Here is a 72,089-nt window from a genome sequence, read left to right on the forward strand (position 1 = left end):
CAAGAAGCTCCCACTACAAAAGATAATGTCAAATCTATAACCAATCCACTCACAACATCTCAAAGAAATGAATCCATGTAGTCTCAAGGACATCCACAATACATAAATTGATAACCTGCAAGAACAGTTCTCTCATAACAAGTCTCTAATGCTCTACCAAGTTCTCCACAACTAACAGAGGAAAAAGATAAATAAATAACCATGTCACTCTCACATGACATATGTGAGCAAAAATTAGTGATCAAAATCTATAAGCAATCTCAAATTTAATGTAAGTGAAAACTGAACATCTAGGAAGATAACCAAGACTAGAAAGAAACCATGCCAATCATAACCTGTATCATGTCCTTCTACACACACCTCTAGATATAAACTATGCAAGTATGATCTCCTCCATAAAACCCCAACCAAGAACTCTCAACAACACCCAAACCATACCATATAACTAATCATGGATGTAAGCCTCTCACAAGAAAATCAAACTCATAAACCATTCCTAAATTAAAGAATAACCATTCTTAAACCAAGGAATAACCATTCCTAATTGAAGGAATATGCCCAATATAAAACCATCTTCCAAACTCAACCAACATAACAACATATGAAAATGGAGATAAAACCATCTCTTAAGTGAACGCTCCATAACTAACTCATGTACCATAGCTCAAGATCCATATCCATGAAAGGCAAGCATAAACATAATGTACCTAAGAGAAACAATGGGCTATACCTCTCAAGTAGCAAATTGTCGAGTAGACCAAGAGTTAGGAATGAGAATGCTCATCAAAACATCCAAATCTCCAACCAAGACTCATCTAAGAATAATCTCCTCTCAAGTCCATATTAGGTGAATGCCCCTCAAAATTTTTGTTGTAACCATCAACTATCTCAACAAATACTTCTCTAATGCAAGAGAATCAACATCACCACTATCTCTAAGTATCCTTGAGCACCTGTAACCAATCAATCCATGCCAAATCCAAATTCAACATAGCAATATCATTAATAATCCAGCTTATGATCAATACACTCAATACCAAGAAACTAAACCAAGATCATTGTCGAAGTTCCAACCATGGCCTTAGGAACACAAATATGAAACATGATCTTACTATCTCAACCTAAGAGACAACCTGCTCCATATGAATATAGTATAACATGTCAAAACACTACATGCATATCAAGAGTATATCATGATATAATAGTAAAACTATGCTCACACCAAGGATAACATGCCAAATAAAAGCATAAACCACACCTTTACCAAGAACCATGTAAGTCTTTAAGATGCAACCATCTCCACACACCATGAAGACAAACAAGAACTCTATGAGTCCTCAAGATCTAACCAGCTTCACACACCTTGAATATAACCAAGTGCACCATGATGTAAATGTCAAAGATGTGTTTGCAATAATACGATCTAAGACAAATATCCAACATGTACAAACACTCAATAAATATATCAATGTCAAAATCTCTCACAACTATGGTACCAAGTCACCTATGGCATCATAAAATTCATCTCCTACATGAAGATCCTCCAGGTCTACACTCACACAACCAAAGTGTTAGTACCAAGTAGAACCAAGATCTCCAAACTTGCAAGAAGATACAAACCAAACTAGGAACTAATCATGAACTATCACCTCATCACTATCACAAGTTCCCACTAAACTATGTATCCAAGTTATCTATGACATCATGATGAAAAACTGTCCTCTAACAATTAAAATCAACCAAGGAATCAAACCATCAAAGAACTCAAAGTGCAAATCATGAGTTCCTCAAAAGAAACTAAATAAATATGATCCTCAACCAAGAAGATATATCACCATAACCAAATCAAAAATTCAAACCAATGAACATCAAAAATGTACTTTCATATCCAATAATGTCATGCCAAAATCCATTGCACCATGATCACATCCATGAACTAAGCATCTGACTCTCTATGTGTCCAACCTGTCAACATAAAATAGTCAACCACAGTCCTCCACCATGGGTATACATGGTAAAATTATCTCATTCCTTCTACATGAAGGAAAAAATATTAAATCATGTGACTTAGGGAATAGACAACCCAAATTCAAGCCACCAATCAAAATATGCATCAATAATGAAAGATCAATGGGCAAAGACAACCCATAACCAAGCCATAAATGCAACCTATAAATATAGAGCTCTTACAACACTGCACAACTTGTAGACCCAACAAGTCATCATATATATCCTAACCATATCATCATGAGACCAATTTGAAATATGAACTAAGTATACAATGACACCAAATCTTAAATCTCCAAACATACAATGTCATAAACTCACAATGTTACCATAGTCAATATATGCCATAAACTATTTAGATTAATATATCACCAAATAAACCATGTCAAAATTGCACCAAATCTAAACCAATGTGTAGAGATCTCCAAGAGCTTTCTGATTGAATACTCAAAGTCCAAAATTTGACTGTGTATGCCCAAGTTATGCCCTAATTTGTGCTCAAAATAAACAATTTGTAACTTTTGAGCTCTTCAAACTTGACAAAATGTCAAAATCATAGAACCAAACCTACAACATGTTGTAGTACTTTGAATTAGCTTTCCAACACCTATAAGAAGTCTAAAATCCAATATCCTGAGAGAAAGTTGTGATCATTTCACTAAGATAGACATTTTACCATTTTCACTACATTTTTTTTTTGTGACAAAAATTCCAACGGGATTAAATTTGATGGCCATCATGGGTTGAAACTAAAAAACCTTTGCATTTCCTTTGAACATGGCCAAACTAGGGAAAATTATATATCAAAATTTATGGAAACATCGACTCAAATCCAATGGCAAGGTCTATTTTTATCCAAGGGGTCATTACCAAAAGCCACCCCCTAAAAACCTCATTTAAATGTAACCTCCAAAAAAATCTTTTGTCCACAATTTCACATGCCCAAAATCTACCAATATGTCATCATAACAACAAATTCAAAAACACTCAAATCTACAATAAACAACTCATATATCTTTCCCTTTCTTTTATCCTCTCATGCATTCCCATGGATTCAATCTAGGGTTACAATAATAAAACCGTAACTCTGATACCACTTGTAATGAAACTTGAGACAAAAAATATATCTGTTTCTACATAACCTATAATAGATTTGAAATAAATATGGAATGAAAATCCACATGCAAGAGAATAGACAACATACCCACAAAAATGTGACACAAGATTTACCCTGGGAAACCCTTATTGAACGAAAAAACCTAGCCTCCAAAAGCATCCATCACCATGTATTATTCAGTAAAAACACTATTGCAATACAACCATGGAAGCCTTCAAAGTCATAGCCAGCATTGAGCAATCTGTGTGAACAATAATGAATCTACACATCCCATGTCATGCTTCCAACCTTCACAAATGCTCCCTTGGCTAACTTGTCAAGCCTTGTCTCACTTGACTCTTTCTTTTTACCTTTTGTCTTCTCACACCAACAACTACCCTTGTGGTTGTTTATATAGTAGCAAGTTTCACAAAACCACCAAGTTGTATTACATAAACCATGTGCTACTTCAACCTTTGACCCCACATTTAATATTGAATTTTTTTTTCCCCCAACATTAAATAATTACATGAAATATTATCACAATGAACTACAATACAACTCATCAAGTATATCACATGGGAAGCTTTACATGTTGCATGTCCATCTAGGTGATCATAGGTACAACATTACATAATAAAATAAAATAATACAATATAACAATATTATACAATGTGTGCAACACCCATTATCTCAACAAGAATGTTTAAATGATACATGACAATTCTTAAATAGTAATAAAAGTAATATAAAATGACATTTGACATGCATCAAATGTGTAAATGATATTTTAAAATTAATATAAACCCATGATCCTTATGCTTCAAGTAAAACTGAGCGATAATTTGACATGCATGTAGAGGAATGTAGTGTCGTGTAAAACGTTCACATTCAAACAAAGCTTTCCAATGTGTGAAAATATGGGATTGGGATAAAAACTTGTTGGAACCTGCCAGCTATCTTTGATGAGGTTTCCTTTGAGTGGCTCACTCTTATTCATAATTATGCATATGATGTCCCCTCAAATATAAGTCAAAAAAACATTTCTCAACTCTTTAAACCCACATTGTTTGGTGCAATTTATTCTATTCAACTCGTGTTTCAAAATCACTATGGCATTTTCTGATGACAAGAAGAATAGGGTATGTTTCATTAAACATTCTTGCAGTATTGCTCAGATAGATTGATCAACATGTTTTAATCTCTACCACTATGTAGATAATGAAATTGTTTAATCAACATTTTTTGGTGTTTGATGTTTGTGCAGTGTTCATGGCCGAAGTTGGTAGTTAGAAAATGGTTGAATATAAAGTCAAAACCAGAGGAATTTCATGCTAATGAAATTATTGAAGGTAATCTCATATCTAGTAGGAAGAACATGTAGCTGAATTGCAATAATTGTGGCTCCCTCTGTATTTGGCGGTCCTCCATTGAATGGAGAGTTGTTTATCTATTCCTACATTTTTTGCAATTTCTGTGGTAGATAATTAAAATTTTCTGTAGGGAGATATCAATGCAACTGCTCTTAATGAAAATTAGTTTTTTCTCTTTTGAGGACTTTATAGAATTTGTGCTAAAAGTGGGTCTTTCGAAAAAAATAAAAATTTAGGGCTGAAATGTTATGAATCATTCAAAATCTTTACAAATTACAAGTCATTTCTTTTGGTCTTTGTGTAGCTAGCTTGTATGATCAACTTATCATTTTTTTTGTCAAACATGGTAGAAAATATGTTGGCCAAAAATTCATATAGCACACTAGGAAGACAACAACCAGATATATCCTACAATACAAAGATGCAAGATCTCAGGTATCCCATTGAACTCATTTTGAATTCAGCTGAAATTGATAAGCCATCTTTCCTATGACAAAGTTCAAAAGCCTATATAAACTCAGAGATACTTGTAGGAACATGAAATGTAGGAGGTGACCATTTATTTTCCTACATGATAAAATAGAGGTAACCTTGAGTCTTTTTGGGTTGCAAGGTATTTGTGGGAACACAACATGTGGGAGGTGAAGCACGCCACAGTGGTCTCAATTTGGATGAATTGGTGAAGACATCATCAGCTCTAGCGGATATCTACATTTTTGGGTATAGACCAAATATATTTATTGCATTCTAATTACTATATAGATTTGATAATATATTAAAATATGTTGAATTCTCCTTTTGCATACTCTAAACTTCAATCCCTTCTACTATGATAGTTTTCCAAGGAAGAAAAAACAAAATACCTACCTTAGAAACAAAACCCAATGACTTTTGGCCATATGTTTTTTGTTTATGTCTAATGGTCGAGTATGGCCTATTGTTATTTCTATTATTTGGTTGCTAGACTTGAACTTTTAGTAGTATTATGTAGTTAGCCGAAACCTCTATAAGAAAAACCTATTTTATTTAATTAAAAATAGAACCCAATGACTAGGCCAGACTAACAATGAGTTTTGGATTTTGGGAAAAAGGAAAAATGCCTTCTCTTGTTCGGATAGGAAAAATAGCATATTATTAATTTGATTGAGGTGTGTGAGATTGTTATTATAATTTTTTTTTACATTTCATCACATTTAATTGCAACTCAATAACACACATAACATATTTAAACATTTTCTTTTTAATAAGAGACTAGTAGATTATTTGGATTTAACATGGGAATTTTAGATGTTAATAATTGTTGTTACGGTTTCCAATACTATAAGAATAATGTGGTTTTGTAACTGATTTGTTTTTCCAAGTTCTAGGAAATCATCCCTTTAAATGCAAGAAATGTGTTGGGTGTAGAAGACAATGGCCCTGTTGCAAAATGGTTGGCCCATATTTGTCATACACTGAACAAAACTATAAATAAAAGAAGTAGTTTTACACCTTGTTACACAGATGAAACAACAGCTTTAGAGGATCAACTTTCTAGTTCTAATTCTGATTATGAAGGTTCTCAAGGGCATAAGAATTTTGATTCATTTGGCTTCATTTCATCAGAAGATGAAAATAGATTTGATGGGAGAGAATCACCTTTATGTAGCCCAATATCATATAGCTCATCATCAAACACATCCTCATCCAACTCAAGTGAGATGGATTACAATTTCTATTCAAGTGATGAGTCAAATTATTGTTTGGTGGCTAGCAAGAAAATGGTTGGCATATTTTTATGTGTGTATATGTGAAGTGATCTAAGACAACATATGAGAGATTTAAAAGTCTCATGTGTTGGTCGAGGGCTAATGGGCTACCTTAGAAACTAGGTAAGAAGAGAAAAATGACTTCAATGTTACCATAACAATCTGCTAAAAGCTCATATGAAAAAGAGGGCATTTTCTAGTGTAAAAAAGTTTTATATCTTGATTTGTCTATACACATCACATAATTTCTTACTAAACAGATAATGTAAATGGTTGTAGGGTTCTATTTCAATCAGCATGTTATTCAATCATACAAGCTTCTGCTTTGTCTGTAATCATTTGACATTAGGGGAGAAAGAAGGTGATGATATATTGAGGAATTTTGATGTGAGGGAGATCATAAAGAAGACACACATTCCCCAAACATACAAGATTCTATCAGAGAAAAACCCAAAAAGAATTTTGGAGCATGAGTAGGTTTCAACAATGTATTCTGATACTTTCTATTAGATTAATAGGTCATAGTACAATTTGTTTGTAGATTTGATTTTGTGTGTTTTTTCAACATCAATTTTTTGGATCACACTCTCTGATTCATCATCAGAATGAGGGAGTGAATAATTTTGATAATGAATTATAAAATATTCTAAAAATATATACTTTCTTAAATCCAGAAAGCAAACAACCTATATTTTAAAAAAATAGATTGTAGAAATCATATAATATTAGGTTTAAAAAAAAATTGAGGAAGCTTCAGACATATATTTTGTTTTTCTCTATAATGCACTGCATTAGCTTTGTACAATATGCTATCTATATAAATTTGGCTTTGTGATTTTACTTTGCAGTCGAGTTACTTGGTTTAGAGATTTGAATTATCATCTTGCACTTTAGCATGCTGATTATAAAGATCTCATGGAAAAAGAAGTGGGAGACTCTATTGGAGAAAGATCTGGTAGTTAAAAATTTTCTATATCATGGAATGATTAATGAGGATCTAAATATATAGTTTTAAGTCAATTTCATACTTTATTGTTTCATAGTGCTTAGTGTAACTTAATTTTTCATCAAAACTTTATGTTTGTCAACTTAATCAAGTCTGGTATTTTCCATGGCAACTTCAAATCTAGAAAAAAATAGGACACATATTTGAAGGATGGAATTAAGGGAAAATATCTTTCCATCCTACTTACAAGTATTGCAGAAATTTAGACCAATATGCTAGATTAAATCCTAGATCAAGGAACAAATGGTACAAACCAGCATGGTAAGTGTAACTTGACATATTTTTATGGTTTTGGTCTCAAGAAGAATTAGGGATAGAAATTCATTATAATAATAATGAAATCTGAACAAAGAAATGAGTTTCAATAGAGTAGGATTTGAAAATGAGCCTTAAGTTTGTTTTTGATAAGAAAAATAGGTTTTGTAGGGATTCTGAAACACAAAAGTTGTTACATATCAGAGGGCTATAAAATAAAACAACAAAAGCCTAAAAATAGTTCTATGGCTAACCGAAAGGCTAGATCAAAAGACATCCACGAAGCCAAAAACAAAAAAACCTATAGATACCAAGAAAAAGAAAAAAGAAAAGATGAAAATTGATAACCCTTTGCTTACTCCTCCATCTTCCTTTCAAGGTCCTACATAGTTTCCACTGCTTCATAGGCTTTCTGAAACTCCTCAACCATTTGCTCCTAGTTGTTCAGGATGACCCGATCCAAGTGGTTGTTTTTTATGTTCATAATATTTTCCTCTTCCATCCTGGCTTCAGCTTTGTCATTTTCCTTATTTTCCTCCAAAAATCCCTTGGCTTTTAGCTTTCCAGCAAGAGAAACAATGTTTTTGATTAGGTAAAATAGGTTTTACAGGGATCTTCAAACCCAAAGTTTTACAACAAAAAGAGTTTTAAAAAAAATTCTCAAAAAAAAAACAAAAAACTACCTCAAAAGGCCAGAGACAAAATAAGGCCCGAAGCTAGTGACCAAAAGCCAGAGAGGAAAGGATAGGCGAGCAAGCTAGTGGTCATCCGTGTCCATGGCCTGCAAGATTTTTGCAGCATCATTATCCTTCTGATTGGCCACACCCTCTTGAATCCTAGTAGGAGTGTTCATCTGGTTCCCCTAATTCTCCTGGTCACTGGCCTCTTTCTGAAGAACATCCTAGTTGAATCCTTGCTTTGTGTTCTTCTTTGCATCCCTTTCAAGGCCAATGGTAGTCAGATAGTCCCCCAAATTGACAATGTTCTCATTCAAGGTGTGAAGGGTGTCCACTATCTGTTTGGTGATTATCTAGTGGATAGAATCCAGCCTTTGGACCTTCTGCTCAAGCTGGGTGAGCCTGTCATCATGATGGTCTCTGGAGACCTGACCTCTATCTTTATCCTAGCTGCCCAACTGGTCATTTCTTCCTCTGGCATCTTGGTCCTTGTCAGTTCCCTAGTTGTTGGGTTGGTTGCTTCTATCCTTCAGAGCCTCAATTTCTTGAAAAAGCCACTTAATGGATTGAAAGTTGTCAATCAGACTATTCTTTGCATTGTTTAGGAATTTGAAGCCAGTTTCATGCACATTGTTGGAGAGAACCAAAAGAGTAGGGTCAATGGGCTCATTGTATTGGGTGCTTTTATCAAGGTCCTCCAGCACCTAGATTTTGGCAGGTAACCCAAACTGACTTTGTCCCCATAGAAGTTCCTCCAGACCCTCCTCTTATTCTTTCTAATAACTTGCCCCCCTTTTTCAACCATGATTTCAATCATCTCCTCCGGGGGTGAAATGGAAACCTCCTGAGGCGAATTGGGCTGGGTGGGACTGGGGGGCACATCAACAAGGTTGTTGGGATGTTCCTGGGGTATGACCTGGTTTACTTTACTTTTCTTGGGGTTATCCTTGGCTTCCATAGGGGTCACCGCCTCCTTGTCATTTTCTCTCCCCTTATCTTCTTCCATCTCGTTATCCTTCCCCATCTCTGTATCTTCCTCCTCAGACTTTGTAACAAACTCCAATTCATCATCACTGGCCTCTTTCACCTCCTTGAGATGAGGAGAGGGGGGGATTGGAGGAAGAGGTCTGGGGCTCTTCCTCCTAGGGATGCGGGGACCATGGGTAGCGGGGGTAACTTTGCAAGGGATGTCAATTTTCTCTTATTTCACTTCAAGCTCATCCCCAGAATCAGAACTAGCGATGTCCTCCAAAGCATTTCCCAAAACCCTAATGGTTTTACCAATAGTGAGGGTTTTCAAGAACTCATAAACCAGAAGCAGGAGACCCTCATGGAGGGCAGGGTTTTTAATAGGGCATTTCTTGAACCCCTCTATATTCTTGGCCATGGAGGTGAAAATTTAAAATGGAAGAGAAATTTTCACTTTGTGTCTAAAATGATTTAACAGGACAAAATGATGAGTCCTGATTCTATCAAACCTGGTGATGCAGGAGCATCCAGAGGTATAAGGGCAATCCTGCGTCACCCAAAAAATGTACTTAGACTTAGTTTCTATTTTATGTCTTTACATTTTTGGATACCCATTTGGCTCAAATAAAGGTTCCAACTCTCAAAGTTCAACTATCAGTGCATTTGAAAATCCCGAAAAAATAGGAGCATGCAATTTGACCATCATTTTGGTGACCTAGAAGGTGCAACTTGGCTAGATGAATGTAATTGACATTTAGAGCATTCTAGAAAAAGAACCAGGTCAAAAGGCCCCACGGTTTGAAAGTTATCGCAATTTTTTGGGTTTTGGAGACCTCTTAAGAATGCTTCAAAGTCAAGTTCGGGGCATTAAATGAACTCGAAAAGGGTCAAAAAATGGGGGACGAGCAAAGCTTGTCCATAGGGCTATAGAGCGCTTCGAGAGCTTTCCGAAAATGTAAACGATTCGTCAATCGGAGCTACGGTTCAAAAGTTATGCCTCCCGGAAGTTCGACTACCGTTTCTGGATTCTTCTAGATTTGCACCGACTTCTAACGCGGCTTCTGGAACCTTCTATTTTTTCGGTGGATGCCTACTAGCACTTTCTAGAATGTACTCCTAGTCCTTAACCCTCCGGGGTCTATTTAAGGAGATTTTGGCATTGTAAAAAGGCAGTTCGGATTGGAGCTTGAGAGGGGGTGCTAAAAGGAGAAATATTCTCCAGATTATTGCTATTGTAAGCCCGCAGGGCATGTTTTGAGTTTACTTTCTCTGCACTGTTTGTACCAGATTATTTTCTCAGTTAATATAATTCCCCCTTTCTATTGTGTCTATTCTGGTTATTGGGTGGTGTGTCTCCATCAAGTGGTATCAGAGCAGTTTTCCTGAGTGTGTAGACAGAGTGTCGACTGTGAGGCAGTTTGCACCAGGACTGTGTGGTTGTGGGTTCGAGTTAGAAGATGCCTCCACGAAGAGAGCATGGTGGAAGGGCCAGAGCTGTTGATCCTAAGGAGGTTAGAGCCCTCCAGAGATAGGTACAAGCATTGCAAGAGGAGCTTCGTAGAGGAGCAAATATTGCCGCAGATGACAATAGTGAGGATGACAATGAAGAGGAAGTAATGGAAGTTGACGGGGAAGTTCTGAATCCTATAGAGGAAAGGCTTTTTAGGGCCATTTCTAGGTTTGGGAAAAGACCTACAATTGAAGTGGGTATATTTTTGGGAAATTTGAAACCAGATGAGTTGATCGATTGGATCAATGAATTGGATGAATACTTTGAATATGAGGATATAAGGGACCCAGATAGGGTTAAGTTTTCAAAGGCCAAGCTAAAAGGCCATGCCAAAATCTGGTGGCAAGAGATTCAACTGGAAAGACTTAGAAGAGGAAAGGAGAAGATCACAAGATGGGATCGCATGGTGGACAAATTGAAGAAGCAGTTCATTCCTGTGGACTACGAGCTTGATCTATTTAAGAAGATGCATGGGTTAAAGCAAGTAGGAAGATCAGTCCAAGAATATACAGAGGAGTTTTACCGACTCCTAATTAGAGCGGGGCATGCAGAAGAAAATAAGGAGAAGGTTGCTCGTTATATCAGTGGGTTACGACCTAGCATCCAGGAGGAATTAAGTCTGGTAAGAATGACCAGCGTTGAAGAAGCATACCAGTTTTCCCTACAAGTTGAAGAGAAGCTGAGTAAAAGGTTTGAAGGAAGACAAAGAGGGCGCGGTCAAGGAGGAAGGGGAAGCGGTAGATCATCTGGAGGCCGCAATGAAACTCAAAAGAAAAATGAAGATGAGGGTACTAGCAGGAACCAGAGGAATGAGGGTTTCAACCGCTCCCATGATCAAGACTTTGGAAATCAAAGAGGAAGAGGTAGAGGACACGGGCAAGGAAGAGGAGGCTTCCGTGGTACCTATTTCCATTGCAATGAAGAGGGTCATTGTGCCTTTGAATGCCCTCAACGACAAGGAAGGACAGATGGGAGAGCTGAGGGCCAAGCTAGGGTTGCTCATGTGGATGAGGATGCACAATCATCACATTCAGAGGATGCAGAAAGAGGAGAGACCTTGGTAAATGAAAGAGTCTTACTAAGTGGTGAAAATGAACTAGGACAACGGAGGAGCTTGTTCCATACCAGATGCAAGTGTGAGGATAAATGTTGTGATGTGATCATTGATGGTGGTAGCACTGATAACTTGGTATCCGAAGAGATGGTCTCTAAGCTGAAGCTCAAGAGGGAGAAACATCCCTAGCCCTATCGGATTTCTTGGGTAAAAGATGATCATAAGGTCCTGGTAAGTGAACAATGTTTAGTAAAATTCAAAATTGGGAGTTACCATGATGAAGTTCTTTGTGATGTTATTTCGATGGATGTTTGCCATCTATTGTTGGGTAGACCATGGCAGTTTGATAGACATGCAATACATGATGGACATGCAAACATATACTCTCTGACAAAGGATGGAGTTCACCACAAATTGAAGCCCATGAAAAAGGAAGGTGAAAAGGTATGTAGCAGTGCTAGGATTTGTCTTGTTGATGGAAGGAAGTTTTTAGATGGCATGAAACATCAGCGCATGTGCTATTCTTTGATTCCTAGAAAAGATAAAGAAGGTAGTAGTGAAATACCATTAGAAGTTTCAGATTTACTAGGAGAATTTGGAGATATTATCTCTGATAATGTTCTAGATGGATTGCCACTAGTAAGGCAAATCAGTCATCAAATAGATCTGATTCCAGGAGCTAGTTTGCCTAACAAGGCTGCTCACAGGATGACTCCTACTGAAACAGAGGAGCTAAATAGACAGGTTCAGGAGTTGTTGAGGAAGGGCTTGATTCGAGAGAGCCTGAGTCCATGTGCAGTACCTGCAGTACTTGCACCAAAGAAGGATGGAGAGTGGAGGATGTGTACAGATTCTTGAGCTATAAATAGGATAACCATCAAGTACCGGTTTCCTTTACCAAGGATGGATGATCTTATGGACTGCTTGAGTGGAGCTCAGTACTTTACAAAGATAGATCTGAAGAGTGGCTGTCATCAAATACGGATTCATGAAGGAGATGAGTGGAAAACAACCTTCAAGACCAAGGAGGGTCTTTATGAGTGGTTAGTCATGCCCTTTGGATTGACAAACGCCCCAAGCACCTTCATGCGGCTCATGAATGAGGTACTTAAGAAGTTCTTGGGAAAATTTGTTATTGTCTATTTGGATGATATTTTAATTTTCAGCAAGACTTTGGAAGAACATTTACTACATATTTGTAGTGTCTTTGAAAGGCTAAGGGAAGAGAAACTGTTAATTAATCTAAAGAAGTGTGTCTTTGCAAAAAGGGAGTTAGTCTATTTGGGATTTGTTATATCACCTGAAGGTCTCAAAATGGATCCAGAGAAGATAAAAGCCATCTTGGAATGGCCTACTCCAAGGTCTGCTACTGAGGTAAGATCATTTCATGGTCTGGTTAGTTTTTATAGGAAGTTTATTAAGAATTTCAGTGGCATATGTGCACCACTAACTGATACAATAAGAGGGGATAGAAAAGAGTTCAAATGGACTGCAGCAGCTGCGAGAAGTTTTGAATTGCTGAAGAAGAAGGTGACTGAACAGCCTGTGTTATCACTTCCAGATTTCAGAAAAGTATTCCAGGTGGACTGTGATGCTAGTGGTAGCGCTATTGGGGCTGTATTAAGCCAAGAAGGTAAGCCTATTGCATATTTTAGTGAAAAATTGAATGATGCAAAGAAGAAGTATTTTGTTTATGATCAAGAGTTCTATGCAATAGTTCAGGCCTTAAAGAAATGGAGGCATTATTTATTGCCAAAGGAATTTGTTTTGTATACTGATCATCAGGCATTACAGTACCTAAATAGCCAAGGTAAATTGAATCAGAGGCATATGAAGTGGGTAGAATTCTTGCAGAGTTATACATTTGTGTTGAAGCATAGAAGTGGAAAATCTAACAAGGTTGCAGATGCATTAAGTAGGAGACAGTTGTTGCTTACAACAATGCAGGTTGAAGTAGTTGGGTTTGATGAACTCAAGAATTTGTACCCCGAGGATCCTGATTTTGCTGAAGCATGGAAAGCTTGTAAAGAACCTGTTGCTATAGATAGAACCAAGTGGTTAGACTATTTGATTCAGGATGGCATGTTGTTCAAAGGTAGTCAATTGTGCATTCCAAGGAGTTCCATGAGGGAAAATCTGATTAAGGAGAAACACAGTGGAGGGATGGCAGGATATTTTGGTCGGGATAAGACCATTGCCATTCTTAGAGAACATTATTTTTGGCCTCAAATTACACAGGATGTGAAGAAGTTTGTACAGAGTTGCCAGGTTTGTCAAGTGGCCAAGGGGTTTAGTCAAAATACTGGCCTATATCAGCCATTGCCTGTTCCATCAAGGCCATGGGAGGACATAAGTATGGATTTTGTTCTTGGATTGCCAAGGACACAAAGGGGTAATGACTCAGTATTCGTGGTGGTTGATAGGTTCTCCAAAATGGCACATTTCATTCCATGCCACAAAACTCATGATGCTGTCCATATTGCAGACTTGTTTTTCAAAGAGGTGGTAAGACTACATGGTCTTCCAAGGAGTATAGTTTCTGACCGAGATACTAAATTTGTGGGGTATTTCTGGAGGACATTATGGAAGAAGTTGAGAACAGACTTGAAATTTAGTTCCACGCATCACCCACAGACTGATGGCCAAACAGAAGTGGTAAATAGAAGTCTGGGCAATTTGCTGAGATGTTTAGTTGGAGATAAGCCCAAGGGATGCGATTTGATTCTACCACAGGCAGAGTTTGCTTATAATAACTCTGTAAATAGGAGTACTGGAAAATCACCATTTCAAATTGTATATGGGAATAGCCCAAGGACTGCACCAGAATTGAGGAAGATAGAACAAGGGGAGAGAACAAGTGCTGAAGCTGAGGAATTTGCTGAACACATCAAGCGTCTACATGAGGAGGTTCAAGCACACATTATCAAGATGAATCAAGAGTATAAAGCTAGGGCTGATGCAAGGAGAAGACATAAGGAATTCCAAGTAGGGGATCTTGTCATGGTGCACTTACGAAAAGAAAGATTTCTAGTTGGTACTTACAACAAGCTGAAAATGAAGAAATTTGGCCCCTGCAAAATTTTGAAGAAACATAACTCAGGAAATGCATATGAGGTGGAGCTGCCAGATGGTATTCACATTTCTCCCATTTTCAACATTGCAGATTTGACAGAGTATCATGATGATGGTGCTGACGAGGAGCTGGTTTTAGAGCCATGCCCAATTCCTGCTTCTAAGAAGGAGGAGATAGAAGACATTCTAGATCATCGTGTGGGTAGGAGTACCAGAAATAGGCAGTATGAAGAGTATTTGGTCAAATGGAAAGGACGACCGATCAAAGACTCAACTTGGATTTCAGCAGCTGAGGTTTCCCATTTGGGATTTCCTCTACCATCCATAAAGTGACAGGGTCACTTTTCAATCTACCCTGGGTGTCTAATGCAGGAGCATCCAGAGGTATAAGGGCAATCCTGCGTCACCCAAAAAATGTACTTAGACTTAGTTTCTATTTTATGTCTTTACATTTTTGGATACCCATTTGGCTCAAATAAAGGTTCCAACTCTCAAAGTTCAACTATCAGTGCATTTGAAAATCCCAAAAAAATAGGAGCATGCAATTTGACCATCATTTTGGTGACCTAGAAGGTGCAACTTGGCCAGATGAATGTAATTGAGATTTAGAGCATTCTAGAAAAAGAACCAGGTCAAAAGGCCCCACGGTTTGAAAGTTATCGCAATTTTTTGGGTTTTGGAGACCTCCTAAGAATGCTTCAAAGTCAAGTTCGGGGCATTAAATGAACTCGAAAAGGGTCAAAAAAGGGGGACAAGCAAAGCTTGTCCATAGGGCTATAGAGCGCTTTGAGAGCTTTCCAAAAATGTAAACGGTTCGTCAATCGGAGCTACGGTTCAAAAGTTATGCCTCCCGGAAGTTCGACTACCGTTTCTGGATTCTTCTAGATTTGCACCGACTTCTAACGCGGCTTCTGGAACCTTCTATTTTGTCGGTGGATGCCTACTAGCACTTTCTAGAATTTACTCCTAGTCCTTAACCCTCCAGGGTCTATTTAAGGAGATTTTGGCATTGTAAAAAGGAAATTCGGATTGGAGCTTGAGAGGGGGTGCTAAAAGGAGAAATATTCTCCAGATTATTGCTATTGTAAGCCCGCAGGGCATGTTTTGAGTTTACTTTCTTTGCACTGTTTGTACCAGCTTATTTTCTCAGTTAATATAATTCCCCCTTTCTATTGTGTCTATTCTGGTTGTTGGGTGGTGTGTCTCCATCACCTGGGGTCAATAGTGACATATTCAATGATAATCCTGAGAACGTACCTGCAGAACTTTTTGATGGACTCAATGTCATAGAAGGTGTCAATCTTGACCAGTTTGCTTTTCTCCTTATCATCATTGACAAAGTCATTGACAGCACTGGCAGACATCTTCTTGTCCCTGTAGGAGTTCAAGCCATCCTGAGAAAGGCCAGTTACCTCCGCAATAAGACCCTCAGTGATTTGGTGGGAAACTCCATCAATTTTGACCCTGCCATTTTGCCAAGAATCAACCATAGCTTTAGTGACCCCTGCATCAAAACCATGAAGCTTCGCCATGTATTTAGTTATACCACCCTTCTGGAGCTTTCTCTAGACCTTCCTCTTCTCTTTCCACCTCACCGCTTCACCCCATGGCTCTCTTCTGATCCTTTCTCCTACCATTGCATATTTTGGCTCAACTAACCCTAATCAACTAGCAGTTTTGCCAAATTTAGAGTAGTAGAAGGTGCTGAGAGCATAAATGATTTTGCATTGGTTAATGGGTTTATTTTTGGCTTCCTTACGCTCGTGTCTTCCATACAAGTGATTATGAAATGGAGGGGGTTCTACATAACTCCAAATAATTCCCTTTTTAAAGTACAATTTAGCAAATCCTATCATCATTAAAGAGATGTTATGTTGGTGCCATGGATTTGCTCCTTTCAGATTAGCTTAGTCGTTGCCGCTGAAAAAACATTATTGCTTCCCCACATCATCATCGAGTTACTTACAACCGCTTCGTTGGTGAACCAGTCAGCGACCGTGTTAGCTTCACGATAAACGTGGATGACATGGAAGTTTTTAAATTTCCTTAGGTCTGATTTTAGGTCCTCAATAATGCTTTCGATGGTCCAAGAGGGTTTAGTGGCTCCTAGAATGCAATTTATTATATTTAAGGAGTCACCTTCAAGCCACAGCTGCTCAATCACTGAGGCCAAGGCCAACTTAACAATGAACCTAGCAGCACTGGCTTCGGCTAGATGATTGGTTTGGTGGCCAATAGGGGAAGAGATAGCAACAATGCCACCTCCCAAACTATTTCTTATGATTCCTCCACATCCAGCTGGCCCTGGATTCCCCTTGGCCACCCCATAAAAATTGGCTTTATGGTAGTTCTTAGGGGGAAAAGACCAAATAGCCTCCTGTCTTCTTTTGATGTTGTCTTCTTTCCTGGCTTTACTATTCCCTCCAACCTTAATGTCTCCTTCTCTGGTTATGGTATAGTTCTCTATCATTAGGCCTTTGATTTTCTCAGTGATAATAACCTCAGTAGCTTCCCTATCTCTAAAAATCCTATTGTTGCGCTCCTTCCAAATTCCCCAATAGAAGTGTGGGAGGATCCAAGAGTTCAATAGCTAAGATTTCAATCTTTGGTGGTGGCTTCTCTACTGACTAGAGAAATCCTGGATGCAAGATGGAGGGCACCAATTAAAGTCCAGGTTAGTAGTCAAATGGCTCCACACCCTGGAGGAGAAGGGGAAGTGGATGAACATATGATTAATCATTTCCTGATCTTTCTTACAGAGGCAACATCTATTAGGTAAGATTTGGCCTCTCTTGGCTTAATTATCCTGGGTGAGGATTTTATCTTGTAAGAGGAGCTAGAAAAAAAATGTTTATCTTAGGTGTAAGCCTAGGGATCCAGGCTTTGGCCCAATTAGGTTTCTCCTCTTTGCTCACTAGGGATAGATAGCCAAAGGCCACAGAGTAAAGGCCCCCTGAAGAATCTCCCCAAACTAAAGAGTCACCATTTTGGTTGGTGAAGATGGAATTCAAAGAGGACATTAAAGGCTTGAGGTCCTACGAAAGATCAGCCAAATTGTGCCATTCATTACCATTTCTATAGTTGCTAACCATCAAACCATATCTTCCAATACACTGATCAACCCACCTCCCAAAAATGGGGTGATTAATGAGGGGTTCTTGACATAGCCAACTATCCTACCAAAAAAAACTTTTGTCTCCCATTCCAACTTTCTATTTAGCCCTAGATTTTTCAAAGGGGAGGGCCTTCAAGATCCCATTCCAAATGTGGGATCTCGTCGACAGCTCGACCCCTTGAAATATGGAGATAAGAGACTGTCTATCCAGATATTTCTCATCCAGAATATCCCTCCAAAACCTATGCTTTGGAAGATGCACCAAGGATGTTTAGCCAAAAGGGCTTGATTAAGGTGAGAAATTTTTCTAATACCAAGACCTCGCTGGCTTTTGGGCTGGCAGACAAGATCCTAGGCAACCAGGTGGTATCTCTTGTGGTCATCAGTCCCTGTCAAGAGAAAATCCCTTTGAATCCTCTCCATTCTTTCCGCAAACTTAACCAAAATCCTAAAAAGACTGAGGGCATAGGTTGGGAGGCTCTGGAGAATAGAGTTAACCAAAGAGCATTTGCCTACTTGATTGAGGGTGGCCCCTTTCCAACCTACAAGTTTCCTGTTGAAGTTGTCTATAATGCTGATCCAAAAGGAATTCGAAGGTTTCGTACCAAGAGGTAGCCCAAGATAAGTCATAGTCAGGAACCCGATGCCACAACCCAGGATGCAAGAAATTTTCCTCTGCCTCTCCAAGGGGGTGTTGAGGAAGAAAATTGAACTCTTATCCAAATTGATAGCCTATCCTAAGCCTCTGGTGTAGGAGTTTAGAATTCTTTTGAAAGTCCTGGCCTCCTAGATAGAGGCTTCACCCCCCAAGATAGTGTCATCCACAAATTGCTGGTGGGTGAAAGAAGAGGGTCCCGAAGAAGGCCTTAGACCTTTCAAACTCCTATCCTAGATCTTTAGCTGGATGAGTTTTCCCAGGCATTCTACCAAGATAAAAAAAAGGATAGGAGAAATAGGGTCACCCTTCCTTAAACCCCTTGAGGGGGAGAAAAAAGGAGTGGGAAGACCATTAACTAGAATAGACAAAGAGGAAGAAGATACAAGCTGAGAGATGAGTTTGCATACCTGAGCATCGAGATCAAAGGCCTGAAGGATAGCAAAGAGGAAATTCCAGTTGACCCTCTCGTAAGCTTTAGAAAAGTCCAATTTGAGAAGGAACCCTCCCTTTTTACCCGCCTCTAGAGAGTGGATGACTTCGTGAACTGAGATGATGGAATCAAGGATCTGCCTGCTAGGGACAAAGCTAGTTTGCTGGGGTGAGATGATCAGGGGGAGAATGTTGAGGAGTCTAGAAGTGAGAACCTTGGAAATAATCTTGTAGAAATAATTGTAGAGGCTAATGGGCCTGAATTTGTCTAAAGAGTTAGCTCCCAAAATCTTGGAGATGAGGACAAGAAAAGAAGCATTAAGTTCTTTGAGCAGATTCCTAGCCCCAAAGAATTCTTGGACCGCCTTTACCACATCCTTCTTAACCACATTCCAATAAGTCTTAAAGAAGAAAGTAGGGAAGCCATCCGGGCCTAGAGCTTTATCCCCTAGGAGGGAAAAGAGGGCCTAGTGAATTTCCTCTAGGGAGGGGATAGCTTTCAGAAAGGAGTTATGATGATCTTGCAATAGGGGGGGATAGTTGCCAAAATATCCTCTTGATTAGACGTAGAGAGGGAAGGATCAGTTGTGAGAAGAGAGGAGAAGAAGCAAACAACTTCCTTCACTATCTCTTCTTCCTTTGAAACCAAAACCTGGCCCTTTTTTATAATAGATATCCTATTGTTAGCCCGATGTTTAAGGGTGGTCAGGTGAAAAAATTTGGTGTTATGATCTCCTTCTTTCAACCAGCTGACTCTAGATCTTTGTTTCCAATAAAGCTCTTCCTTAGATATGATGTTATGCAAATCCGAGAGGATAGCCTTTTCCTCCTACCTATTGTGATCATCATATTCAGAGAGCTAGATTTCTTCCTGGATAGAATTGAGTTGATCATTTTTCTCATCTTTCTCCTGGAAAATGTGGCCAAAGTCAGTTTTGTTCCAAGATTTAATGTTCCTTTTCAAATTTTTTAGCTTTTGGGAAACTCTAAACATAGCAATACCATCAACCTCAAAGTTCCACCAAGAAGATATTTTTCCTTCCAGCACTAGATGGGAAAGCCACATTTTCTCAAAGCAAAAAGGGAAGACCCTTTTACTAGATAGGGGGGTGACAGAGAGAAAGATCAAGGAGTAGTTGGAGCCCACCCTAGGGAGGAGGGATAATCTGCAAGAATGGGAAAGAAGCCATTCTAGAGATATGAGGGCTCTGTTGAGGAAAACCTGAATACTATCTCCCCCAACTCTCCTATTAGACCAAGTGAAACTTCCCCCTTGAAGATCCATATCCAAAAAGGCAAGATTCTGAATGAGCAAAGCGAGGTCATGCTTACTATCCTGATTCGAGGCAAGACCCCCCCATTTTTAAGCATTAGAGAGAGGTAAGTTGAAGTCCCCCATGATAATCCCTTTGTTAACATTGCAATTGGAGAGGATGTCGAGGAGCTTGACCCAAAAATAGTTCCTTTCCTTCTTGATGTTGGGGGCATATAGGTTAAGGATAAACTAGGAATCATTGCTATGGATGTGAGATACCTCACACAGAAGAGCATTGTAAGAGCTGAAAAGAGTAGATAACTTGAAGGCCCTAGAATTGTACAGGACTAGTACTCCTCTAGAAGCACCTTTTGAATCTGAGGCTTCACAACTAAAAGCTTTATTGAAGGATATCCTCTTAACCAAGTCCCTTTTCATTTTAGTCTCCTGTATCATCAGAAAGTCGGGTCTATGGTCTCTAATCATATTGTTGACTGGATCCTATTTATGAGCCCCATTTAGGCCCATTATATTCCATGAGATGACTTTCATTTCTTACTTCTTGAGAAATACTTGATAGTTCTCTGGCTCCCATCTACCAGGTTCCTTTTTGTTTCTTCTTGAAGAAGCTAATTTGTGTTCTTTCTTCCTGCTCCCTTGGGGGTTATCCCGACATCAACTTTGATCTTGCTTCTGGTAGACGCTAGAGATGAAGGAGGGAGGACATTGTACTAGTTCTTCTGGTTCTTATTTTTCTTCTTTACCATGCACCAGTCATCAAGGCTTACCATCGCATTGCTTTCTAACTGACCTTCCCACAGGATGATCTGGTCAGGATCTGTGTTTTTAATGAGAAAATGGAGCTTGGCCTCCAACCCTTTGGGAGTAGAAGTTACTTCCCCCTTTGACCCTAAAGGGGTCTGGGCATCAGTGAGGTTATGGGAAAGAAGCTTATCCTAGATCTCCTTAGCTTCTAGAGAAATCTGGGCTGGGGCTTCCTACCCCAAACTAAGCTGCTCTTTTGCTTCCAAAAGTGGAGCTTGCTCCTTTGCAGGTATAAGCTACTCTGTGGTATCCAAAGGAGGAGCTTGCTCCTCTGCATATCCCAAGGCTTGGGATTGGGGATTAGCCTACTTCTTAGGAGCCTCCATCAAGGCTAAGTCTAGCATCTCCAAGGCATGACCCTTCACGAGGGGGGTAGCACTAGCCTGCTCCTTGGGGGTGTCCTTCTTAGGAGTATCCTTCAAGACTTTGTCCTTATGGCTGACGGCCTTCCTCCCCTGTGCCGTAGAAAATTTGTGTCTCCATAGAAACTTTATCTCACCCTTACCTGAAGGGTGGGATGATTTCTTCTTGACTTGATCAGAGTTGACTGGTTCGGTGGGAAACTTCTTTGCCACATAGGGGCATTGGTGGGCCTTATGACCAGCCTTCAGGCAAGGGAAGCAAGCAAAGGGGATAGTTTCATAAATGATTTTTTGGTTATACACCCCAAGTTTAGAGTGAAGAACAATGAACTCAGGCATGTCTGTTCCTTCACTCACCCCAATGCATATGCGAGCATAATTGAGATGATTTTTAGAGGTAGAGATCAGATCCATTGAGAGGAGTTCCTCAAAGGTCCTCACAATCCCCACAAAGACGTCCTCATTCCAATATTCTAAGGGCAGTTCAAGTAGTCTGACCCACATAGGGGCTTGGACAAAGAAAGAATCATTCAAGCTCATTCTGAATGACCACTTGTAAAGCATAAGGGTAGAGTGTCCAAAGGCCCATTGCCCTTCACATAGAATGCTTTCAAGGTCTTCCAAGCATGAAAAGTTGAAAGACATGAAGCTTTTCGCCATTGCCATTACTGAGACCTGACCTTTGAGAGCCCATTTTTGTTTGATGAACAACCTAATATCATCAATGTTCAGTCTAGGACCCAAGAATCTCCCAACCAAAGTTGAAGCCATGGCTCGAATGTTGTGATCTACTATCTCATCCAGAATGGCTATCGCATAAGAACCTTTCTCAGAGTCTTGGATTATTTTAACAGGCAGGAAAGAGGACTTGCCTGAGGGTTTTACCCCAAATAACGAAGATCATTTTGTAGTTCCTAGCTTGTTTGGTATGGGAACCAACGAAATCTTAGCCACTTCCTTAGGATGGACAGCTGGGCCCCCCTCCATGCTTTTCAACTAATCTCTTGTGCCAAAATCAGCCAGTCTACCTCTATCTTGCTATCCGTGTTCCTACCCAAGGATTTGAATCTGGCCATCCGAGGAGATCTTGCCCTTGCAAGAATTTGAAATTTGAAAGCTCTCGCTCCCTCTGCTCCCTCCACTCCCTCCGCTCTCGCATCCCATAATTTTAGTTCAAGCAATGAAATAATGTTATCATTAAGAGAATTCAGAATATAGATCATCTGGTTTTCAATGTTATGGTTGTACTTTTCCAAGTTCTATATCCTTTTTTCAACCAACTTGATACCATCCCACTGATCTATCAATTTTCCTTGCTCAAACATTTTCCCTTAGCTTTCTAGTGCTCCCATTCTTTCTTTAACCTCCTCCAATTCATGGTAAAGCCATTTAATTGACCTAAAAAATTTAATCATGCTATTTATATCATTTTTAAGCAAGTTCATGCCCACTTACCTTGCATTATATATGATAGCCACCAATGTTAGATCAATGAGTTCCTCCATTTGAATCTTTCCCTCTTTTTCCTCAAGAATTTGGGGGTTCATGACTTCTCTCACTATCCCCATCTTAGAAGTTTTAACATTGAAAATTTTCCAAGCCATGCGCCTATCTTTTATGACTACCTCACCACTTCCATCATCCATTTTATCCTTATCATGCTCCTATGGAGGAATTGGGGAGGGAGGAGGGACATAAATCTCTAGACCAAAATCCATTTTCCCCATTGATTGAATGTCCTCAACCATCCTCCTCTACTTCTTTTTGGGATTTTCAACTAGCTCCTCCTTGTTTTTTTCATCCTGCTCCTTATTCTCCTCTTTAGTATCCATCTCATCTCCCTCCTTATTATACTCTTCATCCTTCTAACCCATAGTTTTGGACCCAAGGCCTCTGGGGCTTTTCTTGCACTGAGATTTAGATGAAGAAGGTGTATTCTTTGAAATTCCCCTGACCTTTTCTCTAGACAAGATATTATCTACCTCCTCCTCAAATCTTATACTCTGAACATCTTCCATATCTAAGGAGAAGTTAGAGATCCCCTTCTCTTCTGATGCAGCCACTGTATGAGACAGGGATTTACTTCTAGATTGAGCCTTAAAATGCTCATAAATAAGGAGAAGTAAACCCTCATGTAGGGCTAGGTTAGAAGTAGGTTTTTTCTTGTGCCCAAAAATGTTCTTGTGCATGGAAGTATAAAAATAAAAAGGAAAATGAATCTTAACCCCATAATGAAAATGATTGAGCAAAACAAAATGATGGGTTCTAACCCTATCAAATCTTGTAGCCAAATAAATATACTCAATAATGGCCCTTAGCACATACCTCCATAGTTTCTTAATCAATTTCATCTCATAGTAGGTCTTGCTTTTCACCAGTTTCTTTTCCTCTTCTGTATTCTTGGCTAAATCCATTACTGCATTCACCAACACCTTTTTGTCCCTATATAACTTCAATCCCTCATTTTGAATTTTAGTAATATGGAAAATGATCTCCATAGTAACTTGATATGAGACCCCATCCACTTTGACCCTACCATCTTTCCATGAATTTACCATAAGATTGGTAATCGTTGGGTCATACCCATGAAGCTTGGTGATGTAGTTAGCAATTCCACCCTTTTCAAGTTTCTCCCATACTTTGGTTCTTTGCTTCCATTTGTCCACCTCACCTACTAGTTATTTCCTACTCCATTCCCCTACCACCTTTGCGACCTGAGTGCTTTCAATTCTCATAAACACCATCCTCTATTTTCCTTCTTCAATCCACTATATACTCTATTGGAAACTGCTTTGTCTTTCCAAACCATTAAAATGGTAAAGGAAATAAACAAACCATAAAATGTGTCGATTAGACACTAAAAATGTCATTGGCTAGTTCATTCCATATTTACCGTAATTATATTTTCTTACATCCATACTAGAATTAATTTCCATAATTAACTTAGGATTTCACCCATACCTTCTTGGATCCTCTCTTGATCAATTAGGATTTTGTGCCTCCAAAATATTCCCTCTGGTGTTCCATATAATCAACTTGTTTTTCCTTATTGCTTCATTAGCAAACTAATTAGCCACAGAGTTAGCCTCCCTCTACTCATGACTAATATGAATGCAATCAAATTTGCTAAGAGTTGTACAAATTTTTTCAATGATATTTGTAATAGTCCAGGCAATCTAGAGTTCATCTTTGATACATTTGAGTATATTATTAGAAACCCCCTCTAGCCATAAATTTTTAGCTCCCACATACAAGGCTGATATAGCTATGTGGAGAGTAGCACTAGCTTTAGCAAAATGATTTGTCTAGAACCCCAAGGGGTAGGAAAGAGAAGCAACCCCTCCACTATGAAAATTTCTAATTATACCTCCACATCCTAAGGGACTAGCATTCCCTTTAGCCACTCCATAAAGGTTGGCTTTATGCCAATCCTCAGGTGGGAGTTTCCATTTCACCTCTTTTCTTTTGGTTCTTCTATCCTTTTCTTTTTCCTTATTATTCCTGCATTCCTCAATATCTCCCCCCTTTCTTATCTAGAAATTTTCCTTCGTGATGCTATTGATTTTATCTACAAGCACATAATTAGGTTCCTCCCTATCTCTAAAAGTTTGATTGTTTATTTCCTTCCACACTACCCAGCAAAAGTGAGGCAAAGTCTAGGAGCTTATAGCCTACAAATTAGTGCCTTTATACATACTATCCCATTGACAAAAAAAGTCTACAACATTACCTGGCTTACACCAACTAACCCCATACTTCTTCATGAGCAAATCCCAAACCTCCATAGAATATGGACAATGGATAAACACATGGTTAACCAAAACCAATTGATGTTTGCAAAGAATACATCTATTTGCAATATACTAGCCTCTCTTAGCCAAATTATCTAGAGTGAGAATTTTATCTTATAATATTAGCCAGGAGAACATATTAATCTTTGAGGTAAGGTCAAGCAACTAGGCCTTAGCCCAAGGAGGTTTCTCTTGCAAGCTCCAAAGAGAATTATAACCCAAAGCCACCCAGTAACAACCATTAGGACTATCCTCCCATATAAGATCATCCCTCTTATTGATCAAAATCATGGAATTCAACATCACCATTATCAGCTTGAGATCATTCAAGATGAGAGACAAGTCTCTCCATCCCTGGTCTATTCTAGAGTCTTTAACATACAATCCAAATTGCCTAATACAAATATTTACCAGATGTCATAAATAGGATTATTAATTAGAGGACCCTAAATCAACCATGCTAGAATAGGATGTCTTCACCATTTCCCACTTTCCCCTTGGTCTTAAAATTGGCTAGGTCTCTTGCCTTAAGAATACCATTTGAAATAACTAAACCATTTGGGATGTCAGAGTCATTGAGCAAAAACCTTAGGGAAGGCCTCCTAATATACGTCTCCACTAAAATGTCTCTCCATTCTCCTGTACTATTGAAAATGTGTCAAACCTACTTAGCAAGAAGAACCTTATTGAGATGTCTTAGTTTCCTAATCCCTAGACCCCCATAACTCTTGGGAAGATAAACATTATCCCATGCTAGAAGAGGGTATCTTTTACAATCCTCAAGACCAAACCACATAAAATCTCTCTGGATCTTTCCCATTTTATTAGCATATTTGGCTAGTATCCCAAAGAGTCTCAGGGCATACATTGGAAGATTCTAAAAAGTGGATTTCACTAACAGACATTTTCCAGCCTAGTTAAGAATGGTACCTTTCCAACCTAGTAGCTTCTTATTGAACCTATCAAGAATTCCATTCCAAAAAGAATCTAACAGCTTAGTTCCCATCTAGAGACCAAGATAGCTAGTTGAAGATTTCCTATTCCACACCCTAGAATCCCAACAATCTTCCTTTGTCTTTCAATAAGAGTATTGATAAAGAAAACTAAGCCTTTTGCCCAATTAATAAGCTAACCTGATCCCTTGATGTACACATGTAGAAGTCTCTTCATCACTTTAGCTTCCTAAACCAAAGCTTCCCCTCCCATGATAGTATCATCCACAAACTATTGATGGGTAAAAGAAGCTTTCCCTGAAGAAGGCTTGATTCCTCTTAAGATCCCTTACTGTCTTTTTCTCTGAATCATCCTACCAAGACACTTAGCCATTATAATGAATAGGATGGGGGATAGGGGATCCCCCTACCTTCAACCTTTCAAAGGTTTGAAGAAATTAGAAGGAGCTCCATTGCTCATAATGGCGAGTGAAGAAGTAGTAATAAGTTGAGAGATAAGTTTATACACCTCATGATCAAAGAAAAAAGCCTGCAGAATAGAACCAAGGAAAGTCTAGTCCACCTAGTCATAGGCTTTGGAGAGATCCAGCTTGAGTAGAAGACCTTCTCTTTTTCCTACTTCCATTGAATGAATAACTTCATGAACCATCATGATAGAATCCAATATATATCTTCTAGGGACAAAGCCTGTCTACTACTAAGATATGATTAAAGGAAGAATATTAAGGATTCTAGTTGTCAACACCTTGGAAATGATCTTATAGAAAGAACTAAAAAGACTTATGGGCCTAAATTGATCTATTGAATTTGCCCCTAAAATTTTTGAAATGAGCACCAAAAATAAGAGTTAGGTTCTTTAAGAAGACTACTGGCCCCAAAAAATTCATGCATAGCCTTAGAAACATCCTCCATAACCACCTCCCAATATCTCTGAAAGAAGAATGTAGGAAAACCATCTAGCCTAGGGGCTTTATCTGCTAGAAGAGAGAACAAAGCTTTCTTAACTTCTTGAGTTTTAGGAATCACCCTCAACATTTTATTGTGGTTTGGTTGAATTAACTTGGGAAGAGAAGAAATAATTTCATTCTAATTCTCCCTAGATAACATGGGGTCCTAGGAAAGGAGAGAAGAAAAAAATGAAATAGCTTCAGCAAAAATACCATTGTCTTGAGTCAAAAGAGACTGATCCTTCTTAATTATTCTAATCCTATTAATAGCTCTATGCTTAAGAGTGGAAAGGTGGAAAAATCTAGTATTTTGATTGCCCTCTCTAAGCCAGTTGATTTTGGACCTTTGTTTCTAAAGGTTCTCTTCTCTACTAATGATGTTACGAAAATCCATGAGAATTGTCATCTCTATATTCTTGTTCTAATCTTTATAACCTTCATGCTAAATAATATCTTGAATAGTACTAACCTTAATTGACAACTCCTCTTTATCCTAAAAAATATGACCAAAATTTGTCTTTTTCTAGACTTTAATATTATGTTTCATGTTGCTTAGTTTCTTTGCCACCCTAAACATAGTAGTCCCTTTCACCTCTATATTTGACCAAGAGGAGATCCTATTGAAAAGGTCTAGATGAGATATCCACATCTTTTCAAACTAAAAATGATATTTCCTTCTAGCCTCAAGAGAGACAATCAAAAGGGAGATAGGGGAATGATCAAACCAAACTCTGGGGAGAAGGGAAAGCTAACAAGAGAAAGAGTTTAACCAATTCAGAGAGATAAGAGCCCTATCCAAACCAACCTAGATGAACTAACTCCTAATTTACCTATTGGACCAAGTGTAAACCCCACCTGAAAGATCAACATCTAGGAGAGCCAATATATTTATGAAATTTGAAAGATCTAACTTACTATCCAAATTTGAGGCTAGACCCCCTAATTTTTCCTCATCAGAAAGGAGAGTATTGAAATCTCCCATAATAATACCTTTATTAAGATTACTATTGTGAATAATAAAGAAAAGCTTACTCCAATAATCCTTCCTTTTCCTCTTTGAGTTAGGAGCATACACCTTCAAAAGAAACCAAGAATCATTGCTATTCATATGAAACACTTCACAAAATAGAATATTGCCTTCAATACATATAAAAGTGACTTTAAAATGTTTATTATTAAATAGAGTAAGCAGGCCTCCCAATGCACCCTCAGAATTTGTGGCCTCACTTGCCATGTTGTTACTAAAAGAAATCTTACCTAGAAGATCCTTCTTCATTTTTGTTTCTTGGATCAACACAAAATCAAGCCTTTGATCTCTAATCATATTCCTTCCTACCTCATGTTTGTGGACCCCATTTAGTCCCCTTATGGTCCAAGATATTATCTTTATTTCTTCTTACTAGAGCACTCTAATATGGTTCTTTGGCTCCCATCCACCAAATTAATTCTTATCTCCTCTTACATGACTTGGCTTGAAGTCTTTCTACTAGCTAACTTTGGTTTAACCCCCACATCTAGTTTTCCATGGCTTCTGGTCATTGTTGGAGACATAGGGAAAGGATACCTACTATTCTTCTTTCTAGGCTTTATCTCACTCCTCTTGTTTTCATCAAGCCATTCCACTATCTTTGAAATTTTTCCACGGGAAGAAATTCTAACCATATCCAAAATCTGCTCTTCCAAATTAAAAGAAGTAGAATGATCCATCAATGGAGGTGCAGGAACCTGAATTGTTCCCTGATGATCTTGATTTTCCTCCATAACTTGCACATCTTTTTTTAGTCTTTTCTCCTCCCCCCTCTTCACTTGAGTGGGTATCCTATTATTTTCTTGTAGATGTAACACATTCTAAACCCTTTCCTCTTGATACGATGATTTAATAATCTCCTTGTTCAGCCCTTTATCTCCCTTTGTTAACTCACTTACCATCTCAATTACTTGGGGAGTTATCTACTCTAATCCCAACATTTCCTTTGCTGGGATAGCCACCTCTACGGACTTCAAACTAGGCATATTTGAAACCATTACTTCATCCTCCTTACCATCTTTTGCTCCATTTTGGTTTGGAAATTTCACTTCTTTTATAGGATTTTCCACAACCACCTCCTGATTCACGGGACAATCCTTGATTTCCTTCCTTTTCCAAATCTTTTTGTCCTTTCCAAATTTAGAAGTTTTTTTTTCCTATTCTTCTCTACTTTAGCCTTAGGACTTTGATTAGCCTTATGACTTGATTTCAAACAATGAAAGTATGCAAAAGGTACATTTTCATAATCCAGATTCTAGACATTCTCTCCAAGTTTTGAATAGAAGCACACAACCTTTGACATATCATCCCTCTCTTGGACTCTAATACAGATACGAGCATACATGAGTCTTTTTCTAGAAGCAGTTATTAGTCTATGGAAATAAGTTCACTAAAGGAGTTTTCCACTCCCACAAACACATCCTCATTCCAAAACTCCAAAGGTAGCTCTAGAAGTCTAACCCAAACTGGAGCTTGCACAAAAAATGAATCAATCAAATCCAACTTCGATGACCACTTGTGGAGAACCAGAGTCAAGAGATCTATAATCCATGGTCCTTCACACAAAATGTTTGATAGGTCCTCACTACGAGAAAATTCAAAAGATAGGAAACCCTTAGCCGTTGGCGTGATAGTGACATGTCCCTTAAGGATCCATTCTTCTGCATAAAGGATCTAACAATATCTATATTTGGCCTTTGTCCAATAAACTTACCCACCATGGTAGAAGCCATAGAAGCAATGTCGTGATCAAAAATCTCATCTGGAATGGCAATCGCACATGAACTCTTATCTAGCCTAGAGAGAATTTTGACTGGTGGAAAAGAAGACTTCCCAATTGGTTTAACTCCAAATAGAGAAGACCATTTTTCTGAAAGTACCCCAGGCAGACCCACCTTGGAGGATGGAAATGACTTGTCTAGATCCTTGCCATGGTCACATGGGTACCCATTTGCATTCTCTATCATATCTCCGATCTCTAAATTCCCTTGACAATCTCCACCCCCTCCTACATTCCATACCCTGGGCCATGTTTTTGATCCCTCTCGACTAGATGAATCTTACCCAGGACATATTTTGAATTTTGAAAAGCCATACTACCTTGACTGCTTCCCTACTACTCCCACTCACCATGTTTCCCCTTCCCTCAAGATGTTTCCAACACCTAGAAACTGGATTTCCTTCCTTGCCACAAAAACTGTGAGCCTTAAGTTTGTTGTGTTTCCTTGTTACCATCTATTCTTTATACATTTGCAAGAATTCTTATTGTAAAGAAGATGTATGATTCAAAAACAAGTTTTTGCTCTATGTATCTTGAAGTGGAAAGATACGTGATCTAAAGGTTGTATTAGATAGTTCAAAAATTGTGACAGTTTTCATACATTACTTATATAAAAGCATATAAATATTTATATATTTTAAATATTAATTTATTTATTTTATATTGCAGGTGTAATCGTATACTTTGGTATGGTGAAGGTATAAGAGAACTTTTTTATATGTGTGGAGAATCAAAATTTTTAGATCATCAACCTATATATTCAATGTTTATGGTAGAAGTGGAAATGCTCAATAAAAGAAAACTAAAAACTACTTTGAAGAGCTTAGATGCGAGATTCAAATTAGAAGAACTCCTTCTGAACACTTCAATTTCTTTGATTACTTCAATCTAAAAAAATAATTTAGTCATTTCATCATACACAATCTGCTATCTCTCCATTGAAATTTTTGACCATTGAATTATGAGGATAAAAAAACTTCAATGCTATTATACTAATATCTCTTTGATAAACATAATATGCAAAATATCTTTTATAAAAACTTACAAACTATTTTGTAGTTTTTCAATCGGATATTGTTAGTGTAATCACCCTTATGTAATGAGAAAAAGAATTAAACATTGCCAGAACTACAATGAGCCACTCCCCCAATACCACCAAGGCCTAAATTCTCCCAGGAAGAACCATTAGTGTTAATTTTTAGAACTCCATGGGGAGGAGGAATCCAATGCCCATCTCTGTTCAGCTGTCCTTTCCTTTGTTGTTGAGGCTTCTTGGGCACTCTTTGATACCTTTGAGATGCAACCCCATCCTAAAGATATAAATTGAGGTGATTGCATATAGCAAGATGAACCAGATCCATACCCCCATCTAGCACACACTTCACTTGAATAGTTTCCTAAAGAGAATGTGAGATCTTCCACCAAAGATGCATAACACCAATCGAGAAGTTGAATAACTCTTTTACAATTTTCTCATTGTCATTAATCATTATATGAATTAACATTATAAATGTTTATCTTCCCCATGGTGATTCTATGAGTGATATCCCCAAAAATAATAAGTAGTTCTAAAATGTCAAATATGTAAAAAAAAATTTCTATATTTGTTTTTGCATAGTAAAAGTAAGTGGACAACTAACCTCTATTAGATGAACCACATTAAAAATGTGCATTATTGTTAATTATTAATTTTTATTTTTATTTTTCATTTTATTGCTCTAGTTTTCTTAAACCCTAACAATAAGTTGTTGAGAAAGAGAAAGAATAGAGCACAAGAAAGAAGAAGAGGCACTAAATAATCTTGAACAAACATAATTATCATATGATTTAAGGTGTATTTCACCATAGTTGTCTTGATACCCTTCATTTTTGTGGTGAATCTTACTATAGGAGGATTCATAACTTTCTGTATGAATGATAAATAAAATGTGTTTAAGGTTGGATGCAAAGTAGAGGAAAAATACATCTAAGGAGGAGATGATAATGTAAGAATAGCTAAAGCTGAAAGTCTTGGAGGATAATTTGATCAGATCAAGCTGAAAACATTGCAAAATATGTTGAGAGAATTAAAGAAAGTGTGAGTGCAATTAGAGCATATGGAGGAGACATTGAGTACAAAATAGTTGTAAGCAAGGTAATTCAATCCATTCTTCCTATGTATGAAATTAGAATGTCTACTATTCAAGAGATGAGATGTGATCCAAATAGCAAAATATCTTTGGATTCTCTAGTTGGAAGATTGACAGCTTTTAAGTTGCAAGATAACTATGATAACTATGTCCCTACCTCCAAAATTATTGAGTTTGCATTTGAAGAAAGCTTTCACTTAATAAAAGGAGTAAGAAACCAAAGGCCAATCAATCAGGAAGTGAAGAAGAAGGAAAAAGTTTAGATAGTGATCTTGAAGTTATTGAAGCCCTACTTGCAAGGAAATATTCCAAAGGTGGAGGAAAGTACAAAGGTAAGATACCTCTAATCTATTTTTCTTGTGAAGAAGTTGGTCACATTTCCACAAGGTGCCCAACTAGAGAAAATAAAGAAGAAAAGATAAGTAATAAGTACAAAGTAAATAAGGAATTCAAAAACTACAAGGATTATAAGGACAAAGGTAAGAAATCTCATTTTATGGCTAAAGATTCTGATCACAGTGAAGATGAAATGGTATATATTGATATAAAAATTGAATTTGATGATGAAGGAGATAATATGACACTTATCTCTCATATTGGAAAAAATGACACATGGATTATTGATAGTGGAGCTATTCATATGACTGGAGACAAAACAAAGTTTGAGCACATGGAACACTATGATAGTGGTAGTTTGAGATTTGGAAATAATGAACCTTATTGCATAAAAAGAAAAGGATGTATCTCATTAACCAATGAACTTATATGCAACAATGCTTATTAGGTTGAAGGACTAAATCACAATCTACTGAGTCTAGCATAGTTGAATAGCATTGGATTCAAGGTAGAATTTATGAATGGGAAGGCCAAATTGCTGGATGAAAAAGGAAATCTGGTTGGATCTGGCAAACAAATAAAAGGTAATATATTCTATCTAGATCTCAGTGAAAATTCATGTTTTATTGCTCAAGTAGAAGAAAGCTAGTTATGACACAAAATATTATGTCATTTGAACTTTGATAAATTGGTTAAGATAAGAAAATATAGAAGAGTAAGAGGTATTCCTAGCTTGAGGAAACCTAATATGGGTCTATGCAAAAATTGTCAAATTGGTAAGATGGGAAAGACTAGTTTTAAAAGAAAGAACTATCATTTTGAAGAAGTCTTAGAGTTTGTTCATATAGACTTATGTGGACCTATTGGAATAGAGAGTTATAGTGAGATATGTTCTTGATTATTTTTGTTAATGACTATTCTAGAATGATGATTGTAATGTATCTAAAAGAAAAATCTGAAGCTTTTCAAAAATTCAAGTGGTATCTAAAAAGAGTAGAAAAAGAAACTAAAAATAAGATGAAATGTTTAATATTAGACATAGGTGGTGAATTCATTTCCAATGAATTCAATGAATTTTTCATTGAAAAAGGAATTAAGAGATAGGTATCAACCCTTGACTAGTACTCCTCAATAGAATGGTATAGCTGAGAGAACAAATAGATCCATCATGGATTGTACAAGAACATTGATGATAGAAAAGAGTTTTGCAATCAAATACTAGAAGGAAAAAATCAATACTACAGTAAATACCTTGAACAAAGTACAGTTGAATAAAGACTCAAATCAAACTCCATATGAACTATGGTATGGCTACAAACCTAATGTAAGTTACTTGAAAGTATTTAATAGAAAATGTTATATCTTGAAAGAATCTAGGAAAGGTAAATTTTATGTCAAAGGTGATGAAAGTATATTCCTAGGATACTCCTAAAGAAGTAAAGCATACAAATGTTTGAATTTGTCTACTTATAAAATCATAGAAAGTGCACATATGAGAATTGATGAGTTTGTAGAAAAGAGTGAAGAAGAAAGCAATAAAGAGTCGAAGGATTATAGAAGATTTGTTTACTAAAAACCTGATACTTTGCCAAATTTATCTGGAAGAAAAGAGGCCTCATCTCCTGAGTCCCTAAAATCTCCAACAGCTACTAAGTTGCAATAAGTGCAACCCGAGTCACAGTCTAAAGGACTTGAGTCACATTAAGAAGCAACCAAGCCACTACTAGAGAAAACCAAGTCTGATGGATTTGAGTCATAAATAGTGGGACCTAAGCTTAATATTGAAGGTCATGATGAAATAAGTGAAACAAACTCCAAATACAAAGTACCTATGCTAGCAAGATATGTCAAAAGGTATCATGCACTTGACCAAATCATTAGAGACAAGTCAGATGCAGCAATGACAAGAAGCAAATTGAAAGGTACATGTTTACTTGCTGAATTTGAACCTAGAAATATTAAAGATGCTTTGGATAATGAAATTTTTATTGAAGCAATGAACAAAGAAATAGAACACTTAGAGAAGAACAAAAGTTAGACTCTTGTTCCTAGACCCAAGGATAAAAATGTAATTGGCACAAAGTGGGTTTTCAGAAATAAGCTAAATGAAGATGGAGAAGTTTCCAGAAATAAAGCAAGGTTGGTATGTAATGGTTACTCTCAAGAAGAAGGTTTTGATTATGGTGAAACTTTTTCTCCTATTGCAAGATTAGAAGGTGTTAGAAATTTACTAACATATGCAGTAAATAGAGGATTTAAAGTTTATCAAATAGATGTAAAATTTGCATTCTTGAATGGAATTATTGATGAGGAAGTCTACATAGAACAACTTGAAGGTTTTGTAGATCCCAACAAAAGAGATATGGTCTAAAAATTACACAAAGCATTATATGGTCTTAAGCAAGCTCGTAGAGCTTCGTATGAAAGACTTCATAACTACTTGGTACAGATTGGTTTTCAAAGAAAAAATGATATCAGTAGTTTGTATATCAATGAGGGAACATACAAGAAGATTGTGTTGGCAAAAATATTCATTGATGATACTTTATTCATAGCACTAGTAAATTTAGACCCAATTTTTAATGAGGATTTGTCACAATTTTGACACCACCATGTCGATAAACCAATGAACATTGTCGTCAATCTTTTTTTGTCAAGCTTACAACACCATGTTTGTCAAAATTTAGATGATACTATTGTAGATATATTGACAGAACTATTGTCAAGATATCCACCTCAGCTTACAAGCATTGAAAGTATCCTCGTCAAAATTCTATGCTCTGTGTCATCTAAATTATGATGAATTCTTGTCAAAAATCATGTCAAATTGATAGCATCCTTGTCAAAATGCTATGCTCCATCTCCTCAAAATGGTGATGAATAGTTGCCAAAACTTACATTGTAGAGATAGCATCCTCGGGGAAATGTTGTCATCCCATTCATCAAAATTGCGATGTCCAGTTCTATTTTAAAAATATATATTATATTATCATTTAAAATATGAAATTCCTTTCAAATCAAAATACATATCAAATGTCTTGATAGGGTGCAATGATACGATAGGAAATCCTATTGGTGTGGGAAGGAAGGACAACCTCCTTATTACTATACATGACTATTGCAGAGTCCTTCAAGCTTTGCAATGGCGACATCCATAGGCAAGTCTAGTGTGTTTGCGCCTACAATGGTAGCCTCTATAGGCAAGTCCAAAGTGTTTTCCACTTTTTTTGGCACTATTAGATTTTTTTTTAAAAACTTCTCAATAGGGTAGATCTCTCCAATTTTTGGGTTGTAGGAGAGATAAGGGAGGAAATGGCACAGATAATGGGAATTAGTTGTAAGTGCCTATAGTAAGTGGAGCTAAGGGAATTGCCAGGAGAGTAGTTGCAACACATCTTTTGCAAAGCCAATGAAAGGGAGAAGGTGAACATGATTGTGCTTCTAAGGGTGGATTACTAGTCTAGCCAAAATTTTCACAATGATAACCTTATTCACAACCTTTTCTTGCCCATCACTCAAGTTATAGGCCACCTGACACTTGTCAATGGTATGGTCAAAAGAATGCTTGTGGATTCTCTTTGACTAAGTGACTGCAACCTTAGACATGATGGATGTCAATCTTTTGGGTGGGCTACTAAAGGCATTGTTTGCTCCTGAAGATCGGGAAAAGAAAAAGATTATGAAAAAAGCTTGGAAGATCTTCAAGAGCTGTATTGCTGAAGTTAATGATATGGAATTTTTTTTGTTATTCTATCAGGTTAATGACAACCCTTTTTTAGAGGATGTTGTAGCTAGGTTGGCCGCAACTGGCAAGTGTATTGGATACCTTTATCATTGAGGATGTATTGGAGGATCTTCTCCATAACATATGTATCTATTTTTTGGTGATTAATATAATGGGCACTGTTCCCTAGGCAGAGCTTTCTTAAATAAATAAAATCCATGTCATTAAAAAAAGAATACAACATTGCTCATTATAACCAATTTGAAAGGGATAAGCATTCAAAAACTTTACCTAAAATAAGTTATCCCTATGAGTGCTCGAATTATCATTTAGCCATGTTTCCAAATTCAAATACTCTCTTTAGGATGCAAAAGCCACAAGTTCAATTGCAAAAGAAAAGGGTGTCATGTCCAACACAAGAGATAATGCCTAAAAATTGAAAGTTATGTGTTTAATAACAATGAAAATAACCTAAATATTAAACCAAAAGCAACTTTAAGATAATTAAATATAAATTATAGGGGCCCTCTCTAGTTGTTTCTTTAAAATTTAGTGGAGGGTAAGGAAAAAATGGGGTTCCCCAGTTGTCCCCAGTACTGTCTAGTAGAGATTAGGGAACCAATTATTTGTTGTGAGAAAACATAAGGAAACCATCCCACACCACTGTTAACACACCTCATTATTAAATGTCACCAGCATTCTAGAATTTTCTTCCTAATTCTTCATTTATTTAATTAAATCAAACAATTACTATCACATTGTGAATGTGCACTTATAATTACATCATTCAGGCTACTTCAAAAATTTTATCTTCTAGACTAAAATTATATATATATATATATATATATATATATATATATATATATATATATATATATATATATATATATATATATATATATATATATAACCTAATAGTAATTTATAAGGTTATAGTTTATTTATCATATGGTGTAAAAAATATTAAATAATAGATTTTTTTAAGTGGAGAGGTTTTTTTATATTATATGGCAATTGATAGTTCTAAGTTGTAATGCAAAACTAATTACATTAGTAGAATAATAATAATGTAATCCTATCTATTTAGATCTTCCATTCTTGCAATTGCATATGCCAAGAATATATTCTTTATATATAATTTTTGGGGATTTTGGTTGTGTGTTTTTCATATTCATCTTCTTACTCCATTACTTGAAGTTCAAGATTAGAGGTTGTATATGATGTCCTAGTATTTATTGTATTCAAATTTCAAAAAATTTAATCAAAATGGGTATATGAACATTCAACTTTAAGCTTTAAATTGGCCACGTGTTTACCCAATTGCTGGTAGTCTCATGATTCCAATTACTTTGGCTCACTGTGAGCTTCATCCTACACTTTGAATTTTTGAAATCTAAGCAATGAGTCAAAAGTCATGGTATTTTGAAGTTAATGTTTTAATTTTAAATTATTACAAAAACTAAAATGCAAAATGCAAAATCAAATACTAACTTTGAAAAGGTTAATGTCTTAACTAAAAAATTAAGACATTAACTAAAAGAGGTTAATAGATACATGTTAAAATTCCCTCTCTCTTCTAAAACTTATATGTACTCTCTCTCGAAAAATAGATGAACTTGTAAGCTAATTCATCACCTGTAGCCTTCTTGAATTTGTAAATGTCAAAATTTTAGCTGATGCAGATACAAAAAATCTCAAGAATGATAGTTGACCTTCATCATTCTTCCATATTCACTTCCACAAAATGTCTGAACAAGAAGTGGATCCTGCAGGCAATTAAATTCCAAAACCAATTATATTTAGTTCATCATTTATGGTTAACAAACCCTTTTTTTCCCTACTTAGGGGGCATTATAGAAATACACAAAATATATAAGCATACAAATATGATCTAGTGATATAGAACTCTACCATGTTTACCTAGCAAATTTTTGCATAGGTCGACATCAACATTAAGAATGACTATTGATCTAGTACATAAAACTCTTCATGATCTAAAGCCTCCATTACTTTAACCCAACTAATGTCTGGGGCTTGTAGTAACAACCAGTATCAACTTCATCCAAAGCTCCTTAAAGGATGACACAAATAAAATATATAGCTTTGCAAAAAGTTAGGTAAATCATAGAAGACTCACCAATTCCTTAATAGAATCTAAAAGAACATCTATATTCTAGGAGGTTAACCATGAATAGTGGTGTAGGAGCACCCTTTCAAGGACTGCCACCATCACAATTTTGTTGTGTTCAACTTCTCATAAGAAGCATGTAAGTAAAACAAGAGCTTAAAAGCTCATTTGGTGTGTCTAGGTCCTAGAAATTTAAGTTTGGTTAGTTTACTCATAAGTGACACAATGCCTCCAGGAATGCATAATGTGTTCATTGACTTGTCAGAAGTCTAGGGATAGGTGTTTGGTTGGAATTTGAGAACATTTGTGCTTTAGGAGTACCTACAATGCTCATTTGCAATGTATGACCAAAAGATGCTCAAGCAACAAAATGTTGCTAAAAATTTGCTCATCAACTTTTCTTTTTTTTGTTTTCCTAACTTTGTTAAGAGGCTAAATATCCCTAATCAAACACAAGAACCATGAAGAAGACTATAAAATTTGTGGGGAACACTAATGCAAGGGTTCAAAAATGTTATTGTAAGGCCATTGTATGGAATAATAGACTCTTTTATTGACAGTAACAATTACTAGTTTTATATAGTTTTTGAAGAGAATAGAGTGGTTTTTATCATGTTTGTTGGATGGAATAGTGTGTATAGTGTTAATACTTCCTTATGCAAGCATTTGCATAATGTCATCTTGACTTCTATTGCATGCATGGTAATCCATAAATGTGCCAAACTATTTCACTTGAATAATTGTTGTAGATGTGGGAAAATGGGAATAACTTGAAGAACCTTGCGAGGCACCTTTTTTGTTATTCGATATGATCGATATCTACTAATATGAAAAATAGGGCATTGTGTTGCGAAATTCATGATGTTTATGATATATAATATGATCATTCAAACATGCATGTACTCTTTGATACTCCATTACAATATCTTTCATAATGGCATTTAATTCTTAGTACGAGTGAGGTAGAATTTTTGATGGTGGTAACAAACACTCCCCTATCAACCTATGACAAAAAATATAAATTATTACTATAAAAAATAATAATTACTAAAAAATTCACCCAATGTTAATTGTAAGGGAATTATGACTAAAAAATGAAAAAAGATAACTCAATTTTTATAATTCTTTAGAATAACTAAGGGGGGGGGGGGGGGGGGGGGGGGGGGGGGGGGGGGGGGGGGGGGGGTGGGGGTGGTGCGGGGGAGGGGGGGGGGTGGGGGTGAATCAGTTATCCAAGGTCCAATGCCACTTCTTTTCCAAATCCTTAATGGCACATAACTAAAACTATCATGCATGTAATTTGAACATTTAAACAACTATGAAAAGTAAAAATGCATCACACCATAACATTAAGAATTTGATAACCCAGAAACCCTCCAGGAATAAGAAGGTAAAACTGGAGTGGGGATGATACCCACAAAATAATTGTGCAATTGATTTCAACCACTTTTGATGGTCTGCCCTATTAAAGGCTACAACACATTATTAAATGTGACCTTGTTAGAGGATTTCACCATACTATTAGGAATGGGCTTGGTTAAAGGACTTTGGAACATTCACTTGGAATGTCACCCTGTTAAAGGATTTACAACATGGCTATTAAACCAACCTAAGTCCATAGGATTTATTTTAATTATTACAATTTCTAGAGAGTAACAATAATGACTTTTGATCTGATACAACTTACAACATATCTTGCAAATTACAGATCATACTTCAATTTAATCCTTTGCTTGGCTTGAATCACTACAGCTCTAAAAGCTTGTCATCTCAAGCTTCGTCACCTTGAGTCTTCTTACTCATCATACCAATGCAATCATATCGATGGTCACCTATCAAAGAAGAGTATCTGTGCTCTCTTCCACCTTAGCACCTTCTTCAACACTTCATGCTTTTATGCTCAACCACCTCACACTTGCTTCGTGACCTTATGATTCCTTAAATAGAAATCTCCAACTTTAGGGTTTCAATAGATTAGGTAAGATACAATGTATCTATCCCATATCTTTCTCTTATCTAGAAACTTCATCTAAAATCCAATTATATTCGTCAAAAACATTTTACGTAGTGTTCTGTGCCACCAGCTCATAATTTTGATCTTCTATCTGATTCACAGAATTCTAGATAACAACCATATTAGCTCAAATCTGGTGAATCTTTGATTTTCAAAATAATGCAGCAACTCAACATTATTGATTTACTGATGCTTGGCACCTAAAGAAATTCTGTGAAACTTGGCTCTTGAAATTCACTCAGCAGTTCAATATCACTCGGCACTTATATCTTGCTCGGCACTTGAAAACTTACTTGGTACCTATTTCTTTTCTGCTACTTAGTACCTGAAAACTACTCAGCACTTAAAGACCACTTGACACACACTAAGTTGAACTTTTCTCGACTTCAACTAAGAATCTGTTCGGCACTAACTAGCTTGCTCAGCTCTTGATCTTTGATATATCTTGGTGTGTCCATCCTTTGTGTCTTAGAGCATGTCATCAATACACTATTTCATCAATGGCTTAGTTGTTCCTTATACTTCATTACAACATCATAACTTCAACCTTTCTCTAGGTACTCTAGTTACATCTTATTGATTGCCACCTCCTTGTCAATCAACCAACTTATAGTATTTGGATCACTAAAGTAATTACCATTCCTACAAGTAGCAAGTTTGAAATCAATGACAAAAGAATGATTGAAAACATTCTTTACCAGTTCCATTACTCCTCAATCATTTCCAACAATCTCCCTCTTTGGTATTAATGGCAAACCAAACTGATCACTTGATCAACTTAGTTACCACCAAAATTATATACATTTTGTGCTACATTCTACCTCCTTCTTGACTATTGCATCCTTTACTATTGATCTCATATATCACCATATCTTTACCTTTCAGTTTCTCATAAATCTCCCTCTTTCATATATATATATATATATATCCTTCTTACTTTGTATTGATGATCACTTTTCTGCATATATCTCCCTCTTTGACATAAATGCCAAAGATGTAACATCTTTTAACATGCGAAATATAAGATTTGCATCTTATGTTGTCTCCCTCTATCACCATGCTTGTGACTAATTTGGAGTTCCTGCTCATGTTGTCATCCTCTGCATCATTCTTCTGATATTTCATTGATTTGTTCCCGTTAATGTAGGGCAGCTTCTTTGCTTTAAACTTCTTGAGTTAGGGGCATTACCCCCAACTTGCCTCTAAGATATTCATAAACATCTTTGGGAAATGGTTTGGTGAAGATATCTATAGTTTTATCCTTTGTGTTAATGTACTCCATCTTCACTTGTTTGTCTTCTACCAATTCTCTGACATAGTGATACTTGATTGCAATATGCTTGGTTTTTGCATGCATTACTAGATTCTTGGATATGTTTATAGCACTTGTATTATCACAATACAATATCACAGGTTTGGTTACCTCTTCTTTCATTCCTTTCAATAAATGTGTGAACCACACAATGTTTGTGCAATTGATTGCTACTGCCACATATTTTGATTTTACAGTGGAATGAGATGTGCATGTTTGCTTCTTGCTAGTCCAAGTAACTAGTCTTTTACCTAAAAATAATGCTCCTCCACTTGTGCTCTTTCTATCATCAATGTTGCCTCCCCAATTTGCATCTGTGTATGCATTGAGCTCAAACTTTTCATTCTTTTTATAATATAGGCCAAAGTCATTAGTTCCTTTGAGATACTTCATTATTCTTTTTACTACTATGAGATGATTCTCTTTAGGATTTGTAGAGAATCTAGCCACTATTCCAACTGCTAGTACTATGTTTGGTCTGCTATGTACAACATATTATAGTTTTCCAATCATGGATCTATACATTTTTTGATTAACTTCAGCTGATACATCATTTTTGGATAGCTTATGTCCTATTGCCATTGGTGTGTTGGCTGGTTTGGAATCTTCTAATCCAAACATTTTAAGTATCTCTTTGATGTACTTTGATTGTGTCATAAATATACCATATTTTAGTTGATGTACTTGCAAACCAACAAAAAATTTGATCTCTCCAAACATAGACATCTCAAACTCATGTTTCATTTTGTCAGCAAAACTTTTACAAAGCACTTCCTTTCCTCCAAACACTATGTCATCCACAAAGATTTTAGATACAATAATATCCTTACCTTCTTCTAATTTGATGTACATGTTGCTATTATCATTAGTTCTTTCAATTCCTATTTGCACTAGATACTTGTGAAGTCTCTCATACCATGCTCTAGGTGCTTGTTTTAGACCATAGAGTGCTTTATGTAGTTTACAAACCATATCCCTATTGTTCTCATCAACAAATCCCTCTAGTTTTTCAATATATACTTCCTCTTCCAATATACCATTCAAAAAAGTAGACTTTATATCCATCTGATAGACTTTAAAACCTTTATATGCAGCATACGCAAGTAAAGTTCTTACTCCTTCCATTCTTGCAATAGGGGAAAATGTTTCCCCATAGTCTAATCCTTCTTCTTGAGCATAACCCTTACATACTAGTTTAGCTTTGTTTCTAGTAATCTCACCATTCTCATCTAGCTTGTTTCTGAATACTCACTTGGTGCCAATCACATTCTTGTCAACTGGTTTGGGAACCAAACTCTAGGTTTTTTTCTTCTTTATTTGATCAATCTCTTCTTCCATAGCTTTATACCAATCACCATCTTGTAATGCATCATACACTATCTTAGGTTCAAATTTTTTTAACATACATGATTCATTTCTTAGTCTATTCCTTGTCATTGGTCTTGCACCTTTGTCACCAATTATCTATTCAATAGGGTGATGCTCTTCACATATTTGGACAATCTTGGTTCTGTCCTTGTTTCCATGTTTGATCTTTTAGATTTAAGATCACTATGCACTTCGTTGTTAGGTAGTTCTACATCTTTTTCATGTGTACTGACTTACGAGTTAGAATGAGTATTTCCTTCATTCTACAATGCGGCTTCTAAATGTTGCTTGACATTCACTGGTTGTGACTTAGTTGAGATTGAAACTTGCTGTTGAATCCTAATTTGATTGGTAGTACCCTCATCAATAGGCATTCCTTCATAAGAATACACAAAGGTTCTGTAGTCATCCATTCTCTTTGGTTTTTCAATTTGGACATTTGCATGCTCATCAAAGTTTACATTTTCACTTTCCACAATTTTGTCAGTCTTAGTATTTAAACACATATGCTTTACTTCCAGTGGAGTAACCAAGGAATATTCCTTCATCACTTTTTGCGTTGAATTTTCCATTTCCAACATTAATAATCAAGATTCTTTTTGGTAAGGTGATAGTTGGATTGAAAATAATATATAAATCTATTAATATTCAACACTTATTAATGTTCACATTATAAACCAATCATCTATTATCTAACCTTGCATTATTTCTCCTCGATTATTTTACAAGATCAATCAGGAATATCTTTACATCACCAGTAATAATGTAATCATTGATTATGGTAGGGACTGGTATCAATCAACAATACATGAAAAAAATAGATCTATAATGAGAACAAGGAAAATATTAATAAATAGAAATATCAATGATAAAAACCAACATCTCTAGCAGCAAATACTCCAATGTATAGGCATCTCAATTCATATAAAAATCATCTCTACCAACACAAGTGGAAGATTATATGGAGGTTGCTAAAAGAGTGGGACATGCACACATCTATAAAGCAAGAAGGTTGGTGATAAGTATATAAATTGACTAGAGGCACTGTGGCATATTGCATTGAGCACCACATTTATAAACACCTCTATCAGATATTAAGCTAATGAGTGTGTATACCTCTGTTAGATATAGAAGCATGCAAAGTTTATAAGTATAATAGAATCATAATAGAAACAATTGAGCCTTAGGTATAAGTATGTCATCTTTGAGATGATACAAATGTGCACTCTTTGGGTTAAAGAGAAACTTAAGAATATTCATTAAGTGCAAAATTGAATGAGAAGATTCTATCCAATTGATCAATGTACTTTATGATCTAATCAACTAAAATGTTAAAATATGTTCAGAAACATTTCAATATATAAACCATATCAAAGTGACATAATTCTTATCATTGAAAAACATTAGGAGACAACAAGGTATGCATTAGTTCACTATTGATTCTACATTATCAAATTACAGCAAAAGGAATAATAACAGGAATTGAACATAGTTAATACTAATAAATGTATCTTTTCATAAAGGTTTGGTATTATAATGTATTTAATTTTTCAATACAGGGAAGGCTAAAATCATCATAACTTCCCTGGCACACAATTTCTTTCCCAAAGATAAAACTTATGGTTATTGGTTACAGTGTACACAACCATCAACAACTAATACAATTATTTATAAAACTAATACCCAAAAAATATACAGTTGGTGATATTATTGCCATCTATTGATATCTAAGCAAAATAAACTGTCAAGAATAAGATTCTTTTAGCAAAAAATATTCCTACACAAACACAAAATGCAATGGATTCCAGTTATTAAAATATGTGCTGAAGGAATTGAAAGTGGTGATCATGTTCATTGTAGCTTCATGGAATCTCTAGACTATATTAGGATGGATAGGGGATGAATGTATGGACATAATTACGAATAGAATTGGGTAAAGAAGATATTCAACATCTATAAGATTTGGGAGAAATTTGGAGAACAAAATAATAATCTAGGAGATCATTTAGATCATCTCAGTACAACATACCTCCATGAGAAGTGGTGGGAAATTTCCATTGATATATCAATGAAATAAATTAAGACACAAACAAAATAGCTAGTTACTCTAATAGGGGAATACCTTGTGACAAGAAATTTCCATAGATATATCCAAGAAAGTAAATCCTGCAAATGCAAATCTTGGCATCTCTAGGCCAAAGAGGTAAATGAAGAACATACTTCTGGAAAGGAAAAGAATTCTAGAATTTATAATATAACACTTTTAAAATATATACTAAAAATTTATACTCATTGTGTATAATCTCATCCATGATAATTCATTCATGCAACCATTTCATAATAATAGTTGTATTCTAAATTTTGCAATGATGATTTTTCCAATTATTCAAAGACTTGTTTTGAGGCTTTTGGAGATAGAGTGAAGCATTGGATCCCATTTAATGAGCCTAGGGATCCAAGCTCCAGGAAGATGTTCAATACTTTGTCACTTTCTTTGTAAGAAAGGGAACTCTGAACAACAAAACCTTACATAGTTGCTCACAACATACTTTTATCCCATTCTGTTGCTGTCAATATGTATAGGCAACATTTCAAGGTCTCAACCTACTTTTTCAAATTTCTATTTTGAATAAAAAGAGGTCCTATGGATGAAGGCTAACTCAAAGGAGGAAGGTACTTCCTTTGTGAGATTTTCATGGATTAGCTAGGACTCAAATCTAAGTATAAACTTTTTAGATGATCTTACAAGTTAAATGATGTTTCTTACACATAGGAGAAATAGAGAGGGTGCATTAGTATAACTCTTGATGCTAAGTGATTTGAACCAATCTTAGATTCAATTGAAGATCAAGATGTGACTTAGAGAGCACAAGATTTTGAACTTGGATGGTAAACACATTCAAAGAAAGAGGACTAATGATTTATTTTTAAATGATTCTTCATATTAGTTATTCATAATCTATAAACTATAATATGATTGTTTTTACTTTTAAACTTTTGCGTTTTTCAATCAAAAACATTTAATGATCCATTATCAAAATGAAAAAAAGTATAATCCCAATATCAATCAAAAAACTTTGACATAAATTGCAACCCTTGATAAAAATATGGATAATAATTTTACATAAGCAATTTTAAACATTATCTTCTTAAGGTATCATTTATAACTCCTACAATCAAGACCATAGGATTACCAAACCTTAACATTGTATCCACCAACCAACAACTTGCATGAGAACATTATTCTCACTTGGTTGAAGGATTGTGTGTTCATACATATTCCCTATCACAAGATTAGTTCTCAATCTTCACCTATATACACATAAAACATCATTAACGTATCATTTGAAAACTCTTTCATAGTTCATTATCTCTCCCCTATTTAAATCTTTGCATTCATCATGATTGTATTTGTCTGACCTACCACAACATTATCCTATTTTAGGCCAATCATCCTTAACAAAAAGAATGACAAATCTAAAAAATGACTTAATGAGGATACTAAGCACTTCCAAAAGTTCATTCTGATGAGAATCTACAACTTTGGAATACTCTACAAGGAATCATGATGTGATCAACATTTACATTGCCCATAACCCAAACTTGACAAGTTTTCTTTTTTTTATTAGCATATAGGTTAATGCAACCATCTAATAACCTTAACATATAGTATCTTCCTTACCCCTACCATTAAAGACACTTTTAAACATCTCTATTGATTTTCCAAAACTACAACCATCTTGACACACTAAATATCTTTAATCAAATGAAATAAAAAACAATTGTTATACCTTGCTATCGTGTTATGACAGTCTACTTCAAATCTGCAATTTCTTGTATCCAATCCAAAACTATCTTTTTCAGACTTAATATAGATCTTTCACACATCAATATAATCTTATTATACTATTTTGACAATATTACATTCATATTTTAACCACCCATCTAATGGACAAAGCCCTATTGCAACTTCACATACTCAAAAACCTTACCCTATGAAAGCTTACTAGTCACATTCTAGTAATCAAATGCACATTCTTTCCTTGCATGGGTTCCTAAAAATTACTTGGAAATTTTTTATCTAAACCTCTCCACATTATTTACCAAATGTCAAGCTTTATTCAATTGAAATCATGCAAAATATTACATTGGAATGCTCTTGGGTTACCCTGGAGTAAAGGTTTGCTAGTCAATCTTCAAAGGAATGCTCTCAAGTTACCTTGGGTTACCCTTGTCGCGTTTGATAAGAACAATTTTATGGGGATTCTTCTTTGGTGAGGGTTTACTACTACAATTTTGTGGGGATTTTGTTCTTCTTGCATCACTACTCCAACAATTGGTTTCTTCAAATTTATGTAAACTGCACCCTAGGAGAGGAAGAAGTGGAGAGAAGTAGGTGTGGAGCCCTTTGAAAGGTTGAGTATGATTACATACATTGACCGCTGACAACATTTAGCTAAAGAGTGCTCAGAACTATGATGGACAAGTTCACCCATGAGTTGGGAAAGGTAGCATTTGGGTCTGTCTCCAGGGGATCCCCTACCAAACAATACACTTGTGTCCTAGTAAAAAAATTAGAGGGTTTTATGCAAGGAGAAAAGATATTCAATGTGTAAAATAAGCATAATTTAGAATGTATAAATCACCTAAATTAGGCTATGGGGTTTTTGTGCAGCGATTTTAAAGAATTTTGATTCTGAGTATATAAAAAATGGGTCTCTCATTTTTTTCATGCATTGCAATGCATTACCTAAAAAAAAAACTTATAGACTTTGTATGCAAACCCACCTCTCTATATGTGAAACTGCCTCCTCCTACAAACAATGAAAAATGTGTTTTGACATTCACTTTTTTTTTCAAATATAAGCTTGTTTTTGTCGCTATTTTGACATCCCATGTTCGTGGCTATTTTGATGAACATAGCAGCATAAAAAAAAAAAAAAGTTCAAAAGCCATTTTGGCCTCTCATCGAAAATAGAGGCCAAATGTACTAGTGTAGGAAATGATGACATATGAAAGGCATTTTTAGAAGAAATGAGTAAATAGTTTGAGATGCCTATGTTTCGAGAGATAAAATTCTTTGTTGGATTGTATATCTAGTTGAAGAAAGATGGTATCTACATTACTCAATCTAAATATATCAAGGAGATACTAAAGAAATTTGCAATGGAAGATTTAAGACCATTTGGAACCCCTATGTCTACTAGACATAAGCTTTCTAAAAATGATGATTCAAAATAGGTAAATTAGACCACATACATATTAGTGATTAGAAAATTGTAGTATGTAGTGCATACAAGGCCTATTATTGCATTAGCAGTTGGTATGGGGGCAAGATTCTCAACAAATCCCAAAGAAAATCACATGATGAAAATCAAAAGAATTGTGAGATATCTTAAAGGTACTGAAGAGTATGGTTTATGGTACAAAATAGGAGGCAATTTGGATTTAAAATTATATGCAGATGTTGATTGGGCAGGAAGTATTGATGATAGAAAGAGCACCACTGGTGGAGCATTCTTTCTTGATAAAAGACTAGTGTCCTAGATAAGAAAGAAAAAAGATTGCATTTCTCAGTCCATAGTAGAGGAAAAATATGTGGCAACAATAGTTAATTATTCTAATATTGTTTGGTTCAAATAACTGTTGGCAGGTATGAAGATAGAGATCAAGGATCTAGTGGTCATATACTGTGATAACACCAATGCAATCAATATATCAAAGAATCTAGTGACGCATATCAAAAAAAAATGCACTGTAAAATATCATTTTTTGAGAGAATTGGTACAAGATAAAGTAGTAAGATTAGAATATGTGAATCTAAAAGAAAAAATTGTAGACATATTCACCAAGCCATTACCTAAGGATGCATTCTCTATATAAGAGGTAAGCTAGGGGTCATTCCCCTATCTGAAGCTCACTAAATGAATATTAGTGATGCATCAACTAGAGCATGTTGAAGATCAATTAGTTGGTGAAGTATTGACAAAGGCATATTGCAAATGAATCATTACTTCAGGTACATTAATATTCACTGAATATTGTCTTTGGCATGAGATGTCAAAGAGGGAGAAGTTTTATGTCATATCTCACATAAATTTTGTATAAAAAAAAAGAAGAAAAAGAGATGTCAAAAAGGGAGAATAAACTTGGTCTGATATCAAAGATAAAGTTTGCTATCAGAAGAAGTTGTTGCAGATAGATGTTTTCTAATAGAGGGAGAAAGAAAAGGCAAAAAGAATTCACACTAATAGAGGAAGTTCTCATGTATGAGAATCAAAATAAAACTAAGGATATGTTCCTTACTTTATTCTTACTCTAAAAATCCCATTGTGTTATGACATGTTGTGTTACCATCAATGCCAAAGACCATCAATGCCAAAGAGGGAGATTGTTAAAAATAATTGATTAAGTTGTGTATTGTCTTTGATGTTACACAAAATATCATATCATTGCCAATCAGTGTATGCCAATCTAAATTGGGCATTGACAACTATTTTCTATGTATGTTTAGCATTCCAAAATTTTCCTAGTTCAAAACATAATATCTACCAAGTTCACTCAGGTGTCAAAGGAAAGTTTGCAAAAGTTGAGTGTTAACTAAGCTCACTTAGTTAATGAAGAAAATGTTAGATGGAACCAATGTTAACCAAGCTCACTTGGTTACCAAAGGAACCTTGTGAATATGCAGTGTTGACTGAGTTCACTTGGTTAATACAGAAAAATCATTTTTGAGTTAGTATCTACCAAGCAGGGTCGGCTAATGAAGGATTTTCTTGTTTTGGCATATTGAGTTCAATTGATTTGTCTATTGGTTCTAGCCAACTGATAAGATAAATATTAATTATTATAAGTTATATTCAAGCCAATTTGACAATATGAAAGATATAAATATAAGGTCAAGTTGAGGATTAGAGAGCGTGTAATAGTGGAACTTAATTGAACATTTGATGATGCCAAGATGAAGCAAATCGAAATGATAAGAAAAATATCTTTGAGGATCTAAAAAGATACATTCGATTAAGAAGGATCAAGTAAAAAAGCCAGAATTGAGATCTATAATTAGCAATTCAGTTGCATCAAAAATTAGGTCATCTTATTATTACTCTCTAACCATTGTAGCAGTGATCTAAATCTCTTAATATAGTTGGCTTGATAGCTATTTGTAAATCCTCTAACAAGGTGGTATTTCTATTCAATTACATCTAAAGACCTCTAACAAGGCTACTCCTAACAAGGTGATTGAATCCTCTAATAGGGTCATGCCTAACAGTGTGTTTTGTAATGTTTAACAAGGTTAGCTCCTAATAGGGCTCACTTCATGATCATCTTTTGTTCCTATCTTCTGGGACATTCCCTAGTTTGGGGGTTTCTTCAGTCCTTCACTAGAAATTTTCAACATTATTTCCTTCTCTTTTTGGAGTAGGGTTTTTCCCATGTGGCTTTCTCTATTTCTCTTCTTTTCAGGGATTTGGTTGTGTTTGGGTATATGCTTTGTTTACAGGACCCAAATTTACTTTCAGTAGTAGTTTCTAGGTTTCTAGCTACTCCCTAAGTTTATCTTAAGGGGGTGTTAGAGAAAAAAGTTTTTTTTTATTAATTAAATCATATTGATTGAATTATTAAGTCACTTATTATCTCTAGTTTACTCAAGCTAAACTTTAGACATAAAATGCATAATTCTTTTATTAATTATTATCATGAAACCTAGGTTTTACCTTTTAGGGTTTTGATTTCCTTTATAAGGATTGATCTCTTTGTAATAATTCATTCATTGATTATAATATACATTTCTTTTTTGCACATCAAAAATGTCTCATATGTGGATCTAAGAATTCTCGCCTCCACACCTTTCGCTTCTCTCTTTCTATGGTAGGTGTTTGCATGCAGGTGATTCTTGGGAGTTGTGGGTTGATCTTTCATCAAATTCAACAAAAAGGATGAAAAACCGCCTAAATTTGTAGTTTGAGGGTCATTTCAACATGTTTTGGAGAAGAAAAATAAACAGGAAGGTAGAGTGATAAAAATAAATTGTGGAAAGAGAGATTGAGATAAGTTGGATGTAAATGTGAGGAAGAAAGCAGTACGTATTGGTTTGTGGAAATCAATCATGCTATTAGAATTAAATTTGGTGACTTTGTTAATAATCTTTTTCCCTAATTTAATTACTATAGGAGTCTGGGGAGAATAGAGTGCCTCCTACTAGGCCTAGTGGACTCATCCTCACTAGGGGGGAGGGGATGGGGGCAAGGATATATCCCATGATAGGGATTTGGAAGAAATACCACTATAGAGGTGGTTGGGAACAACACCCTCAAAGAAAAGAAAAGGTGCTCATTATTTAATAAAGTAGTCAACTATTATTTTGGCATATTAATTCACAATTATAAAATGTCAAAAATATTTGATAAATAAGTGACTATAAAATGTGAAATAATTGGAGTCATTACTATCATGAGGAACATGCCCAACATCACACATCAGCAATATGCAAATGATACTATTCTACCTAGCAAAAGTGCATTAAAAGAGGTGCTTGGCCTAAAATCCATCATAGAATCATATATGAAAGCTTCCAGATAGAAAGTAAATGATCTTAAATCTAAGATTTATTTTATAAATATGAAACCTGAAGTGGAAAATCAGATATGTAATATCATGGGATACAAAAAAGGTCTGTTTCCCTATAAATATTTGAGAATTTCTTTAGAGAAAGGTTTGAAGTCTAGTAAGATTTGGAACAACACCCTAGAGAAATTGGATGCTAGGTTGGGTAGTTGGAAAGATAAATCGCTTACAAAAGCTAGAAAGAGTATCAAGATTAGATCTATTTTGTCCACCATTCCAACCTACCCTCTTACCTTTCTTCCTCTATCCAAGCATCTTCTCCTCAAATTTGAGGCCAAACTCAGGAATTTTCTTTGGAATGATTGTGAGGAAGATAAAAAATTGGCTCTCATAAAATGGGAGAACATTTGTAAACCTAAAGATATGGAGGGGTTAGGAATTAAGATTTTACAATGGCAAAATGAAGCTTTAACTGCTAAATTAATATGGTGTCTCTTTAAGGAAAGAGAACATAAGTGGGCTAAGATTTTGTATAATAAGTATCTTAATGCAGATGATCCTCTATCATGAGACCCTTCCTAGAGGGTCAAATAGTTGGAATTTTATGATTAAGTGTCATCACCTTGTTAGAAAGTATCTAACTTAAGATTTCGATAAGGGTGATGAGGCCCTATTCTGGGAGGATTCTTGGGATGGGCATGCTCCAATAGATTCTAGTCTCATCCCTGTAGATCTCAAAGAAAAATTAGTCAATCTTTGGGGAAGTAAAGACAATAACTACAAGAAAAAGATTACTTTAGAAGGTATATCTAGATGGATTTGGAAACCTCTAGAGGGTATAGAAGTGGATCTAACTACTATAGATTTTTATGAAGAGATAATGCTAGATAGGAAAGTTAAGCAACTCGAGAGAAATGATGGACTTATCTGGGTGGCATCGAATGACAAGAAGTATAGCATGAAAAATGGATACAAAGCTCTAATAGATTCACAAAAATGGGATAAAGTGGAAATTCCACTTAAAGTCTATTGGGTCTCTGCCTATCTACCAAAGGCAAGAATTTTTTATGGCTGGCATTCCAAAATAGGATCTTGATGGTAGATAGATTTTGTAAACTAGGCTTTGAAGGCCCTTCTAAGTGTGTGTTATGTAAATAGAACAATTAGGATTCAGATCATCTATTATATAGATGTACATTTTCTCAAGTATGTTGGGAATGGCTCAGACATATGTTAGGGTGGTCTGCGCCTTTTCCGAAATCATTTATTGACCTCCTCAAAGGATGGCCCACCAACACGGTTAAGGGCATTTATAATAAACTCTGGAACATATGTCCTTTCATCTTGGTGTGGGAAATTTGGAAAGAAAGGAATAGACATATTTTTCATTACTTAGAATTGAAGCTGGAAGAGTTAAAATTGAAAATTGAAGCTAGCATAGTTAAAACAACCAACTCTCATCTCAGAAACTTGAGGAAAGAAGAAGGCTCCTTCTCTATTTGGGATGTTCAAATGAAAAAGAATTGGGTAAACTTGATTAATCCTCCACTTGTTTATTTCAAGGAAAGAAAGGAGGCTAGGGAAAGATGTAAATGGTCTTCCCCTCTGAAAGGATGGGCTAAACTTAATTTTGACGGTATAGCTAGAGGCAACCCAGGAATGATAGGTATTGGTTGTATCATTGAATGATAATACAGGAAAATGGATTGCCAAAAAAGCCATGTTTATTTAGCCAACTTCAAAAAACTTGGTAGATTTAGAAGCATTGAATAAAGGTCTTCAACTTTGTCATAAGTTAGGTTTATCAGGAATCATCATCGAGGGTGATTTGCAGATTATTTTAAATGTGATTAGGAAATGTGCAACCCCCAACTGGGTTCTTAACTCTAAGCTAGAAGAAGTTCTTGGACTTCTAGATTAGTTCTCAGAAACCTAGATATGTCACATTTTTTGAAAAGGTAACGAGAAGGAAAATTATTTAGCAAACAAGGGAGCTGATGGTGTTAACTCCTTGGTTATCAAAGATGTATCATAAATACTTCTACCATAGTTATTATTTAAATTCTTAGTTTATCCTTGTAGGTCTAGCCCTTTTAAATATAATTTAGTTATTATGAATAGTTTGGGGTAAATCTCTACCTAAAAAAGAAAAAGAATGTATGCTTAGTATTTTGTATAGGCATAGATTATTTTCTTCAAAACATATCCTTTGGATATATTAATTAGATTCTGGCATCTTAATGTATTTTATGCTAGGTTTTAATATGACTTGCCACATCATTAACAACTGTGCTTTGGACACCTCATTATGCCTACTCATAGGTTTTTTTAAGGACCATCTATAGTATTATAGTCTATTAAGCGATGTCAAGCCCTAAGAAAGTGGAGGAAGGTTCATGGTGTTTCTAGAGTCTTCGTGAGTATCTGTTTCGTCCCTTTTTGTAGAAGCATTCTTTTGATTTTTCTCCTTGCTTGAAATCACTAAAATGGATACCTTCATCTATGTCTTTCACACCTCAGAGACTCACACTATGGTCTTCCAAGGCAATATCAAACCTAAAAGGTGGAATAGGGTGTTGAGGCCAGTTGATACAATGAGGCACATCACTGTTAGCAAGGCAATAGGAGAAGGTGTTTTCAAATATGACTTTACTTGGAGGACAAATAGAAAAATTACTTTGATTCCACCTAGTGTCAAGGCTTGGTTGAAGCAGTCATGAGCTTGGATCAGAACATTAGAGTACCCCTTCTAGAGATGTATATGGAGCACCCTCCAAGGAGTCTAGTTGTTGCAAACATTCTGAGGTGGCCTGCATTGGTGATAAGAGACAAGCTAGCTTTCAATAAGGTATGGCCAAAGATGGAATCATGCTTCCAATTTCTTCTTAGATGGTGTAAAATTAAGGAGGATTATGTAACTGGTTGGCTCTACAATTATTTGGGTTTGTTCAATGCATATATTCATCTAGGGGTTGGATTTGGTAATCTGAAGGCGCTTGACTTCTTCACACCTAATTTTTAGAAGTCAAGTAGGGAGAAGTTTTTCTTTGAATTCCCCCCTTTTTTAGGTCTAAAAACCCTAATGACATTGCAAAAGTCATCATGGTATTTTGGAAGAAATAAGGTGGTCCTGGTTAAAATTTGATAGCTCTATTTTTGCCTTAAACCGTTGTATATTTTGGTTTATGGTGTTGGTTGTATTTGGGTCGTACGACACCATTTTTGTTAGAAAATCTCATTGGTATGCCACCTTTATTAGCTATTTTGGTCTCATACTTTTAGTGTTGTGTTGATAGTAGCCCTATAGCTTAGACCAGACAGATCCCAACTTCTTGAGGGATTAGACACAATAGGTTGGTCTATATTAGGCCCTTTGTAAAAGGAGGATCTTAGTAATGATCTTTTGATATAAAGTAATTTTTTTTTATGTATTTACCCCAATTATGAATATATAAATGATATTTATAGTTATTATGGTAATCCTGAGTTAGCTGTTATACTGCATGGACCTCTTTATAATGGTCTTAATTTGTCTTTGGTTTCAATATTATGTTTAATTATGTCTGAACAATATCACTATTACATCTTAAGAGAAACACTCGGTATCTTAGCAAAATAGTTTATTATTTTAAATTTTTCTACATTTGTGGCTCATCTCTCTTAGTTTACATTATCAGTTTCAGCTAGGTAATTTGTTCCAGTCTTGATTGACATGTGGTGCCCTTTGTTGAGATTATGCAAGTCAATTGATTCTTATATGTAGAGTATAAAGGATGGCAATCTCCATAGTGTGAATGGGGTAATTCTCAAATTAATCTTAGAGTTTGTAGATCTTTAAGATTATCTTTGAAAATTCTACTCTGTTTCCTTGCTACTAAATCTTATCACGGTATGCTCGGGCTGGTAGTTTTGTTCAATTGAATAATGATTCATTTGAAGGTTTTATTGCCATCCTTGTGGTAGTTTGGATTGTTTTGAGCATTTGATGTTTTTTAATAATATAGTTTGGTTCAATTTTGTCCTTGGTTGGCTGTAGAGATCGTTACCAGGGATTTTTTTAGTGGCGATTAGTCGCCAAATGGCGAATATGTCCCGATTGGGCTATAGAAATTGGCAAAAAAAAACACCATATACTAGTTGACCGGTTCGCCCAGATTTTATAAAATACTCATATAGTGGTCAGAATGTTCACCACTATTATTACGTAATTTCAGTTTGGTAGTCAGGTTCTTCGCCCATATTTCTCTTTAATGTTTACTCTTATTCGCCACGAAATTAATTGAGTGTCTCTTTCGACGATCATCATTCGCCAAATTCCCATTTTCCTATGTGAAATTTTTATTTGTCCTAGGACCCAATTCGCCATGCATCACACACAATGGGGTCCCAAATTCCTGCCATATTTGCCCACTCGATTACTTGAAATTATGCAGGCTTCGCCAAATATTAGTTCTTATCATATGTAACGGTTGGCCCATTCGCCAAAATGAAAATAGTTTATTTGTAGTTGTCTATTTAAGACATGAGTTTCATTATTGAAACATTTCGAAAGGAGCCTTCTTCATAGTATTGCGATTAGTAGAGAACCAGAACGACTATGACTATGAGTCCATAGTATTTTATTGTAGCCTTAATTTGATGGAGATGTCACGGTCAAATTTAAATAGGAAGAGGAGTAGGACTAATGAAGGTGGAGATGTCCAAGAGAGGCCAACAAAATGCAAAAATATATCTTCATACTTTGGTGGGGGTAGACACAATAGTGTTGGTCAAAGTAAGGAAGGTACATCATCAGAGGAGCCTGTACAATCTCAACCTACACAGGATTCCATTCAACAAATTGGGGAGCCTAATAAATCTGGTGATAGAGTTACAGAACCTGATATATCTAATGAAGATGACCTTGAAGAAGAATATCCATTAAATAACTAGTACTAGGATGAATCAATCGACTTTGGTGATGATGATGGTGCAATTAACAATAACAGTGACACTAAAGGGAGAGAAAAATTGAAAGAAAAAACTAATTGTCAATGGGAGATGGCCAGGAGATTTAAATTTGATCGGGCAGAAAAGTATCCATTCATTGAGCCCATGGACAATCCAATTGTAGGTGAGCCACCAGTAGAATGCAAATGTGCAATTTGTAGTTGGACGTATAAAAAGGAAAAGCGGTCGCAGCTTAAACTAGACACCATAGAGAAACATGTTGGTAAGATTTACGAAACCTCAACTGTAGATGGTAAGGAAATAAAAGTGGTAAGATATAAAACAAAGGAGCAATGTCAACATAAAAGGAATGCTGAAGAATATTATATGTTTCAAAAATTTTAGATGAAGCCTGGTGAAGTTCAAGGTTCTATTAATGCTATTTTTGCAAAAGCAAGTGAAGTAGAAGAATGTGGAAAAGCTCTTCAATTAAGTAATGTTTTCTATATTTTGAGCAGAGGGCGTCCAATGACAGACTATCCAAAAATGAGTGGTTTTTAACACTTTTCAAAAGTTCCTAACTATCCTGTCAGTCATTGGTCGATTAACAGTGGATGGGAATGGGCAAGTTGTATTGTGCAGGTTGAAATAGAGGATGTACAAAGAAAAATAAAAGAGTCAAGCTTTATTGCATTGTCCTTAGACTAAGTTACGGCAATAGATAATATGTCATGGGTATGCATGCATGTTTATACTATACGGAATAATGTCTGCCAACCACATCTACTATCTATTGCTAAATTGATAGACAATGCGACAACAAAAACTTTATTTTAGTTAGTAAAGAGAAATTTAATTGAATATGGAGCTATGGATAAATTGACAATAGCAAAGAAGTTGGTTTGTGTTGGAGCGAATGAACCTTCAGTAATGCAAGGTCAAAGGAATGGTCTTTGCACAAAGATGCAGGCTTCTTGTTCACCATATGTTGTTGCCATTCACTATATGGCCCATAGGATGAATCTTGCTTTTAGAGTTGTGAAGAAGTTTCCTTGAGTAAACAAGGTTGAAGATTTAGTAAGAGAGTTGTATGCATATTTTTGTCAAAGTCCCAAGCATTTTAGGGAATTTCAACACTTTGTTGATGGAATTACCGATGGAAACAAGCTTCTAAAAGATGTTGATACTAGATGGATCTCTTTGGATGGACTAGCACATCGAGTATTTTTTGAATATCAATCTTTGATTGGACTGATGTACAAAAATTGGGACAATGCAAAAAATCAGAGATGTGGCGACCTGCTTCGGAGGTTAAGCAATATAGAGACACTTTTGACTTTAGCATCTCTTCTTCCCATGCTAGAAGAAATGAGGTTAATTCTGAAAAAAGCCCAGCAAAGAGCCATGTATATTGCAGAATATGCTCAGTTGCGTAAAATGTCATGTTGAGCCCTCGATAGTCTCTATTGTACTGACCTAAATTTATTCGATGATAGATTTAATCACTGGAAAAAACTAACAAATTTGGACGATCCTAATAATTATTTAAAGATCATTGAAAATGGAGATTTATGTGTTTGTGTAAGGGGATTTTAGATACCAATGTACTACAGTGCCCCAAAGAAGTGAGCTACAAGAGTTACAAGGGAAGAGTTTACCAAGATCATCGAGTCTATAGCATCTACTACAAGGGACATAGCCTATAGAGTTTCCTCTAAAATAATATCACGATTCCCATATGATCAACTACTTGAGGCCATGGCAATTGTGTTTCCTTAATATTGGTCCTTCAACAATAAGGAAGATTATCGTAGAAGGTTGTTGATTTTGATAAAGGAATTTTGCAAATCTAGAAAATGCAATGGAGTGACTATCAACAGAATATTAGATGAGGGTCTTCTTAGACAGAAATCAAGCACCTTTGCAAGGACCATGAAGCATCAATATCAATTAATGCATAACCTACATGAAGAGGGCTCGGCAACAAAGCTTTGGACATAACTAAAATAGAGCACATTGTTGCGTGAAGAAATTTCAGAGTACTTCAAGCTTGCTAATCTATGTCAAACCATGATATTGGGTTCAGTGGAGGATGAGAGATTTTTTATTACTTTGGGCTTCCTAAAATCAAAGCTAAGAAACAAACTAGACAAGAATTTGGAATCATGCTTGAGGGTATACACATCTAGGTATAATGTCAATACTTTTCCTTTTCAAAAAGCAATGGAAATCTGGAAGAAAAGATACAAAAGAAGAAGGGTGGGACTGGGCAACACCATTAACCAATCTCCTACAGTGACTCCAAGTGGTACAAGTATAGTTGGCAGTGGCATTGGCCATGGGATTGGGAGTCCGAGTCATAGAAGCAGAGGTCAGAGTGAACTTGAAGTTTAAGAAGACACAAACGAAAATGAAGAGAACAATGAAGCAACTAGACTACCAAAACTGGATGATGATGACGACATAGAGATGAATTAGAAAATTTAAGAAATTTTTGCTAAATTAGCAGTGGAAACCAATAGGTATTTTTTGAAATTATTAACTACTATATGATATCCTATCATTCAATGTTCATTTTAGAAAAGCAAGAAATTAGAATGTATTATGTTTCATCATTAAAATTTGAGAACAAAGAGTATTATTACTATAGAGTGTAGCTTATATCATGTCATCAATGATCATTCATATTTGAATTTTAAATTCCTGAATGAAATTTTGTTTTCTATTTTATTCATTTATTCAACATACATTGAATTGGAAAACATGAAAATTAGATAGAATCATATATTCAATTCCATAATTAATAATTATTAATGGTTTTCATTTGCAATATTCAGCTAATATGGTACAATTCTTGTAAGCCAATGACCCTGAATTCCATTTTATAGAAAAAAGGGAGCAACAATAGCTTCAGGTCAATTTGCCTAATGTGAAGTCTCAAAATCTAAATCAGTAAGACATCTACAAGTCTAAAACATCTCTACAACTTTAGTTGTACATTTTTGCATTTGACAGGTCGGTTTAGTAAATTAGTAATTTTAGCATAGGCAATAGCATCTGCAAGACTGCAACATTGATCATGTTCAAAAAACAAAGTTAAACTTGTTACTTTAAACTCAATTCTAGAGTCTAGACTGTAGTATGTAGGATAATATGAAAGATCTTCATATATAGGAAAGATATAGAGATGATTGAAACTAAAAGTACTTTCACATACAGACTATAAGTTTCTATAGTATGCTCCATTCTTCTTCGGTTGGAAGGGAAAAAAATTTGATGTTATGGTAAATGACCTGCATTCTCGTCAGCATTCCATACTTGGAAGAGTGTGTTTCAAGCAATGTTTGTTCCACTAGTGCATGCAAATTTGTGAATGTTTTGATGCACTTTGCAATGCATTCGTGAGTTCTGTCCTGAGGAAGGTTACCTAAATTAGAGGTTATTTGGTCCTCCAACTTTTGTTTTTAAACTTCTCTTCCAACAAAACCTATTGTTGAGAAATCAGGTCCAGGACTCGGTAAACCAAGAGATATCAATTTTTTTATTTTATTGTTCATCTTGGTGAGCTTTGGCCCAAATAAAGCAAGAACTTCTTCTGCTTCTATTAGTTTTTGACATTTATGAAATACAGAGGTCACCTTTATTATTGAACCAATGCGGTCCTGAATTCTTCCATAATCCGCTTTGCAATTTTTTGTCTCTGACCAAAACTTTTGTTCTCCTCAAGTTGCTCTTTCAGCTTCCCAAAAACATCTATAAGAGCTTCGTAGATTTTGAACCAATCACACAACCTATCAGTAGAAGTCTTTATGTGGCCCCAGAAGTAATTTTTTATTTGCTTTACTGAATTATTTACATGGTCATTCAAGCCATTTTCATATTTTTTAATAGTATCATTTGCCTTCTTTAGGTCTTCTTTCATTTCTGAGTACTGGTGTTCACTATGTTTTCTTATTTGCTCTGCTTTATTTTCCCACCCTTTTTCTTTCTCTTCCCACTATTTTGTTTTTACCCTCTCATTTTCCAATTCTTTATTTAACTTATTGTTTACATTTGCAGCATTCTCCAAGTTTCTGTATAACTTTGTTGAAGATTCTTTTTCATCCTGGAGTTTTTTTCCCATTTTTTCCAAATTTTCCCTCAAATTTTTTAGTTCTACGTCCATTTTCTTCTTTAGAGCCAAATGATGAATTTTTTATCCTTTTCTCTAATTCTTTGCATCTGTTTACTGCTGCTTTCTCACTTACCTTTACATTTGCCAGGTTTGCCTTTAACTTATCTATTGTGCCCTGAAGCTTTCCTTTCTCTCTCTCCAACTTCATCATTGAACTGTAGACCACTTGGTTGGTCATTTTAGACACATTTATCTTCTCCACATTTTTAATTTTGGATAAATCCATTTGGAGGGTGCTAACTCAAAATTCAGATGGATCTAACTGACTCTTTGGTGGATTGTTATCTCTAGCTGGGGGCATAACAACCATGAATTCTATCATATCTTTATTTGGGTCATATGTGGGAAATAGCCTGTTGGTTGTAGGTTTTGCATCACAAGCTACAACAATTGCTTCCATCTTCATTGTCTTACTATTTTGTCTATTCTTGTTTTTTGATTTTTCATAGTTAATACAAATTCATTGTAACGAAAATCAAGATTTTGTGAGACAATTGAATGTTTGAGTGATGAAATAGTAGTAGCACTTGCTCTAATATATGAGCTTCCACCAATACCATGAGGATAACCAACACCTAGATCCATTAGTGGGGTTTTTGGACTATTTTGAGGGTTTTTTTCCCGAAGGATGGGCAATTGTTGGACTCACAGTCACCATTGGCGTTGTTGTACTAGTACTACTACTAATACTTGTCATAAGCTTCTGCTTCTTTACACTTTCTTGATCTCCGAGACCAATTTTTTTTGCATCTATATACAATGTCCTTTTTGGACCACTAGTTGTAGTTGTACCCATGATATCTACAGCTATGGGAGTGATAGTTGATTCGGATTGAATCTGAGTGCTTGGAAGTGGAACTGTAAATGAAGTAGGAACAACTTTAATTAACTAAGATGAATCCAATGTGGATGGAATTGACTGAGTTGATGATTGATCTCCATGCCCAAGGCCTAGTTTTTTACCATGTTTTGGTTCTACAGCTGGTGGTTGAGGTGGTAACCAAACCCCTTCTCCACTGGGACCCAGACCACCAAAACCTTGGTAGCCCATTTTTTGTACAATTTCTGCCCCTTTGCTATATAGAAGTTTGGTGGATGCATCAACTCCTCTCTAAATTTGTGTACTGGATGAGGGATTCAAAGAATCTTGGTCATCTTAATCATCATCAGTATCACTGTGATGTGCTTCAGTTGGATGCTCCTTATTCCACAATTCATCAAATATTCTATCCTCTTCAGCCTCATCATGATCTAAAGAGGTCTTTGGCTCACCAAGATTCTTCCTCATTTCCCAAAATTGATAAATTTTTCTTTGACTCCATCCAACATCTATACAATCATTCATTAGCTCTTTTGGAATAGGTTTTGTAGATGGTTTATCATCTTTCTGGACGATGTCATGCCCTACACTTTTCCTTTCTATTTGTGCAATGCCATTATTTGTGATGACAATTCCTGTATTGACATATTATTTTCAGCAACATATTTCTCCATCTATTTTTTGACCTCCTCCAAGGAGTCCATGTTTTTAAAATTTTCAATCAAAGGCATACTTTCATGTTGATATTTGCTTGCAAAAGTCCCAATGCCCTTAGGCCTTGCTCCAATTATGTTTAGTGGATCATACTGCCAGTGAGTGTCAACATCAAATCAAAAAATTAAAAAAAAGGCTTCTGCCACTTTGAATCCTCTTCTCTCAAATGCGAACTCTCCAAAGGAGAATGGCAAGGAGGGAAATATCATTTTCTTTTGCTGACCATGAAAGAGTACATCTATGCTCTCCATTTGTCGTACATATTCCAATGCAAATACCCTCTCTGTTACATGTATTGGAAGTTTGTAGGGTTCTACCCATGAACCGTAAAACCTTAACATAGTGTACTCTTCCATTAAGTACCAGTCAGCCAATTGTAGTTCACTTCTGAGTTGAATGCAATTTCTAAAAGTAACAGGCAATCTAGGCATTGGAGTGCCTATAATTTTATGGTACATTGGTGCCAAAAAGAAGTCTACAAAATTGTTGTAGTTCCTTCTGTTATCAATCATCCTTATATGAGGTGTCCACTCATATATTGGATTTTGGCCTTCAGTCTGATTGCAAAGCTTGTTTGCCTCAAATAATGCACGATGCTTTGCTAGGAGAAGATAGCACAAGTAGGTTGTGAATCTAAACATCTTCTCTGAACCTCTTTGAATCATTAGTAATTGATCTTGCATGCAACGAACAATGTGCTCAATAAAATGATATCTTACTGGTTCTTTTTTTAAATGAATATGATAAAGCATTTCAAGAATGTTGGCATCCACTTGTTTGTTACTATCCAATCCCAAACAAAATGCTAGCAAGGAAATACTGTCCTGTGCCCATGGCACAAAAACTTCAAAATCATAAGGAGGCATGTGATTTGGACTCAGCCTACAATCGCTTGTTATTCCTCTGATATAAGAATCTCTCTGTTCTGCATCTAATTTTTCATTATCATCTGCTAGCTTTCCCAGGTCAATATGTATGTTTGAATGTTGTTGTTAAAACCCTAGGTTCAATAGACTAGCAAATTCACTCTCAGTTATGGACAAAATTTCCTCCTGAATAATTTTATTCACAATTGCTTTTCTATTTTCATCATAATTTTTGGTGCAGAGTATAACAATTTTTGGGCAAGGGAATACTTGAGGTAACACCATGTGTGCCGACCCAGCTAGCCACGGTGCAATTTTATTTGCAGTTGCATTTACACTAGGGTTAAATGAACAAAATTTTGAAACCTTATTTGGATCGTTCCACTTGTTTTCAAGTGCAAATCTTATCTCCATTATACCCTTATTTCCATGAATAACAAGATCATGTATATCATGGAATAAATCACTGAAACCTAGTGTTTTAAGCATATTGTGGAATTCTATTATTTTTCCCATGTTATTCTTGGTATTTGTTTTGCCCATCATGGTAAATATTTAAACACAAATATAAGCCTACAAGGGTGATTCAAAATTAAAACCTTATAGACTAAATTTTTTTATATAATATAAACAGTAAAGTTGTAAAATTTAAAATACAGGACGTAATTTTTTAGGATTTTAGTAGTTACACTTACCCGTTCACATTCATGTTGCCCTTAGTTTCAATTTTTGCAGAGAGCTGAGAGTCTAGAGACTATAGTTTTTTGCTTTCCTCGAACCACAATCCTCAACCCAAAAATTAAGAATTCATAACTTTGTTGCACTGTAACTTTGTAAATTGTAATTTCTAACCCCTTTTTAATTTCTAAATCTGCAGACAATGTATAACTGCAAAATTAAAGAAACTTAACGCGCCAAAATTATACAATTTGTACTCTATAGTCTATAGTTGATCAACTTGTCACACAGTACACTTTCAGCATAAATGTCAGTGGAATCATGGACCACTAGTGTTACCTAACCCATCATAATGTATTAATGACATTCATAATGTCACTATTAATTGCAAGTGGAATGTGATTATGTCAATGTGTTAACTGAGCAGTGACATGTGTCATGTTTTCGGGACGTGTTTGAAATGACAGGGTTTCTTTTTCCTTTTCATCCCTAAACTCAACTTTGGTTGTTGATCTATTAACATCCAATGGCACCGGTGAATGGTGTGGTGGCCCCGTGGGTCGTGGCTCCCACTCCCATTAACTATGGTAGTCAGGTATTAAGATGAATCACATCACGAGTTAGACGTGTCATTTTTACGTCATCACCAAATTGAAACTACATTTTTATTTGTTGGTCAACTAAGGAGTTTAGTGACACGTGTCATGTTTCCGAGATGCATTTGAAATAACAGTGTTTCTTTTTTCTTTCATCCTGAAACTCAACTTCATTCGTTGATCTATAAACATCCAACGGCACGGTGAGTGGTGTGGTGGCCCCGTGGTTCGTGGGTCCCACTCCCATTAACTAAGGTAGTCAAGTATTAGGATGACTCACATCATGAGTCAGACGTGTCAGTGTCACGTTATCACCAAATTGAAACTACATTGTTATTTGTTGGTCGACCGAGGAGTTTAGTGACACGTGTCATGTTTTTGGGACGCGTTTGAAATGATAGGGTTTCTTTTTCCTTTCATTCTGAAACTCAACTTTGGTCGTTGATCTATAAACATCCAACGGCAACGATGAATGGTGTGGCGACCCCATGGGTCGTGGCTCCCACTCCCATTAAATTACGAGTATAGTTAGTATATTATTGTACTTGCTAGTAGGCTAGTACTATTGCATTCAGTTTGCACAATAAGTGAATTAGTTTAGAATCAACCAACCAATGAAAATGAACTATTTTTCTTTTTATCAAATATTTCTAAAGTTTTTATATAAATTTATTATTCTCATATATTATCTATACTATTTATCTGAATGATAATTGGTTCTTTTTATTTAGTGTTATAAGACCTCTTTTCTCGGAGGCTACCTCCATGTTCATTTATTTTCGGCTAGATTCTCGCATACTTTTTGACATAAATTTTCTTTTACATAGATTTCAATATCACAATTTGTAAATTGAATAAGAAATAATTATATTATTAAAAAAATTAATAATTCAAGAAAAAAGAGTTTATTAGGTTAATCCTAAGCTAGGTGATTCTAATAACATTTTGATATGCAATAATCTATAAATTATACAATTTTAAATCTAGAGAAGGATTGGTTAGAACCTTCTTCACTAACTTGGTTATTAAAAATTAAAATTAAATAATTTAGTAAACTATTTTATATGTATATTTGTATAATTATATATATTCTAATAAAATATTTAAATTATTTTGCACCTAATTAGAATTTATTTTAATCGAAGTTAAAATTAGTAAATTTTTTAATTTATTTCAACCAATATTTGATATGCAAATTAATAAACCTTTTGCAAACATTGGTATATCAATGAAATTTTTAGATTATAGAACAAATATGGAACTAGGTGATTCCATTAGTTTACTAATAATATTTTATATTCACATAGGCTTTTATAAACAATTCAATAGAAAGTTAAAAAATGCAAAATATTGCAATGTTGCATAAGTAAGCATAAGAAGTTAAAACAATGAAATACAATTTTATATGGAACTGAAACTCGAGAAATTTCATTGATATTTCTTGAAATTTACAAATTTACAAAATCGGGGGAAAATCCTAGACTCTAGAAGTACTGTACTATTCATTGTAGAAACCACCAGAATTGACCATGGTTGCGAATTCTTGTAGCCAGTTGTTGCCATCTTCCACTTCATCCAGGAAAAACCATTTTCGAAGAAAATTCAACCCAATTCTTGTGCATTTCCTATGGTGCTGCAACTGCCCAGCAGTCAAGCCCAGTAAAAATGGTTGCAGGACCACATTCTGGCCAGGTTCTAGAAGCTTGTGGACTTCACCCGCCCAAGGGATCCCCACTCCTGAAACTGCATGAGCGACAATTTCAATGTCATCGCCCAAATATACTACTTTAAAAATCTTCCTCAGGAGCAGTAGAATTTCAGCCCTTGCTTCTCCGAGGTCAAGCAGGGAGGCTAAAAATTGTGACGTAATGTCACTATTGACACGATACCGATTCTCATTCTTCAAAAACTCACGCCCCATAACCATTTTGACAACAGCAATAACAAACTTCACACCAGAGCATGGAACAACCTCATTGCAAATTGACAAGAGGTTTTCCTCAGGAACACGACCTAGAAAGGCCTTCTGCTCTTCTTCCAAAATGCATCTCAGGAAAATAGGGTTGTCCATCTTTACTGCAAAGTTCAAACTAACACCAAACAATTAACAAATAATTAACAAACTAGACCTATTGACTACCAAAAATGAGATGAGCAATGATGAAAGAATTAGCTCAAACACCTAAAAATAAGCTTGGTGGGCAGGGTGCCAGGGATTATTTGTTTGTTTCCATCTGACTGCCAATTCAATTACATTAAATTAGCAAATATTCTCAAATCTTGAACATAATTGTAAGTACGTGCCAAAAAGGCCAATTGTAATTAAACACTAATACCGTCCATTGTCCTGTAATGCGTGTGAAGCCACTTAACCGATGGAAAAGGCCAATTGTAATTAAGACTAATAGTAATAGTACTACTGCTAGTGGACTATGGCATGTCCTGTAATGCGTGCGAAGCCGCTTCGTCGATGGAAAAGGCCAATTGTAAATTGTAATTAACAGTGACAAGACATCAATATACTATCTCCTACAACTTAACTGATACACGTTGGACAAAAATGTGTCACCATTCCAGACACTTGAATAAGGTCGAGGCTTCACATACTAGCGAGAGAATGTCGCTATCACTGACATGGCATTTAATTCTTTCTGGGTGCACTGTACTCCGCATACAACTTACCTTGATACGTGTCAACATTCCGATGACTACCTCGACAATTCTTCTTCCTTCAAGAAATGTTGGCCGAAATTAAATCTCAGCCATTGATCTTGGATCATCAGATGGTCTGATTTCTCAAATAATACATTTAACATAATTACACTGGTAGTGGCCAATAATTTATGTAAGTTGGTATGTTAGGTTAGGCTACTTATTTCCCATCTTTTGAAAATAGCCATACCAGCTATAACTTTCTGAAAACCATTCGCCATAACAAATAAATTAATTCAATTATTTGGAAAATAATTTTGCCACCTTTTTATAAAAAAGGTATCCGTTATTAAAATATTCACCAACCAATATCCATATTTCAAAACATAATTCGCCATCAATATTAATAATTTTATTAAAAACAAAAATTATAATCGCCATTATTTTATAAAAATTGTCTAAACTATTAAAAAAATCGCCACCAAATATTCATCCATTGACGCATAATTCACCAACACTATTAATTTTTTTTTCACCCAAATGACATGTGATTCACCACAATTTTATAAATTTTGGGAGGTGGGGGGGTTCCTTAAAGTTATCCCTGATCATTACAACTTGAGGATTAATTAGTTGCTTTTATGAGTCTAAAAGTTTAGAACAGTCTGATTATTGTATCTAGGTTATGCAAGGATATTATACCAATTTTGAGTATCGTTGGTGGTATCTGGGATTTAGTTTATGCTTTTTATCTCTTTAGGAATTGTAATCTACATTTAGGATTCATTATTGCCTATTATATTGGGTTAGAATCAAGGCAGTGCTTTCCTAATTGCAATTATAAATTTAATTCTCTGATAGGGACTAAATTCTAATAGTTTTAGCGATAAGTTTTTAATTATTAAAGAAGGAATTATAATTATACTAATGAATTGATAAGTGTAATGTTTATCCAAAGGTATGAGCAAAAATGTATTTCGTTTAAGGTAGCTTTTATGGTTTAAAGATTATTCTATAGTATTATTAACCATTTGGATTGTCAAGATAGCTAGGCAGGGATGAGCATATCTTTTAGCAATGGAAGGACGCCAAGAGTTCAAGTGGATGGAATGGTTTTCTATAGGTTTTAGCTATTTTTTTGAATTATTTGATCATATGTACTCATTTGAAATAAGATCTGGCTATTGTAACAATAGCAACAATGATAATCTGATTGGCGTATGCCCCTTTTATGTGTAATAATAAAGGACCATGGTCCCAGGCTAGACTAGAGGTTTTCTTCCCCGTTCTTTCCTACCAGTGCCCGTTTGAATGGTGGTACACTTTTGTAATTAAATTTTCTTAGTAATAAAATTATCAAGGCCCTAGCTATTTACTGATAAAAAAAAAAAGATGATAGTTGTTTTTTAATGATATAAAATTTTGAGAAACAATTTATTTAATTGTTGATATAAAAAGTAATATTAAATTTAGTATATAAAGTTTTTCAAATATTATTATAATTTATTTTTTTTAATGTGAAGACATAATGAGCATTTAGTTTTCTTTTTTTCTATTTTATTCATTCAAGGATATTAGCTTAATTAGAATGAGATTTTTCTTGCAATTATAATATTTTACAATTTTAGATTAATACATATGATTTTTACCCAAAAAAACATAAGTTCTAAGTTTTATATCTTGATATTATTTTATTTTGAGGATATCATTAAATTTTATTTTCTTTAAATGTTATGATTGCATTTATAAATTTTTATTTTATTCATTTAATAATATTATTCTTTTTAATTAATAAAATAGAAAATTTGTAATAATTATTTTAATTAATTAACAAATTAGTCTTCTTTTTTTTTTTCTTATAAACTAAAAAACAAATAAACTCGCTAAACCATAATTTATCAAAAAAATATTCATCTTTTTTTACCTGATAATATAATTTCTAGGTTCTATATAATAAATTTTATTAATTTTAGTATTATTTTATACAATTTTATTATTTATTTTAATTTTTATATTGATTAATATAAAATATAATTAGTGAAAATTATTTTACTCATTAAAAATATATAAGAAGAGTTCTTCCAAATAAAATAAAATATATATAATGTTGGATGACATTGATTTTTAATATGAAAAAATTGTATGACCATCGTAATATGGTTTTACGTGTTTCTAAAGATCATTTTGTAGCTTTTAAAGTAGATATAAAGTGTGAGAAACATTTTATAGGAAAAAAGTACAAGGACATTCTCACATTAAAAGCTCATCTTCTAATTAAATGATTATAATATAGCAATAATAAATATTTAATATTTTAATTATTTTTTAATCCAATTTCTTAACTTAGACTTTAAAATTAAATCTTTTAAACTAAAGCACATGTTTTTAAATTAATTTTTGATTAATTAAATATCATAATATTTTTATTTCTCTTTAACCAATTTTCCAAATTAGACTTCCAAATTAAGTCTTTTAAATTAAAGCACATATTTAATTAGTTTTTAATTAATTAAATACTATCATATTTTAATAATTTTTCTTAATCAAATAGTATTTAATAATTTCCAATTTTATATGATTAACCCAAATATTATAATTAAATTATTTACCAAATAAATCACATAGTCAAATCCACATAAAAGTAACATTAGTAAAACTAACCAAAACTTAAAATTAAACAACAAATGCCAAGATAAACACATGGGTTTAAAAATGGTGGAAAGTCATATATATGTCATCCTTCTCAAGACAATTAATTAGGCTATGGATGAGATTGGACTTGAACATTATCTCCTCATTCTTTCCATTGAGTTATTGCAATATGACACACTCATCCTAGCAATTCAAGGAAGTTGATGCCTGATACTTCTAAATTTATATAAAAGATGGGCATGTAAATGTGCATACAGGATTGCCCTTACACTACTGGATGCTCCCGCATCACTAGAAAAAGCAACTACTTAAAGCCTTGGATGTTGGATTTACATTTTCTAAAATAAATTAGTAAAAATGTAAAAAAGTTTGAGTTTTGAAAAAAATATTATCCATCTCATTTTTAGTTCATTTAATTATATCATGGATGTCTCTTTTTAAACAAATAGTTTGAGGTAGCCTTGATGTATGATAGTTTACGGAATGTGCTTAATTAGCTACTTCACTACTATGGATACACCCTGCTAATCATTTAATTGTGTCAGTAAAAATTCTCAAGTGTTTGAAGTTGGATAAACCTTTCTACAATTTTCTTATCATTTGCAATTTGTTTCCATATGAATCATAATGATTATTATTTTTCATTCCCATAATGATCTTATGAGTCATATCCTTTAAAAAATAAATGATCTCAAAAATCTCTTAATAAAATATGGGTTGCAATAAAAATTAAGTGAACTATCAGTTTTTTTTAGAAAGACATTTATAGCACATCTCTATGATAACTCTTTTTAATCTCTTTGATCTGATTAGCACATGGAATCACACTATAAGAGATTCCATGAAGCATGTCACATCCTTGTACATTTCTTACAAGATAAATACCCAAGAAATAAAAGTAAATAAATGAAGGAGAATGGCAATCAATTTTCAATTTAATGTAGCATGACTACACTACAAGCTAGTTGGACATTGAATTAGAGATGACGAGATCAAAGAGTGAAGCAAAGTTGTCATAATAAAAGGATGGTAAACCACCTAAAATTGTAGATTAAGGGTCATTTCAACATGTTTTTTGGAAGAAAAGAAAAGGGGATGGTAGAGTGATAAAGAAAAATTATGGAAAGAGAGATTGAGAAAAGTTGGATTGAAATGTGGGGAAGAAAGGAGTAAGTATTGGTATGTAGAAATCAACCATGATATTATACTTAAATTTTGGTGACTTTGTTAGTCATCATTTTCCCCAATACAATTATTGGGAGAGTTTGGGGAGAATAAAGCCCATCCTATTAGGTCTAGTTGGCTCATCCCTAAACTTAGGAACCAACACCTCACTCAGGAACCAAAGACAAATAAACCTAACATGTCACAACATTTATTGATTTATTTTAATGTTTTAAAAAACCAAATTTATAATGTGAAAGCAATATACACAAACAAAACATTTACAAAAATGTAATTACAATACCAATTTCATTTATGAAGGGTTCCTTCATGTTGGGTCACATTTAAGAAATTTTTATAAAAATATTTAAATCTCAATTACAATGTCCATTATCATAAAATAAAAAAACAAATACATAATATCATATACACATACATAAAAAAAAATGATATGATAAACAATATTTAGATAACAATCCACTACTTATGGTGTATCGTATGCAATAATAAATACAAGTAAATCAATATAAAATGAAATACCTCATAGGATCTCAAATATATGATACATAGATGCATCAAATGAATAGAAGTCTCCAAGATAAAATTTAGAATGATAATGGTGCAACTGTATCAATGAGCATCCAACATCTGTCAATCTAAGGGGGGTCCAAATGGTAAGAAGACACTACCTCCCGACTGCGTGGTCACCTAATTAGGCTCTAGCTCCCACCATGTAGGAGAGATAATGTACAATCCACACATAGATAATTAAATCATAGAATAATCCTAGGAAAGGAATCTTATTAGCCAAATCTACCTCAAGGGTACACAAACTGTTGATAAAGAAAAGATAACCAAAGTTTAAAGGACACTCATCCAAACGAACATCACATACCAAAATCAGCAATAGATATCAAATAGATATCAAATATCAAATTTAAAATCATACAACCACCTCAAAATTAATGTCAAGTGTCACAAGAACAATAAACAACAGATAACAATTATCATCAATAAAAGTCCATTATCAACATTAACTAACATCCAATCAATAAGTAATAACTCAAAATAAATACACCATCAAAAATAACATCCAACAAGTATACCATTAGAGGAAAATATAATAAAACCATGAAGGAGACTCAAGCTATATACTATGAAGATTCATCACATGAGCCAACTCTAAGGTTACCCTAGTAGTCTCTTAGGACCCTGACCACCCTATGACTCTATGCAGAACCAAAATACCCTCTTGTGAAGATGAGAAAAAAGTCATACCTCTCAAGGTATCATCTCATTCCTATCCTTAGCCTATACAAGTAGTCAAGGCATTGGTGAGGAAAAATATCTTACTTA

At 35.1% G+C, this 72,089-nt stretch overlaps 1 pseudogene; it reads left to right on the forward strand.

Moving 5' to 3' along the window:
• The first annotated feature begins 4,215 nt into the window (after window positions 1-4,215).
• Window positions 4,216-30,801, forward strand: LOC149577734 (type IV inositol polyphosphate 5-phosphatase 7-like; annotated as a pseudogene).
• The last annotated feature ends 41,288 nt before the right edge of the window (window positions 30,802-72,089 follow it).

This window comes from Cupressus sempervirens, chromosome 1 (genome assembly GCF_028749045.1).
Source record: "Cupressus sempervirens isolate cs-2001-9-10 chromosome 1, ASM2874904v1, whole genome shotgun sequence".
NCBI classification, from domain to species: Eukaryota; Viridiplantae; Streptophyta; class Pinopsida; order Cupressales; family Cupressaceae; genus Cupressus; species Cupressus sempervirens.